Below are 67,290 nucleotides of genomic sequence, written 5' to 3'. Positions count from 1 at the left end.
TTACATACTGTTACCTAACCACGCATGGGATGTGACAGTATTTAAAGCATGTCAAATGTGGGTGATTCTTGAAATGGAAAAGTGCTAGAGTCCACGCCTGCATGAAAATCTTCTCAAATGCATAGAAGTTATCCTTTGTTTACTTCCCAGAGAGAGATTCTGAATAGGCTCATAAGCACAAACTTCGCATAGTCTTAACACTAAAATATGTCACCAAAGACCAATATTATGGCAAGAGAGAGAAATCAACATTTTTATGATTAACATGGTGTTGACAATTTCATGAACCAAAGAAGCATAATCTATAATTTAAAAAAAATGTGTTAGGAGTTTGGGGGTGCCAGACTCCTCTAAATTACCAGATCCAGTAAGTGCTAGAATTTAACCAAGCCTCTTGAACCTCTGGATCCAGCAAGGGTTCAAATATAAGCCAGGACAGTTTCCTGATAAGGTAATCATCTGGGAGATAAGCCATTTAGAAAACAAAGAAAATGTAAGTGGCCATTAAGAAAGTCAAGGAGAGTGGACTCTGTGTCAGATTGCAGCTGGGTGGGGCCCCTTCTCCAGCTCAGAGATAGAAGACAAAATTTGAATTAGAATATTTGGAGTTGGCTGTGAAATGACCTAGATTAAAAAGGTTGCAGGCTGGTAGTGGCAAACTGGATAGAGAGTCAGAGCGCGATGGTGGATTTCTGTTTGCATTCAAGGTTGCAGCTATGGGAGAAGATAGACCCTCATGGGGTGCCAATGCTATGAAACCCTTCATCATAGGCTCAGGTTGTATATATGAGTAAATAAATCAAATATCATAAAGACACAACAGTCTCTGCTATGCCTCTTTTCCAACAGGAAACATGAACCCTGGTCGAGTACCTGGAATCTTGCACCACTTGGAGATTGAGGTGGCGCACAAGAATAGTATGCACTAATTCAAACAAAAATGCAGTGTTCAGGAAGTTCAATGCACACTTCCACAGCTTAATGAGGAGCAACTCACACAGATGTTGTCATGGACTCAGATGGAAGATCCTACCAAAGGGACAATCGGCTAACACTGAAGCACATCTATTGCAATGGCTCAAGTCTCTGAGGTGAGGATACACAAGCAATGTGCCCCCTTTCCCCTGGGTACCACAGACAGAAACTGAGGAACTATTTCATGTACAAAAGGCAGCATATTTGCCAGTCATCTTTTTTTCCTGTTTGTTTGTTTGTTTGTTTGTTTGTTTGTTTGTTTGTTTTAAATCCTAGAAACAGAAGCTTTGAGAACCAGATCAGGACACTGATGGAACATCATTGTTGTCTGCAGTGTTAATTGATGGAGAACCTACATATTTGTAAAGGTTTTGCAGCAAGAGATAACACCGCAGACAGCATTTCCCATCTTCCCTGCCATCTTTCTACCCCATTAACATAGTAAATAAAAAAAGCATCTACACACTGACAGAATTTCAATAGAATATGCCTCTTCTAATCAAGTCTTAATGGAAGTGCTGAAATTTCCATGTCAGTAGCACTAACTACCAAGCCAGTTCTATATTTTCCTTCCTCCCTGATTCATCCCATCTCTTATTAGCTCAGGAATGAGGGTTAAAAGGCAAGAGATGCTTGTCTCAGCAATTAAAATAATTATATCCGTTTCTGCTTTGAACTAATTTTGATGAATTTATTTAGAGAAGAACAAATTGGGAGATTAAGGACCATGAGCACAGGTGGGGGGAGGTTTGGGAAAGAGGAGAGGGAGGGTGCATGTGACAGTTTTATTGATCCTATTAAGAAGCCATTCATTCCAACATCCAAACCGATAGCCCAGCAACCTCATTAAGTTCTCTGGGAAAGGCAGATGTGAACGAAGATACACTAAGAAGAAATTATATTGTGCCAATGGAAGCAGTGCACTCAGATCTAATGTTTGTATAAATCTATCAGTGCAAATGCAAAAGCCTATTTCAATTAACGCTTTGAAGAGCAATGCAGAGGCTACTAGCTAGAGACATTTATACCACACAGAATGTGCTCTGTGTGGCTGTTCCATAGCAGTACTGGAAGCATGATGAGATGCTTGCGGTAAGTTCAATGTGTGTTGTTAAGTGACACTGGTTTTCCAAGGTCCCATCTGCACCACGATAGGTGGTAGTTTCTTGGTTTGTTTGTTTGTTTGTTTTTAAATAATTTAGTAGAAAAGATCCTTCTCCATTTATATTCAAATAACACAAGAGTCCCAATAGTGGGATGTTTAAAATGCAGTCAAACTAATAATTCATGTTTTGCTGATAGGCACATGATAGGAAATGAAGCTCAGAGTTTCCCTGTAAACTTGCTGGAGAGAACTCTGTGAGAGACACTCCCACTGTCCCTGACAGGAAAAGGGTGTAGCCATATATTCTCCTATCTACCTAGGAACACCTTCTTCCTCTTTCCATCTCTTTCCGCTCTGCCAGCAATGTGAGAACATCTAAGTCTGAACTCCATGCTCAGACTACATTTTAAACTAGGATTAAGTAGGTCTTCGTAACTGAATTACCATTTTAAGCATGCCTGAACAAGCTACTGTATTTGTTACTCTTCAACAAGTATTCTGAGAGAGTCAATGTTATTTTTGCCTTTTGCAGAACTGTTTGTGTGTGATTGGATTTTCCTGGTATTTCCCGCTTTTCTTTGCCTTAAAATAACAATCTGCCTTAAAACATCCTGGAATACTTAAACCTAAAGGCTAAAGCTAATCTAAGCTTTCTTTTAAGCTGCAAAGGGATGCACTCTGCTGAACTCACAAATGTGAGCAAGGAAGGATACTATCTAATAAATATATCCAGTGCTTTTTTCATGGGGGTACGCAGGGGTTACCAGATTTTTTTCAATGAATCTGGGGACACTTTAAATACATACATACATACATACTACACATTCGGGACGTTGATGCTGCAGTGATGGCGGTGGCAGAGGGGTGGCGGCCGCCTTGACCTCAACCGCCACATTTTCCCTTCCTCCGAGGCTTCTATCTCCTTTCTCCATGAGCCTGGGCAGCCCCTGAGTTGTTGGTTCTTTGGTGGTGGTGGTGGGGGAAGCGGTCCGTGGTGGGTCAGGCATGGAAGGCAGAGAAGGAGGGCCAAGAGCAGCAGCGGCGAGGCTCGGGCAGCACAATGCCTCCCTTCGCATTGGAGCAGCCCCAATCCCATTTCTACTTGTGTGCAAGCAGGAGTGGGGTGGGGATCTCTCAGATGTGAAGGGAAGCTTCACACTGCCTATCAGAGCTTGCGTGCAAGAAGGAGGGGACAGGGATCTCTCAGTTAGGCAATGGGAAGCCTCCCTTCCCAGCTGAAGGATCCCCTCCCCGCTCCTGCTTGCACGCAAGTAGGAGTTGGGAGGCTGGTCCGATAGGCAGCATGAAGCCTCCCTTCACAGCTTAGTTGCTGGGGTCAGGGAAGGTGGAGGAAGCCCAGAAGCTGCATCTTAGAGCCCCTGCACCACCATCATATGGGGACTTCCGAGCAGCTCCTGAAGCCAGCCAGAGCCAACTGCTCCGGGCTGCTGAGACTGCCGCTGGTGCGTTTCCTGGGGACATTAGATGAAATCTGGGGATGGAATTTGTCCAGGGACTTATTCACAAATCTGAGGACTGTCCCGGGAAAAGGGGTCGTCTGGTAACCCTACCTTAAACAATTTGTGAATCTAAGTTTGGCCTCATTGAGGGGCAATATTTCAATATGAGTAGGAAAATGAGAGTACCCCTAAACATTTTTTTAGGAAAAAAAGCACTGAATATATCTTCTCCCAGCATCTATTCACATCCCAACACTAACAGTCCATCTACTCTAGCATCCTGTTTTCCATGGTGGCCAGCCAGATTATCTCCAGGAAGCAGCACATATAGGCACAACTTTCTGCAGCAAGTGGAGATCAGTGGCAGGCTGTTTATCTGAAGGATATTCTGTTTAGCTATCATGGCTAATGGGTATTGAGCCTCTACCAATTGGTCTAACACCTTTTTAAAGCAATCTAATTCAGCAACCATCAACACATCTTGTGGTCATTTATTGTGCTGTGAAGCAGCTAGAAAATGCTGTATCTTCTGGCTGCAAAATGGGCTTTTTAATGAATGTGAAAGGTGAAAAGTAGAAAATAGAAGAAATTCTATTGTTTTTCTACACAATATTTAATCGGTAAGCAGAATCTGAAGCAGCCAAATACACTCGGAATGGGGATGATAAACAGAGGCAATAAAATATTGAGACGTGGCTAGAAACCTTATGCTTTGTAATGAGACACATGGTCCATGAATAAGGCCATGACTATGTATCTTCGAGGATGGATGTGATCTGTGGCTATTAGCCTCCATTTCAATATCAGATTATTTGTTTGGCCATTGAACAGAGATAGTACTGTATTATCATACCCATACAAAAGCTAGGACATTAAAGCAGCAAAACAAGGGCTATACTTTACAGAATGACTTGATAGTTCCAAAGTAGAGATGAGTGAATATGTCGATTTTGATTTACCGTATATTATTATTATTAATTAGATTTGTACAATGCCCTTCATCTGAAGATCCCAGAGCCATTCACAATATAAAAATGCAAAATGAGAATACAAAATACATAATAAAACAAGAACAAACCAATAACTTTCCTCCCTTCCTCCCATAAGCCGTATTTAAACATATTAAAAAAGCTGTAGAATGTTAATCAGTCAAACACCTGGTTGAAGAGAAATGTTTTCACCTGGCACTTAAAGATATATAATGAAGGCACCAGGCAAGCCTCCCTGGGGAGAGCAATCCACAAACAGGGAGCCACCTCATTTCTCCCTGTTTCTAATATTTCCATTAAAGTTCAGTTTTCTACCTTTCCACATCCAGTTTGCAATATTTATTAAAAAGTTCTCATAAAAATCCATCAGCTTCTAAGACCAGATGAGACATGAAGGATGAAGAATGGAGGAAACACAAAGGGCAACTAGAATATGTGAGGTAATGTACCAGTATGTATAATAGTCCCTCACAGTTGAAGTGAGCCTAGTTACAGGCTCTACCTGTAAATAGTTGTCTCTTTTTAGTGATTCCTAGCTAGGTAGACCTCAGTATTTTTTTAATCTATCGTTAGGAAGCTTGGATTAATTTTGCACCCTTTATACTTGGAGCTTCATACCCAACATTGCTCAGGTATTCTAAGAAGGCCCCACCCTCAAATCAGTGCAGTTTTGAAAGATCTGGTCCACCATATTGATTCAAAAGGGCACCCAACTGTGGACAAATAGAGACAAAGCTTGCTCATTGACATCAGGAACCAACATGCAAAATTTGGTTATACAGTGGTGCCCCGCAAGACGAATGCCTCGCAAAACGAAAAACTCGCTAGACGAAAGGGTTTTTCGTTTTTTGAGCTGCTTCACAAGACGATTTTCCCTATGGGCTTGCTTCGCAAGACGGAAACGTCTTGCAAGTTTGTTTCCTTTTTCTTAACACCATTAATACAGTTGCGACTTGACTTCGAGGAGCAACTCATAGAACGTGGTGTGGTAGCCTTTTTTGAGGTTTTTAAAGACTTTGGTGAGTTTTGAAGCTTTTCCAAAACTTTCCCGACACCGTGCTTCGCAAGATGAAAAGAATCGCAAGACGACAAAACTCGCGTAACGAATTAATTTCGTCTTGCGAGGCACCACTGTAATATCTTAAGAGTTGCCCAAATGCACAGTGAAAAAATAAACCATGTAGTAGATAATATTGAAATTAATTTTCCTTTTAGTCAAGTCAGGAGACTTGTACAATCTTTCTAACTTTTTACGTTCTGCTCTAAATAAGTAGGTTTGTGACACGTGGATGGATACAAAATAAATAAATAAATCTATTTAGAGGCCAGAGATGTCTGGAAAACAAACTTTATTCAATCCCTGATGCGAAAACTGTAGAATAAATGAGTCGCTAACATTGACTCACCATCTGTAAAGATAATTTAGTTGGTGTATGTCATGTGATGGCAAAGCTATTATTCAGTTGCATTCTCCAGGATACAGTTTCAGCACATATTATTGGCGTATTCGATTTCTGCTGGCTTTCCATGGTGCCTTGAATATTATTCATTGGGTGGCTGTTAGCAAATTGGTAATGTCTCCTTAGAAAATGTAAAATAATAATAATAATAATAAAAATCCTGTTCTGTCCTTTCATCAACGGTGCGTCTTTGAATGCATAATTAAGATACTGAGGGATGGATTCAAATTACCCATTGTTACATCGGTAAATAGGCAAACCTTCCTCTTTAGGGCTTGACATGTTGAAATGTTCTTCTTGACATGAACACACTCAGTGACCATGGAATGCTGAGCACCTTGGTGTGGGAGGTTGTAAAACTATGTTTGTATGGAATATCCTAGAAGAAGACATGGCTGGCTGAAACCCTGAGTGGAAGCACACATTACTGAAACGTTGAGGGCCAGATTTAACCACCTAGTTCTGTTAGCACAGTAGCGGACCTTGGCATCTTAACTTTCAGTGGTGCCCTGTACAACACCAAAATCCAGCACTTCCCTGCCTCTCTTCTTCCATTCGAGTAATAGTGGCATTGCCCCAGAAGCTCCATGCCTGGTGCAACCACACTGATCGTGTTCACTTTAGAGCCACCTCTGGTTAGCAGAAGCCAATGCAAAGCCCCCTTTTAGCTCAATAGGACCTTCCACTCTCTCCTCCCCCAGCATGCCTGCCCTGAAACTCCTTTGGATAGTCAGGAGAACCCCCAGAACAGTGTGCGTGGGGAGGAGAATGGAGATCATTTTGTCAGTCAAGCCAAACTGCTTGCTCTGATGGAACGAGCTCCTTAGCACTACACTGAATTTCATCCTCGGTTGCATGCCTCGGTTGCAATTGTCATAATATTGTTGTTATGAAGCTCACTTGTTTTTCAACAAAGTTAAGAATAATTTATTTAATGAGGTTCCACATTAAAGGCTAAACCACCTGGTAAAGTGAGTAAGAATGCCTTCAGGGCAGAGGGGGTTGTGAAACAAGGAGATTTAAAAAAAATCAGTTGTTGTTGTTTTAGGCCAGTAATTTCATGCAATGCAACTGTTTTCAGGTAGAGAAGCCACCTTGTATCCTACCTTTCTTTCAGTGTGAATCTCTAGATGGCTTACAATATATAAATATGCAAACAGAGTATCCGATTGGTAAAATTTGGTGGTGGGGCTCGTCAAACAAATACCTGGTGAAATACAAATAAGTCTGTACTTGTATCTTAAAACTACTTACTGTGGGGACCAATTGTAGTTAATCAGAGAGGGAGTTTCAGAGGTGTGGGGGCAGGGTTTGAGGCTATGGAAATTCCCCGTCCCATGGCGGTGTGATCCATCAAGACATTCACAAGAGCATCTGTTAAATGGCATGCAAAATTGGTTTTGTATCCTTGAAAGAATGGTTAATACAACCATTGAAGGAAGTCTGCAATGAAATATTGGAAGGGAGAAAGGCACCAGAGTCGTGGAAGGAAGCTTATATTACACTTATACTGAAAACAGAGACTGAAAAGACACAGCTCAAGAACTACCGCCCCATATCACTGCTTAATGTGGATTACAAAATTTTTGCAGATATTTTGGCTGAAAGATTAAAAAAGGTGTTAGTAGAAGAAATTCATAAAGACCAAGCGGGCTTTCTCCCGGGCAGACATTTGTCTGACAACATGAGGAATATAATTAATATTCTAGAAAAACTTCAAGTGAATATCAATACTAAGGCAGTTTTGATATTTGTGGATGCAGAGAAAGCCTTTGACAACATCTCTTGGAGTTTTATGAAGAAGAATTTACAGGGAATGGGGGTAGGTCAAGGTTTTGAAAATGGTATAGGTGCAATTTATTCAGAACAAAAGGCAAAATTAATTGTGAACAATGTAGTGACAGAAGAATTTAAGATCGAGAAAGGGACACGACAAGGTTGCCCAATCTCTCCATTGCTCTTCATATCGGTCCTTGAGGTTTTGTTAAATATGATTAGGAAGGACCAAGAGGTTAAAGGTATACAAGTGGGAGCTAAACAGTACAAACTGAAAGCATTTGCTGATGACTTAGTATTGACTTTACAGGAGCCAGAATCTAGTACTAAAAGGGTATTGGAGCTGATTCAAGAATTTGGACAGGTAGCAGGTTTTAAGTTGAACAAGATGAAAACCAAGGTGTTAGAGAAAAACTTAACTGTGAATGAGAAAGAGAAGTTTCAGGAGGAGACAGGACTAACATTGGTTAAGAAAGTGAAATATTTAGGGGTAAACATGACTGCTAAAAATGTGAATTTATTTAAGGATAATTATGAAAAATGTTGGATTGAAGTGAAAAAGGACCTAGAAATATGGACAAATCTGAAGTTATCATTGTTAGGCCGAATTGCTGTGATAAAAATGAATGTGCTGCCAAGGATGTTGTTTTTGTTTCATACATTGCAATTTTTGGATAAGATGGACTGTTTCAAGAAGTGGCAAAAAGATATTTCTAGATTTGTTTGGCAGGGCAAAAAGCCTTGAATAAAATATAAGATACTAACTGATGCCAAAGAAAGAGGTGGATTTGCCCTGCCAGACCTTAAACTTTATTATGAATCAGCTGCTTTTTGCTGGCTGAGAGAATGGCTGCTTCTGGAAAATACTGACGTGTTGGATCTAGAAGGTTTTAATAATGTATTCGGTTGGCATGCATACTTGTGGTACGATAAGGTAAAAGTACAGAAAGTGTTTAAAAACCATATTGTTAGAAAAGCATTGTTTAATGTCTGGATAAGATATAAGGATTTGTTAGAAAAGAAAACCCCAAGATGGTTGTCACCAATGGAAGCGAAGGTACAGAAAAAACTCAATATGGAGGCCAAATGGCTGAAATATTGGGAAATTTTGGAACAAGATGGAGACAGATTAAAATTGCAGAGCTTTGAAAAATTGAAGAACAGAGTGCGAGATTGGCTCCATTATTATCAAATAATGGAGGCATACAATCTGGACAAAAAAGTTGGCTTCCAGGTGGAAAAATCAAAATTGGAAACAGAATTGTTAGATCCAAAAACCAAGAACTTGTCAAGAATGTATAACTTGCTGTTGAAATGGAACACTCAGGATGAAATGGTGAAATCAGTTATGATTAAATGGGCACAAGATGTTGGACATAACATAATGATGGCTGACTGGGAACAGTTATGGACCACAGGTATGAAATTCACGGCATGTAATGTCTTAAGAGAAAATTTAATGAAAATGATTTATAGGTGGTACATGGCCCCAGTCAAGCTTGCAAAAATTTACCATTTGCCTGACAATAAATGTTGGAAATGTAATGAGACTGAAGGTACATTCTTTCACCTTTGGTGGACATGCCCAAGGATTAAGACATTCTGGGAGATGATTTATAATGAAATGAAAAAGGTATTCAAATATACCTTCTTGAAGAAACCAGAGGCCTTTCTCCTGGGCATGGTCGGCCAATTGGTGCCAAAGAAGGATAGAACTTTTTTTATGTATGCAACAACGGCAGCAAGAATACTTATCGCGAAGTATTGGAAGACACAAGATTTACCCACCCGGGAAGAATGGCAGATGAAGTTGATGGACTATATGGAACTGGCGGAGATGACTGGCAGAATCCGAGACCAGGGAGAAGAGTCAGTGGAAGAAGACTGGAAAAAGTTTAAAGACTACTTACAGAAATACTGTAAAATTAATGAATGTTAGGAAAATGTTGGAATGAAGTTATATGGCTTTAGTAGAAATGTTATAAGGAATTAAGTATAAATAGATTAATAGAGTATTAAAGGGAAAAATAAGGTTAGAATCTGTTAAGATAATTAAAAGATAGAAAGCAGAGGAAGATGGAAAGGAATTGCTGAAACAATTAACAGAAGTGGAATACAAAAAGGGAGGTGTGAGGAGGTCACTGAAATAAGTGAATGAAAGATAAGATACGGAAATTGTTCGATTTTTTTAAATTGTTTTTGTTCTGTTAGTTTAGTGTGTTGTGTAGTGTTTTTGTATTGTGTTGTGTTGTTCTTTTTTTCTTCTTATTTTTTGTGTGTGTTTGAATTGTTGGAAAAGTAATAAATATTATTTTTTTTAAAAAATGGTTTTGTAAATCAGCTCTCTTTCCTGGACTATGCTGATATTTTACAGCTCTAATCTATGATTTCCAGACCTTGAAGCAACAAAATTGCCAGCAACAGAAACAAAGCCAATAGCTGCTTGAAGAGAAATGCTACAGACTATCACAGACAACCTGGCCAATGCTTAAAGTTGTAAGCTTCAGGAACTGCTTGCTGGTTTTTCCCTCTGGGGGTCTCTGCTGCAAATTGGAAGACTTTCAACCATGGATGTTGGTGGTAACAACTTAGCTACTTGTTCTGCTGGAGTTAATTATTATTTAGCTTGTATTTCGGCACGGTGTATTTAAGCTGATTTTTACTGTTTAAATGCTGCTAAATTTCTCTTTAACGTTTTCAACAAAAGGGGGCTGTAGGCTGAGTGGTACGGTATCTTGCACGTTAACTTGGAGTATTCCCATGGGCATTTGAAGGGCAGAAATGGGAAAACAAGGAAGAGGAACCTGGTGGTTTAGCAAGATGAAAGCTGATGGCTTTGGATGTTGCCATCCTAAATGAATACTCTATTCATTTTTGCAAACAGTTCCTGATACTCTTGGGAAAAGGGGATAGGAGTTGTGGATCTCAATCATTTGTAAAACTTAAGGTGCACAAATTGCTAGAATATTGTAATATGTATGCTGCCTTCCATTCTGAAACATAACAAGCCCGTGGCCAGTGACTAACTTTCCTTGGTAAGCATTGGGAGACAAAGAGGCCTGAGGACCAGAGCTTGTCAGTATAAGAACTCCATTCTACCTCCCAGGATGGCTTAGCTGTGGTACGGGATCTGATATGTGCATGACTGCACACATGCACATTGCGTTGAACCTGGAGGCGACCCGGAAACATCACAAAAATGTTACAAAAAGGGGTGGAATGTGGCGGGGGCCGGGTGGAACAGGGTGTTTGTTTGCATGCTTTTTCAATGGTGTTTCAAATATACATGATTTCAGTTAAATGCACAGTGTCTTGGAACATAACCCCTGCACAAATTGTGAGTTGCCGGTGATGGAATTTTAAAATGTCACAACCATAATTAGACTTGACTTTGTATCTCATGTTGAGTTGGGATGAACTAACCAGTCACAAGTTCCAGCATTTAAAAATGTAGAATGCAGAGATAAAAAGGAGATGGATTGCAACAGATGCCTGGAACAATCCAGAATTCCTGAGAACAAAGAGAACAGGGGAGTAGAAGGTTTGGCCGGCTGCCTGCTTCTCAGGGTAAATTATACACAGACAGCAAGTTCTTTCCAGTGCTTACAGACCATGACATAAACCTTTTGGAGCTTGGATGTATGCTCTTTCTTGCTTTCTTTTTGCCATCTGCTTTCTCACTTCAGTCTTCAGAATTCAAAGGCTGCTCCTCTTTCTGTGGTTGATTTGGGGAAATAAGCTGTACCAAAAAACCCACTGGAGACTCTGAGTCAGGAAAAATACTGGAGTGAGTGTTATGATTTTTTTTAAAAGCCATCAATGTGCTGCTAATTGCACTGCTTGGCTAATGTACATTCCTGTTGTATCACTCCTGAGATTACAGTATTATTATTTTGACATAGTGGCAACTCTACATATAATGGAGGGTTTTATCCAATGAAGCTGTTCCATTTGCACAAGGATTTCTGTTTGCTCAAAGGAAATTCCCATCTGTCTCCGCTCCCCACAAAATCTGCTCTATTTTAGGAGAACCCCTAGAACAAATTTTAGGAGTTGGGAGGGGAGGAGTGAGAGGGGAAGTTCCATTGCACAAGCAGAAGGCCTTGCATGGACAGAAAGACATGGTTGGATACAACCCAGAATATGTGAAGATTTTCATGACATGAAGAAGTTATCCCTCACTTCCCAGAATGCATATGCAAGAAGACCAGCAGACAGGGGCAATTGTTATGGCGAATGTGCTCGTTTTTTTCCTTGGTTTCCTTAAATGAACTTTAAGCTCTTATTCTGAAAAATTCAGGTTCATCACACTATTGAAGGCTGGGTATTGGTCTGGGTAGTTGGCTTCGCTCCCCACCTAGTGGAAGAAGCTCCTTTGGTTAAAAGGATGCCTTGCCTGATTCACCACTTGTTGACTTCTAAGGAACAGAAGTTGCGGAGGGTTGTTGTTGTTGTTGTTGTTGTTGTGCATTTCTTTGACAAGTCTAGGTTCTTTTACTGCAGAGTCAAAGGAGTCAGTTTTCACCGTCTTTGTGTTTCTGTTGACCTTTTCTTTTAGCTCTCATGATCATATCAAACAACATTCTGCAATTCAGGTGTTGAGGTTTGGGCTGGGATGTTTTGTGATACAATAGTCGGATACTGGGAGATGGCTTCTTGAGGTTTAAAAGAGAGTCCTGCAGATTTAAAAGAGACTCTGTCAGCAAGCAATCCTTAATTTCTTCTGCAAAAGCACCATCCCGTCTAAGACACCTAAAGCCAGCAATCGCTAAACCTGTCACATGAGAAAAATTCTGGAATAACTTTTGCCAGATGGTGATCACTGAACTCATGTAGAAGTAGAAAAGCAGAAGCACATCAAAGTTAATAAATGTATCTTCCACCTGGCAAGAGAATACAAGTATAATCCAGAGACAGGAATGTAAATAAAATGCCCACAGCACTCCTATGAGCATTATCCATTGTTTATTTGAAATAATTCTATTCCTTCTCCCTTTTCTTGTGCAGTTCAATGTGGATACAAACAGGGATGAAAACAACAAAGGGTGACAAAATATAGGGACAATAAAATATAAGGACAATGAAGCATAAGAATATAAAGGGCAATTTACTGGTTTTAAGTTTCAATTAAAGACTATGCTCCTATTATGATCCAGCCAGACCCTTCTCCTTCCATATGCAAAAGTCTTGCCATTTTGTTAGCATTTCCGCCAATACTGTCATTAATTTCCCTACTGACAATGGAGCCAACACATCAGGTCTCCAAAAGCTCAATTACAGAACACAAACCATTCCAGATGATTATGGTATGCCAGTTTGAATTCTTGACAGAATATAAATATTTATTAATATCAGCAAGAATACCATTTTTAAAATCACCATAAGTGGTTTCTAGCCCAATCTCTTAATAAGAAGTACTAACCTTTCTGTTGGCCAAAAGGGTGAGCTCACCTGCAGATTTCCACTTAAAAACTGGCCAACTTATCTACCTTACTTTAGATATTTTTTGTCATCTTCACAATTTGTAGTCCAGATTTCTGGGAGGCAGGTATCGTATTTCTTATGGAATGCTGAAAAATTCTCCTCAGGGTAGCAAGTATTTCAGCCAGTAATGTTCCAAGAAGGAATTTCCAAGTGGCTTCTAACCCATTATTTACTGTTCTGAGGTGGAGCTAAAAATGATACACTTGGTTGTCCAAGAAGAATGGTACTCATTTCTCCCCTTATTAAATTTAAATGTGTATCCTCTTTAAACGACTCTTTGCCAGACCCAAAATCATTTGACACAAAACCTTATGGAGAACCTTACTCATCAATGATAATTGATTTGGTGATGGTAATGTCTCCAGACTTCTTCTTTATAATCTACAGTTTAGTATTTGAACACCAAGGAGTCAGAGCTGGATCTTTTTTGATTGTTTCCAGACAAGTATCTGTTTATGTTTCTCACATGCCTCTAAATTAACTTCTAGGTAGGTTATTTCATAGTAAAGTAGGGAAGTCATCTCTCTATCAGGAGATTATGCTCACTAGGTTACATTTTTTCATAAAATATGTGCAATTTCAAAACTTGTGAAGTGAAGGAACTACTTTCCTTTTGAAAATCTTGATAATGAATTCATGCAACAGAAACTATTACAATGAGATGGAAATCCTAAAGACTGATAATTTAAATAAATGTGGTTTTTCTGAGAATAAATTGTTATTGAGGGTTTGTTTTTTAAAGCTTATACAGAGGCAACCCAACAGTCAAGGGCCAAATATATCCCTGTATTATTTCTCTCCTATAGACTGCAGGACCTCATAAGAATGAAAGTGCCATGGTGTAATGTTTTGTTTTTATCATAGTTATCTTTTATGCAAGTGCCAAATCACTCTTTATTTGTAGGAACTTCTATACCGCTTGACATATAAGACACCAGAGCAGTGGCCTTTTAAGACGTGCAAGTGTATGCAAAATAAAATATAGAAAAATAGTGAAGCATCTTCAGTAGTATGAACAACATGGCTGGGTCACACTGCAGGGAAGGCCTAGGTGAATAAAATAGCATTAAGCAATTTTTTGTGTCTGAGTCTTGATTGCAACTACCCTCATGTTCAACAGTTGTCTCCTCCACAGACAAGATGGTCAATGTGATTCTCTGCTGCACTGGCAGGTGGTTAATTATCTGTAGGACAGTCTAGGCGAAGATCCAACTAGTGTAAAATAAGAGCAAATCCACAAGTAGATTTTGAAGGTGGGCAGTGAAGAGTTAACTGAATCTTCAGATCCTGGAGGCTAGGGATCTGGTCAAGAAAACATTGTTTCAAATGAGAGCTGGTTTAATTAACTCTTTTAATGAGCAACCAATTATTTAACTTCACCTTTACCTGAACAGCCTGAATATCAAGGTACTGATAAGATCACATTGTGAAAGAAGAGTTTCTAAAGAACGGCAAATAATGGCTTTATTTGATAGCAGTGTAGCTGCTTCTCTACAGAGGATTCAATTCCTCCTCCTTCCTCCACTGAATTTCTATCTTTAGCCAGGAACAGCTCATTCCAAGCATCTAGCAGTTTTACTAGTTATATACCTTCATTAGATGGTAAAATATAAAAATGGGTCACAAGATCAATTTCCTCTAAATGCCAATTCTCTTCCAGAAAATGGCACACTTGTTTCCTTTGTATTTTCAAGAATGCTAAATCAGTACCACAATAATTTAGCACGGATATATTCCTATGAAAGCATCCGTGGGCCTTGGCAGTTATCTCAGAGAGGCTCAGGAGTTTCTTCCTGATTCCAGGGCATTTTTTTCCTAGGTCAGGACAACACGAAAATCTGTTCTAAAAGTTCTCTTTTCTCCTAGGTCATTCTGACAAATCCCAAGTATTGTTGCATAATGGATGAAATTGAAGATAATTTTGAGATAATCGTTTTCAGTGTTTTTCCCCTTCGTGAAGCTACTGTAGAAATGTATCCAGAGGCAATGTGTTGACAACATTTACCTTCCCCCATTTCTTGAGACTGATTCTTTCTTTTTAGTCTGGGCATATGCTCCTGCAAGTTGCTGGCAGGTCCGGAGGGGTGGTGGTGATCACTCTGCTTGCCTGTGATGACCTTTCTTCTCCTCTTCCAGCTGATTCTTCCTGTTTAACTTTTCTGACCTTTTTACCTGCCGAGCCTCAAGCTATTCGTCATCCAGCCACACAAGTAAAAGGTTGCACTACACAGCCTTTGACTGCCTTGCAAACGCAGCAGTTGCCTACAATATCTCTGCTTCCTGCAGAGGGTTTCCAAATGTTTTCCTGGGGCAGTGCATAATCTGAGAAGGAGTGCCAAGAATTTGAGATGCCAATGAGGGAACACATAGATGTAGGGGAGCACATTTGCGCTCAGTGAAATTTCTTTGGGCTGGAGGCCATTGTATTTGTCAGCTGTTCACTTTTCTGGTTGTCCAAGTACAGTGGTACCTCAGGTTAAGTACTTAATTTGTTCTGGAGGTCCGTTCTTAACCTGAAACTGTTCTTAACCTGAGGTACCACTTTAGCTAATGGGGCCTCCTGCTGCCGCCACGCCGCTGGAGCACAATTTCTGTTCTCATCCTGAAGCAAAGTTCTTAACCTGAAGCACTATTTCTGGGTTAGCGGAGTCTGTAGCCTGAAGCGTCTGTAACCTGAGGTACCACTGCATCTGCAAAGATTGAATTGTGGGAGTGAGCAAAAGACATCAATTTCAGCACTCTTTTTGGAGGTGTGTGTGTGGGGGGGAATTCACAATACCCACCATTATATAAACCAGTTGTATCTGCATCTTAAACTGCATGTATATCTCCTTCCCAGTCCTGCAAAAAAGAAAAGAAAAGAAAAAGGGGGGGCCCAAGAATTAGCTGAAGCCCACACCAGGCCATATCCAAGGGAAGGTGTGCTGCATTGAAGCAGCAAGTCGGACTATGTATCTACTAACTCTATCTGCCCAACAAAACCATTGAACAGCTAGAGTGCCTGGCAAATGGCAAATGCTAGAGCCTGTGGTGAAGTGGTTCCTTTCCCCAAGCTGCTTTCTCATATGCACTAAACTTGTTAAGGGGGTTGGGGGCTGTGCTTGCTAACCCCACCCCCAATATCTATGAGATTAGCATTTGGAAAGGGGAGCATATCCAGCTGTATATGTTGGCTCCCCATTGGGGGCAGGCCATCTGACATGATGTCACAAGCAAAGCCATAATAATGTATGGTCCTGCACTCCCCATATTTACCGTATGTGTAGAGGCAGATTATGGAAAGGATTGTAGAAGCAATTTATATGTCAATAATTTGGGGGGAAAGTTACTAGGGTACAAATACTTAACTGTATTAAGGCACTTAGTAAGCTGAGCAGAAGGGTTCACTGTTTGTTCAGCTGAGGGTGCTTCAGGAAGATTCGCTCCTCACAAGATTCATTGCTGGAATAACAGGAATGCATTCAGAAAGTCCAAGAATGAACGACATGAATATGCATAACTATTTGTTAAATCAGGCCCCATATCAATAAATCAAATGGTTTCTAAAGGCCACAGCTTTCCATGTTCTTGACTGGGCATTGTAGGGCATTACTGGGGATGAGGGAAGTGTATCAGCTGTGCAGCCTAGACCACCTGACCTAGACCAACCTGGAAAGCTCAGTTGGTTAGAGCATGGTGCTGATGATAATGCCAAGGTTGCAGGTTTGATCCCTGAATGGGACAGCTGCATATTCCTGCACTGCAGGGGATTGGACTAGATGATCCTCAGGGTCCCTTCCAACTCTACAGTTCTATGATTCTCTCTCTGCCTCATCATTTTATGTAGGAGAAGAAGCCATAACACTTTCTGCTTTACTAAAAAGGGAGAAAGACACACAAATATGTTACCAAACCATTCAGAGACACAAATTAATCAGTCTTCCAGATATAGTTGCAGAAAGAACTTTATTCTTACAAATACGTTTCTAAGAAAAAGTTTGGCTAAGTGCCTCTAGCTGTGAAAGAGATGGGATTAATGAGCACGACTTGGCTTCCCCATGCATCTCTAACGTTCCAGCTCCACATACAACCCTGTTATCTGGTAATTAGTTAATGGGAGCTTATGCTAAATGTCTTTGCCCATGCAGACAGACTTTCCCACCCACCATCAGTGGTATTTTATGTACTTTCTCCCCCAATAAGAAATGCACAGAAGACAATAAGAGCAATAAACTCTTTCTTTGCCGTCTCCGATTCGCTTTGGTCACATCCACACCATACATTTCAAGGACATGGCTACCCACAAGGAATCCTGGGAACTGTAGTATACTTCTCACAGAGCTACAGTTCCCAAGATTCTTTGAGAGAAGTTATGTGCTTTAAGTGGATTGTACGGTTGTGGCCTTTGTTTCTACATTGTCTGGTATGGGCAGCTCTTAATTTCTCAGCTGAGGCTGCCTATACACTATACCTTTGAAGTATATTCAATGCACAGCCCCTCCCCCAGGCACTGTAGCTTACTGTGTGACATCACGTACGTGGCACAGTGAAATGCCACACCGCAGGAGGCCTGACAGGGCTTCCTGCCAGCCTCCCACCCCGCAGGTGGGTGCCTCTGGTGTGAGCCTGAGTTGGCAGGTGTCATCTGTGTTTCACTTATGTCATACAGAACATAGGGAAAGACTTAGGCTGCAGTTTACACACCACTTCACACCTGAGTACTTGGATCAAAACTGATGTAATCCCTTGATGTAAAGGGACTACTGCACTGAATTTTGCATTACTAATTTGCTTGGAAGTAAATCCATTTTAAATCACCGGAGCTTAATGCCAGGTCAATGTGTTTAGGATGGTGCATGAATCTCATAAATCTCATAGCCAAACATTCTAGGCTGTGGGTAGTGTATGTACTATATAAAAAACCATATTGGAGCAATGCTTGCTGGATGCACAGAGGGAAGCGGCGAGAAGAATGGGCAACTGTATTCAGCTGGGCTTTGTACTTGAGTGCCAGTCTCCTCTCACTCTCACAGACAGGTCTTTCAACCTTGCTCTTGCTGGAGGCGTAAGCCAAAGGGCACAAGGCTCTCAGTTGGAGGCAACCCAGGGAAAGATGATCTTCCTTTGCATTCCGGATAAGAGGTGGATGACGAGGATCATCTGAAGTGCTTAGGAGGAGTGTAGAACCATTGGTGTGTTGCAAGGACTGAACTCATGGTCATGGTGATATTGATGTTTTGTGTCTTCTGCCCTATCTGTGTGTTTTGTGGTCCCCCTACTGGTGTTGTTTATTTGACATGAGGTAGGGCTGCTCCATACTACGTGTGGTATGATCCTGTGTACACAATAGTTGAGCTCTACCCATCAGCAAGTGCATACTCTTTCACACGAAAACTTGTACCTATGTAGAGACAGCTTGTGCCTGCGTTCAGTGTAGTTTGTGAATAAGCCTACTGGCAGTCCTATATTGGTAATGTGACTCCATGATAATGGGATTTACTTCTAGGGTTCAGCTACTTTCTCCTGCTTTCCATCTTTTAAAAGTTCAGCTATCTTCATCAGCTAATGGCAATGATGGCAACGTCCCAGAACAATCTAATGAGCACCTCACTGCATCTACTCCCAAAGCGGCAGAAAGTGGAAGAACCTGCCGTTTACAAAAATGGTTTGGAGTCTATCAAAGAGCAAAAAGCATTTGGCCATCGTAATTCGGCTTCCCAAAATCTTCACTCTCCCTATAATGGATTTCTATGGTCACTGCTTCCTTGTAAATTAAAAACAGAGAACGATGTTTCAAATGCAGTCTTGCAGAAACGTTGCAGTGCCCAGCTCAGCAAGTGCAGTGAATAAAGTCCTTTTAAATGCCTTCCAAATTCAGAGATAAATGGGTTGAGCAAGTAGAACTGAGAAGCTTTCAGATCAGCTGCAGATCAGAAATTCAGGCTATTATATATAGTAAACATAAATGTGAGAGACAAGACTTACTTAATTCAGAGTCAATCTGCCAGCTTCAGCCTGGGCTTTGCTAAGGCTAGGGCTGTAGCCAGCCTCACTGTATGATAGTTTGGCTACCAGAGCTATAGGAAGGAAGTACAGTAGTTGTTTTAATAATATGGTTTCACTGTTGATTTTGTTGGTTTATAAAATAGTGAATGAGATGCAGCACACATGGACTTTGGGCCTAGAAAAGCACATTTCACACAGTTGTTTCTGCGAATGACTATTGCTTTTCAGTTGTTCAGTGTAGGCTCTGCTTTCTCTGACCCTTAGTGAGACGGACACTGCTCTTACATTAAATGGGGCTTCTCTCAAAAGCTGCAGAGGAGACACAGAATGCACAACGATCTACCTAGAATCAGCTTAAGGTTTCAGGACTGGAAAGTGTCTTGGTCTGGTGCAGTCAGAAACATTGTTTTGCATTATCCTATGTACATAAACATGGAATGTTGCAACATCTATTCTAGAGTTGTCAGCTGAAACCACAAAAACCATATATGCAGAAAGAAAGAACTTGCCAAGAATTAATCACATCTCGCGAAGTCCTGTTCTGTGTTCTCCGCTTCACTTCAGAAAAAGGAAGTAGCTGTCAAGTAACTTAGCCTGTGTGTATTTTTCTTTCACTGAAAAGAGCACGCTTATAAATATCCCTTCGGCACCTGAGAGTGATGCCAAAGATAATTGCATGCTCCTTTGCGCCTGACGCATGCAAGTGGAGTGTGCACCTCATCCATCTCTTATCATCACAGCAACACAAGAGGCTGTTCCATATTCACAGAGTGATGAACATAATAAAACTTTTCAGGCCTTCGAGGCATTTTCTAGCGTGCCATGGAGATGATGGAAAGGGACCAGGGATTTCCTTAATATAATAACGTTCTTCAGCAAATGCTATCACTATAATGACCTTTGTGGTATCTCCTGGTCTGTGCTAGCCAGCTAAGTGTTACTTTCCTGAGTGAGGTCCATATGCAATCCACATGAGCTGAAAAAAATCTTAGTTTTTAGCCCAAAACCCTTGCTGACTCTTGGACATCATTTCCTAGTCATTTCCTGTGTGCAAATGCAAACCCTTAAAAATGACCCCCAAAATTGTGTGTGTGCATGTGCACACATTCACACACATGCACATATGCAGCTCCTATTCATTTCATTGGAGTTCCCTGTTGGAGTCTGACTCGCATTCATGGCAGAGATCAGGGTGGTTGGTATTCCATTTGGATGTTCTGCTGTGGGTACCAAAATTACCCGAGCAAACCTTGTTTATGAAATGACCCCCTGTCACTTGCAGATGGTTGCTGGTAGAACCAGTTTCCAGGATGTTGCAGTGGTTATTGTAGCTAAAGGTAGGGATGGTGTCAGTGGGGCCCACAATGATGCATGCAAAGTCGGACTGGGTGAATGGCTTTTTCAGCATTCTATCATTACAAAGCATGTAAATTCTATTCCTGATCATATGGTGACAGTTCATCCCATCAGTAGAAAATTTGGCATGGGAAAATTACTTTTCCGCTGGAGAAGCAACGGTTTCTCTGGAGACTTCTCATTTTGCTGTTGTGTTATTTTAAGATGCCAAAGAGCTCCAATAGGAAATGCCAGCAAATTGATCTCTGCTCTGTTTTGTTATTTGTTAATTTTAGTTCCAGGCAGGCTGTGTCCCTGATCCAAGCACTGGAGCATTAATCTAGCCTTATTAAGGTTTATTGTTGAACAAAGCGGGCTGAACACAGCTACCCTTTAGTAAGGGCCAAAATAGATGTATGCTTAAAAGATAGGCAGTTATAGATCTTATTTCTCTTTAATTCAGGGGTGGGGAACCTCAGGCCAAGGGCCAAATGCAGGCCTCTTTATCTGACCCTTGGGATCCTGCTCAGACCACACCTACTTTCTCCAGGCCACACCTCTCGTTGGCTTTGCATTGCAGCCTCTGTTAAGTGCTTTTTCCTGGCTGGAACTCTAGCTTCTCTGGACAGACAATAGAGAGGGGTGTGTGGAATGGCAGTCCCTTCCAAATCTATACAGTAGCTCTGTGATTCTATGAAATTGTTGTGGAGCTCAGTGGTGACAAGTTCCTCCACCTTCCCTATTATAGAGAAAAGAAAACTATCTACATTTGTTTTTGCAGATGACATTTTTTTGTATTCCCTTATACTCAGGTGGGTTCATGTAGGAGGCTGCTAGCAACTCTGTTTTGCAAAAAGAATTCACTGTATACTAATTATTCTAAAACTGAGGTGAGTGCTTTTGAATGCAATGAAGGAGGATTTTAATCATTCTGTGTTTTGGGAATAAATAAAAAATCACTGATATGATTTTACTCATCTAGTGTTTTGGGAATAAATATTCCCAAAACACTAGATGCATAAAATCATGTCAGAATCTTATTTGCCAGCTCAGGGAATTGTAAAAATTATTGCAGTGCTGCTAAACAGAAGGTTCAGTTGTCTGTATAGCATCCAGTCTGAGGTTCTGGAGCATCAGTGGATTGAAATATAAACTTAAATAAGATCTAAACTTTAACAATTTTTCACAAAATCTGAAAACAACATTAGGCACATCAGAACTCTGTTTCTAGAAATGATAATCCAATTAAACTTTTTAACGACTAACAGCACAATCCAAAGCATATTTACTCAGGAGTAAGTTCCATTTCTCTCAAGAGAACATTACTCACTGATAAGGGTGCTTAGAACTGCAGCTTGCATTAACATCCCAGGTACCAGAAATATTGACTTAACAGAGCAATTTATTTTTCCAATAATGTTATTGTTAAACAATATTGTGGGGATATTGTTTTTGTTTGTTACTATGCTATGTATTTTTGTGTATTTATATTGTAAACCTTCCTGTGATCCTTGGATGAAGGGCGGTATAGAAATTTAATAAATAATAATAACATTTGCCCCCAGCAAAAACTGGAACATGGTGTCCCACACAGTACAGAAATGGCATTAAATGGAAACTTACAAACTCAACTAAATTCAACCCTGACTTTCAGTGTGAAAACCCATGCAACATAACAGAGCAATGCTTGCAAGGGGTCAGGCCAATCCAAGCAGCAAAGCCATTGCTGCATTCAGAGCCCTGCCTGCTTCTGTTTGTCAGGGTGCAAGGTTGGGGTGTGGCTTTTTTTGCTGTGCAAGCTCCTGGCTGGTGCGGCAGAAGGGCCTCAGATGGATCCATCCTGCAGCAGCTTTGGATCCAGCATGCCTAATTCCAACCACTATGCAGCAGTTGGTCAAAGGTATGCCTTCGTTTGCTAATATGAAGGAGTACAATACGAAAGGGAGCAAATTCTCTAAACAGCCTTGGTTGCTGCCGTGGACTTTGGACCTCTCTCCCACTGCATTTTTGCAAGACGTGAATTTCCTCCCACACTCTACAGCACTTACTGCTGTGAAAACTGTACACAGTACACAGAACAAATACAGTTGTGCCTCTCAGTTTGCTCTTTAGTTTTGTCACCGGCACTTATTTATTAGTGTTACTGTTTGGTAACCAGGTCATCATTCGATTTTAAAAAGATAGCTTTTAAATGAGCTCATGTTGAGGCATGGTAGATGGATGAGTATTTTACAAATAAGCATTTTAACTATTAACTAAAGTGCTAAAGGTGGGGTGGTCGAGGGTTGCTGGCAGAGACAAGTGCAGCTGCTGTGACCTCTGCTGTAGCAGAAGCCCCAGCTCTGTCCACAGCAGCCATTACAAAGGCCCCCCACATGAGGCATTTAAAGGTTTTTTTTACACTGTTTTTAATATTGTGCAGTATTGCATTTTTATATTACTGTTGTGTTTTAATTGTTGTAACATTGTTGACATTAGGGTGAAGGGAGGCTATTATTACAGTTGTGCCTTGGTTCTCGAACACCTTGGTACTCGAACGCCGCAAACCCGAAAGTAAGTGTTCTGGTTTGTGAACATTTTTTGGAAGCCGAACATCCGGCGTGACTTCCGCTTGACTGCAGGAAGCTCCTGCAGCCAATTGGAAGCCGTGCCTTGGTTTTTGAATTGTTTCAGGAGTCAAACAGACTTCCGAAATGGATTAAGTTTGAGAACCAAGGTACCACTGTATTATTATTATTATTATTATTATTATTATTATTAGGCAGAATGGGACACCTAGAGATTTACAATCCTAAGTCCCATGGTTCCCTGGCGGGGGCCAATCAGGAGCCTCAGTTAGGCCAGCCTGAAACTGGAGTAATGAAAACATTCCCAGAAGCCAGCAGAACTTCAGAGATAGGCGAGGAGAAAGTGGGTAGTGCTCAGCTGCTCTCGTAACGTTTACAGTATTTCTTCTAGTCTATGGACCTACTTATACTTGGATGGTTCTTCTCTCCTTGCTGGCAGTGAGATAACTCAGAAATGCATTGTTCCAAATTCGACAAAGTGAAACACCTGGTGAAAATACCTAGTGACCAGTTTTAAGACTGAACAATTCTTCATCTGTTATCCTCTCTTGCCTGCAATCGCTGTAAGGGCTTAGACATCCTTTGCATTGCTATCTGCAGTTCTAATCATGGAGCAAAACAAATCCCTTACTCGAGAACAGAGTACCAGTGACTCTAAAGAAATCCTAGATGCAGCAATTAGGTTTGGAAAATACTGCCTGTTCTTGATTTATTGGTCTCAACAACTCTTTGGCACAGGAAGCTGAACCAAAAAAAATTGAGGGCATAACAGTGTATTTTGGCATAAACAAAGCTCAGAAAATATGGGCTGAGATCACTTGAAGCTAAACTGTGGAAGTAATGTGATCAAGCCAGATGGCTATCCACCCTTTTGGTCATTTTGAAGCCTGCACACTCAGTGTCTAAATGAGATAGGTGAGCTCCCCAGCCTGATTGAGACTACGCATTCTGTGCCTAGAAGTTGCTCCTTCTGTTAATTCCAAGTGTGTGGGTTCTGGTAGGGTTTATTATTATTATTATTATTATTATTATTATTATTATTTCTACCCTGCCCATCTGGCTGGGTTTCCAGCAAAAGATTAAAAATACATTAAAACACCAGTCATTAAAAACTTCCCTAAACAGGGCTGCCTTCAGATGTCTTCTAAATGTCATATAGTTGTTTATATCCTTGACATCTGATGGGAGGACGTTCCACAGGGCGGGCACCATTACTGAGAAGGCCCTCTGCCTGGTTCCCTATAACTTCGCTTCTCGCAGTGAAGGAACGGCCAGAAGGCCCTTGGTGCTGGACCTCAGTGTCTGGGTTGAACAATGGTGGAGACGCTCCTTCAGGTATAGTGGGCCGAGGCCATTTAGGGCTTTAAAGGTCAGCACCAACACTTTGAATTGTGCTTGGAAACATACTGGGAGCCAATGTAGGTCTTTTAAGACCGGTGTTATGTGGTCTTAGTGGGAAACATAACCTGTGGGAAACATATTCTTTGAATACTTAAGGAGAGTTTCTTATTATTTCAGTATTCAAGGCCTAAAACATGGAGCTTCAGCTTAGTAAACCCAGTAGTATGGGGTTTGCAATGTTAAGCAATATGCATTGAGGAACTCATGTTATGCTGTTAAAGAGCATGTAGCATCTAGACAGATTGTTTGAAAATTCTTTTGGCTCTCTTTTCTCATTTACTTAAAAAAAGACCCCACACTATAAGAAATGCAGTCCTTCATTCTGGATATTCTTAACTTGACCTTCACTTCTGTTCCTTGGCATTCCTCCACAGGACTATGGACAAGGATGTGAGACTCAAATGCCTGATCACAGAGGAAAGAGGTGTGCATTGAAACCAATGTGACAGTGGCTCCCAAACCTTTCACCCCATGAGCCACTTGAAAATTGCTGAGGGTCTTGGCAGACAACTTAATGACCTTTTGCCCATTTCAGGATTTGTAACGCAGTGTGTTAGATGCAACATGAATAGTATCTCCACTGCTTCTTCCCCCTGCCCCCTCCTTAGATTGCATTTTATGGTATCACAATCTGAATTCCTCAGAATTGGCCCTTCTGAATGAAACTCATGGACCCCAGTTTTGAATCCCCTGTTATAAGGAGTTCTTGTAATAGGGAGGTTGTGATGCTTCTCCAAGTTAGTGTTTTCACTATAACCTTGCTGCATTTGTTGACTTTGAAACATGCTGGGAATGTTCCCCCTGCGGCTCATCATCCAAAGCAGTCTTATTCATGGGGGGGGGGTATCTTTTGCAAGAGATAATTTGTGTGGAGAGGAAGTCAAGAAGGAAATGGTGAACGACACTGCAATTCTGCACCTAAGGGGCCACTCAGAAGAAGTAAGCCCTATTGAGTTTGGTGGGACTTACTCCCAAGGAAGTGTATATAGGGTTGCTGTCTAACACTCTTATTCCTGGTTAGACACACATAGACACACATACATTCACTTGCACACACTGTGTGAATACAACGGAGCACCCTTCTTCCTGTCCCGCAAAGAACTGAAAAGCAGAGGTGACATGCTGACATTCCTGCCTTTTATATTCTGGGGGAAAGCATGAGAAGGTAAAGGCACAGTCTTAGATGTTTGAATGTAGATTCATTTTACCAGAAATAACCAACTGATAAGGTGCAATAATTATTTTGCAATGCCTTTATCCAAGCTATTCATCTCCGCAGCCAAGGAGGCAGGCATCTCTTTTGTCAGGCTCCAGTGACTGTGCAGTGAACATTTCACTGACTGGGGCTGCAGTTCATATTTTCAGTTCTTTAAAGTGAGTTATGGCGAAGAAACCATTTTCAGCTCATACATTCTCCACCCCCCTGAGCTAAAAGAGAAATACCAGGAGTGTGGGGGGCAGGGAGGCAGTGGCAGCAGTGTAGTTTGTGACTGACAGCTGTAGCTTCAGGCCAGAAAATTATTTTACCAGGTGTCTGCCATTCTTTAACTTCAAGTATGGCTTTGTGTGACTGATTAACCATGTTTACATGGATACTTAGTGCTGACAGCTTCTACCCAGCTGATCTTGAGATACAGAGAGGAATGATCTGGTGTAACTCTTAAATAATCTGTTCTGACCAATAAACATCTGTATCAAGCATATCATAGAATCACAGAATTGTAGAGTTGGAAGGTACCCCGAGGGTCATCTAGTTCAACCCACTGCAATGCATGTGGTCCCCCATCCAGTTTGAAACCCTACCCAACCCTGCTTAGCTTTGCAAATTTGCTAGCAAAGCTGCACCTGAATTGTTGCCCCTGCCTCAACAAAACTGCATTTGTTTGGCATGTTTTGGCTTGACCCTGGGTAGCTCTAAGTCATGCCTCTCATAATGTCATCATGTCATGTTAGATTTGATATGATAAGAGAGATGTGGTTGGTTGAAAAAGGCTTTAATGAGGAAGAATTGTTCCAGCCAGCTATTTATTTACTTGCATTTCTTTCCCGCCTTTCTCCCATCATGGAATTCAAGGCAGTGTATGTGTGGTTTTTCGGCAATTTCCCATCCAGGCATTGAGCAGACTTAGACATGCCTAGCTTCAGCAAGCTGCTGTCCTCGTGTGCCTAGCTATGGAAGCTGAGGAACCTCCTTGGGTGTCTGGGTGAGGTAGTAGCAGGGTAGCTAAACAGAGTAAGAGAAGTATCATGTATCCAAACCTGAAACTAGCCTCAATGTACTCAATACCATTTCCCCCAAACTCAACTGCTATGTTGGTTCTCAACCGCAACAAGACACACATGATCACAAACTGAAGTCTTAGTTCTTTATTGATTTCACTTATTTCCCCAAACAACTGCTTGGGTGATATACTTCAAAACAACAGTAATAAAAAAAAAAAACTTTTGACAAACATTGGTTCAATAATTTAAGTTGAAACGTCATGGGATAGTTGGGGTGTATTACATGTTTTTTGTGATTGAGTGAGTTCACCCAAAGTTACATCTAAGGCAAAAAGCAGTGGATTGGGAACTCTAGGAGGCATAAGAGGCAACTCCTAGGGGCTAAGGTCCCATTGGCTCCTCCAATAAAATATTTGAGCCCCTCCCACAAGTTGATGGGCATTGCCATTCAAATGGTGCACACACACTGTGTCTTGTGATTGATTGTGAGGGGCAGGGCTTACCTGGGCCCCTCCAATATTTTTTTGAAGTTGGCACCCCTGCTAGAAGATCATACTCTAAGTCATGACATGTCTATTTTATGATACCCATTTGATACTTTGTATTGCATCCAACGGAGCACAGAGTGAATCTTCTGTCAGCACAAGGATTTTTGCGAGTGTTTTCCCTCCTCCCCATGCACACCCCCTAGATCTGTTCTAGGGTTTCCACCAAGCCTCTGGGGGAGGAGAGGGGGGAAAGACCTACTGTGCAAGCAGTGATCCTTGTGCTGATGAAACATTTTAGTTGAATGCCACCTTTGGTGGTTCCCTGCTTCTCTGCTTTTGCCATTTGACAACACAGCAGCCTCTCAGTCCAGGCTCCCATGAGGATAGCCAGTGCTTGGAGGTGTGTCCCCCCCCTTCAGGGACTGCTGTTTCCCCCAGGAATGGGAGGGAGCACAAAGGTCTCCGTGTAGTGCTGGCTGCTTGTGGACCACGATCTCCCAGAGATCCTCTGGAACCTGCTTCTCCTCTGGAAGTAGCCGCTGCTGCTGTTAAAGGATCGCTGCCTGTTCCTCAAGTACTCTTTGTAGTTTTTGGTCAGCAAGGTGTAGAGGAAAGGGTTGATGCAGCTGTTGCTGTAAGTCAGGCACGTGGTCAGGTAGTTGATGTTCCTGGTGGCGTTGTGAGACACTGGGAGGGGGTCAATGTATTGGGAGAGGAGGTGCCATATCCAGAAAGGCAGGAAGCAGGCCCAGAAGACCAGCACGATAGTGAAGATCAAGTACAGCACTTTTTGGTTGGGCAGCCTCTTGGTCTCTTTCAAAGAAGTTGTTTGGGACACCCAGTAAGTCCTTGCCAGCCGGATGTAAAGATACCCGATGACAACCCCAGGACCCACAATGCTGGTACAGAAGAGGATGGTGATGTAGATCTTGTAGGACAATTTGCTCCAGGTAGGGAGGCAGATGTTCTTGTCCTCTCTCACAAGCTGGATCATGATGAGCATCGGGAGGGTGAGGAGCAGAGACACAACCCAGATGATGACGGCAATGGCTTTCCGGTAGCTCTTGGACCTTTTCACGGTGTCCAGGGGCTTCAGCACTGCTAGGTATCTCTCTGTGCTCATCACCATCAAGGTGAAAATACTGGTGTGCATGGTGAGGAAATCCAAGCTGAAAAGGATCCGGCACCCAGCTTCTCCAAAGTACCATCCCCGGGTGAAATATGTCCCGACAATGAAAGGGATGGTGAGAAGGTAGAGTAGGTCTGCTAGGGCAAGGTTGATGATGTAGATGTACATAGAGGCAGAGTATCTCAGATAGTGGCACATCACCACCAAGGTGTAGATGTTGCCTGTCACTCCAATAACGCACATGATGGAGAGGATAGTCCCGATGGTGCAGGTGGCTATGAAGTCCTCTGTGGAGGCCCCGTCCCAGGTTGTATTGTAGGAAATGTTGGGGTTGTTTCTGAGTAGGTTGCCCTTATCTGTGCCCACCCTCACTGTTGAGGAGACTGTGTCCTCCATCCTCTTAAATGATCTAATTCAGCAGCCCATGAGCAGTGCAAAGTGAGTTCATCTCAGCTGGGCATTCCGGACACCATAAGGAGGGCAGAGCAGGCTTCATTTTTCAGCTGTTATCGCTTGTGCCGAAGCAGAGGCAGCTTCCCCGAAGTTTACACCAAGTGGTTTATTCTAGAGAAAGGACATGAAGAAACAGTGTTAGGGTAGGGAGAATCACAGAACAGGAGGGCTGCAAAGGTGGAAGTTTCAACTGCAGTCTAGACTGTGAGTCTGGATAAGTGACAGGGTTACAAACTGGCAGGCAGCCTGAGTTTCGTTAGCTAGTTAGGAATTTGCCCCCTTTTCATTCTGATTTTCTGAACAGCTAGTCCAACTCTCTGCTTTCATAGAACGAGAGATTTGCTACCTTAGATGCCTTTGGTGCCACCAGCAGAGTACAGACATGCGCACTGTCCAAGGTGCCAAAGGTGCCCTATAGCAGGGGTGGCTCCCCCGGGCAAATGTTTCTGGTCCTCCAAGACCCAAGCAACTTTTATGGTGATGGCAAGAGGGAAAACATTATAATAAACATGGTTCACTGTGCTCTCCTGGAGATAAAAACCACCCACCCTCTGCTCATCAGACCCTCATCAATTGTATTTATATGTTGTGATCTTTGGATGAAGAGTGGTATACAAATTTTAATAATAATAGTAATGCTACTACTAATAATGGGACATGGGTGGCGCTGTGGTCTAAACCACAGAGCCTAGGGCTTGCCGATCAAAAGGTTGGTGGTTCGAATCCCCGCGACGGGGTGAGCTCTCATTGCTCGGTCCCTGCTCCTGCCAACCTAGCAGTTCGAAAGCACATCAAAGTGCAAGTAGCTAAATAGGTACCGCTCTGGCGGGAAGGTAAACAGTGTTTCTGTGCACTGCTCTTGTTTGCCAGAAGCAGCTTAGTCATGCTGGCCACATGACCCGGAAGCTGTACGCCAGCTTCCTCGGCCAATAAAGCGAGATGAGCGCCGCAACCCCAGAGTTGTCTGCGACTGGACCTAATGGCCAGGGGTCCCTTTACCTTTACCTTACTACTAATAATAATGTAATCAGCAGGGAGGGGGGATTTGTGTCCCCATCAGTTGAGAGGAGGGGGCTTATTGTCTCCTTCCCTGACGACAAATGGTTGATCTGATGAGCTGGTAGGGGATGATTTGCATCCCCATTAGACTGCTGTGCTAGGCAGAGAGATTTAAACCTCTCCACTCACCCCAGGATTATTATTATTTTTTCCTGCTTAGCCCAGCACTGCGATGGGGATGGAAACCAACCCACTGGTCATCAGGCCAGTCATTTGATGAGGCGGGTGAGAACCCTTTCTTCTGTTAATCTGCACAGATCAGCTGAGGAGGGGGAACTTGTGTGTGTGTGTGTGTGTGCGCGCGCGTGTGTGTGCGTGTCTTTTGTCAAATGGGTATACGTGTGCACATGCAAGAATGTGGGATAGTCACACCTACTGCTGGCATTCAGACTCCAGAGTGTTGGCCAAGGATGAATGCAACTCTTGCAAAAAAACCAGCAACAACATAAGGCAACCACCCTGGCTCTATAGACGAAGAATACATTTTACTAAATTGAACCCCAACAGCCTTTGGTAAACTGTTCACTCTTCAATAATGAATCACCAATAATGAATTGTATTTCTATGTGGCTAAAGAAATGGCCACATGACTCAGCCTCCATTTTCAGTGAGCCCAGGCTGACTTCCAGGCTTGTCATCAGTTCGGGATGAGGTGGCAATCATGGGCATGCTGCTACTCAGTGGTTCGTCTTGGCACAACATTCTCATGCTGAACATTTTAAAGACAGGCACATTTTCGAAACCTCTGTGTACTGATTTGTTTTCTATCTTTTTTTAAAAAATAGGAGACATTGGTTGGGACCCAGTCAAGAGTTTCTGATGCTTTGGCTGGTAATGGCGCACTGGCAGAAGTGTGCAACTGGGGTTCCCACTGCCAGTTTCCTACAACTCAACCTCCACAGTCTTCTCTTAAAGCCCTCTCAGCAAGAGTCGCTCATCTCACCTTGTGGCAAAGAATTTCATCAATTTGTTGCGGACTGTATGAAGTTGATTTGTGGGATTGGCTACTGCCACAAGGTTGGGTGATGGTTTCAGAAGGGTGTCAAAGTGACAAACGCTAGAAAAGAAGTCTTGTCAGCCTCCAGAATCAGACGGGCTGCTCAGAAGAACAACAGGGGAGGGCCATTGCCATGTGGCCATCAGGTTTGGCATGGTGGGGAGCAGGATGTTAGATGAGAATATACCAGTGATCTTGTACAGTGAAAGTGATTTCCATGTTCACCCCGAACAGCAGGGGTCTTCTGTGGGCACATTTGGAATTTTGAGATGGTGTAAGGTAGACTCACAAAATGAATGCTGCGGGACATGGTATAACACAAAAATGGATGCCATGTGGGGCAGGATGCAACATCAGATGGCTGCCGTGGGACGGCATTAATGGCTGTCACACCTGTAGGCAGCAGGGAAAGGCACCTATACCAGCCACCACCACTCACAGAGAGAAGCTCTTTGCACCTTGCTTCTTTTGAGAAGAGATGAGCTGTTTGGTGCCCAATCCTGGCAGCCTACGAAATGTGAGCGTGTTTAAGGGTGGAGGGGTGTTTGATGTAGGAGATGCTCAGCCAGTGCAAACAGGCAATGAGCAGGAAGAGGAAAGAGGCTGCTGTGCATTGTGGATTTCTGAAGGCATGTTTATTGAGCCCTTTCACATAGGAATTACCAGTAGAAACATACCGTGCACAATTGACACCAAGTCATTTCTGCAACCGCATAGTTGGACTTTTGTGGGGAACCACTGCGACCACAGCAATTTAGCACAGAGAGAACACGTCACCAGTGCAAACCATGTTTTCCCCCATGATCTTGTACATCAGGGGTGGAGAACCTGTGGCCCTCCAGATGTTGTTCGATTCCAACTCCCATGATCCCTGACCATTGGCCATCATCAATGGAGTCCAACCACATCTGGAGAGACACAGGTTCCCCATCCTGGTTGTACATAAATGGGACAAGCTTGCTTGGAGAAAGAAAGGATTTTAAAATTTTTGAACTCACCCCAAGTTCACATTTAGGTCCAGCTCACATAAATGTAGGCAATAATAAGTGATTTTTTGAAATGGTCTGTACTGCCCAATGTTTGTTTTTGCGTTTCTTAACAATGTTTCCTGAGAAAGCTGAAAGCAGGTCACAAAAATATAGAATCATGCATGAAGTTTTGACAGACCTCCAAGACAAATTTGCTCCTCCCCACACTCTCTACTGATTTGGAGGGGGGGCATCATTAATATATTTTGTTAATATTTCTGAGGAACTTTCAGGCTTTTGCCAGGAAGGAAAATATCTGTGCTGGAGACAGCAGGTGTTGAAAGTGTCACCAGCCTGGCTTGAGCACAGATCTGCCGCCCAGCACCCAGCACAATTCCTTACATTACAGAGCAATGCGACGCAGCAGGGGGCATTTTTGTCCAGACTTGGTAAAGGGTAACATTTTAAACTGAGGCTTGCTTCTTAACAGATGTGGAAGGAGGGATTCAAATTATCTTGTTTGCCTCTCTTGGGGACCGCACACTTCTAAAGTTCCTCTATCTTTAACACAAGCAGTTCAGTCTTCATCAAAGAACAGGTCTGTGAGGCACTTCAGGCAAATTAGATCAATGCCTTCATAGACAAAAAGACTGAGACGGTCCGTTTGCTTTGATGCATATAGTACTACTCCAAGGTTTCAGGCAGCCTAGTCCTATGCCTTTTACCTGTAATGTAGCCCCACTTTGCATTCAACTTGCAGCTTTGACAAAATGCAAATAGCATTGGCTGGGGAGCTATTATCAGTATCATAGCAGGTATGGAAGGGGGATGTAACTGTTTCCTCCCCTGCTGCAGTGCTGAGAAAAATCCTTCTTCTGAAACTGGTATTTATTTTGATGGTGAAATATCCCATTGGAGTCAAATTCCTCTTCTACACACACACACACACACACACACACACACACACACGAAAAAGCTGCACATTCAATCCAGTGACACATATAATAATAACACTTCTAATTTGACCCAAGATATCAGCCCTAGTTTAGAAGTGGCACAAAGATGCTACTTCTAAAGTACATCTTGATGTGTGCTCAGTTTGGAAAAAGGCTAAAAACACCCAGACGATAACATACCTTCCTAACACTGAGAAAGCACAAAAGATCCTCCTGAGCTGAGGGTAAGAAGAAGAGAAAAAGACACAATTCTCATCAGCATGTCAAAAATGAAGCACAGGCACACACAAGCACATACATACCATGTTTGCATTTTGATATCAACTGCCAATGCATAATGCAGCCCTCGGAGGCATTAAGAAATAAGAACTATCCTTCCTGACCTTCAGCTACATCTTTCATCTCAGGTGACCAGCACACACATTTCAAGGAGTTGCCCCAGAAAGATAAATAAATCCCATCCCGAAATGGAAATTCCAGATCCAAACCTGACTTCTGTGAAATTCCAGCTGATGAAGTTTCTTCTTGCGTGAGTGGAGTAAATAAATAATGGGTGGCTTGGTGAAAATGTCTCCAGAGGATCTTCCTAGACACGAGGAAACGGTGCAAAACCCAGTGCTCAGAGCATCTGGGATGACTGTGTGAAAGAGAGCGAGAGAGCGAGAAACCTCACTAAGTATGTTTGAAATGTGTGCCCTCCCAATCCTTGCATTCACTTATGCCTGCTATTTATGCTGCTCCCCGTGACGCTCAACATTGTTGGACTGCAACTGCAGCAGGCGAGCTAGCCAGCCGGGATCTTCTCTCATTTTTTTTTTTTTTTTAAAGAAGCAGCATTTCAAAAACCAAAGCTGGTTGCTAGCCCAAGAGACAGCAAGCCATGCATCGCACATCAGGACTGTTTCATCCTGACTGAGAGGGCTACTTATATACTCCTTGAAACATTCTTAGCCTTTCCCCAAACAGATCTCTGTGTAGGGAGGGGAGGAGAGGGGATCCAATATTCTTTGCAGAAGCTTGGGAATAAAAAAAAGCAGGTCTGGGGTTTGTGTAAGAAAGGGTTAAATCCTTCTGGGGAAGGTGCCAGCGGGAGACTTGGCATTGAGATTTAATTCCAAAAGGGAGCTGTGAATTTGTTTGGGTTGGAGGATTTATTGACAGCTGATCTACTACTCGGGTATCATAAGTGACACCTTTAAGACATGCTGTCCTGATGATAATAAACAGCTGTCCAACTTGTTTAGGGCTCTCTGCTAATTTCTCTTTCGACTTGGGATGACTGTGGCAAACTAAAGGGGAAAAGATGAGCGGACTGCTTTGAAAATGAAAACTTTTTAGGACTGGGGGAAGCTGCTTAATAAAGATGGGGGGGAAAGGAGCTGAACGCAGGTAGGGGCTGCAGATGCCGAGCCAAATCACTTGCTCCCATTCCTCTCCTTCAAGAAACATTCATTGTTGACAGAATCATTCTCTGTTGGACCCTTTCCTGGAAGGTGGAACCTCTCCTTATACTGCCTTATTTTAAATTATTAAGCTTTGGAGCCTCTCAGAGTGCAGAGCTCAAATTTTCACAATAGTGCACTTTTCTGTAAAACTTATTTGTGGACTGATTAATAATGATCATGTTCAGATGTGGAGGCGTGTTATACTGGTGTGAGGATACACATGGCATGACATAACAGTGACCGATATAAGAATGGTGCTCTTTTTTCACAAAGCATCAAATTTATACTATATTATTGACTAATGCAAAATGATAATTTTCAAATATTGCGGAATGTGTACACACAGATATGCAGCCAATTTAAATAATTCTTTGAGCATGGTATAGCAAACAGTGGGTAATATACGACACAAGATATGAAGGCAATTCATAAAACCCTTCGGAACACCAGGATAGTTTTGAAAAACCCTACAGTTGTACTTTATAGAAATGTTCAACAATATACACATCTGCACAAATATTTGAAATTGTATGTCTCTTAGCTACATTTAATATTTCACACGTTTGTAGAAATGAAGTGGAACTTTGGGCACCTGTTAAAAAGCTACAAGGGAGCAGTTCATGGCAAGTGTGGGGAGCTTCTGCGAGGGTTGTTGACAGGGGCTTGTATAGTCTATCACCTTTCTGAATCCAGCCGCAGCTTGCTCTGAAAGGAAGGGCAGGCTTGGACTCTTGTGTCTCTTCACTGCGCTAAGAGCTCTTGGGCAAAGACAGTTGGTTCGGCTAAGAAATTGGTTGATTTGTGGCTTAACACAACAAACTGCTGAGCCAGTCTCTTGGTTGCATCTACGTTGCCTCACTTCAGTCATATTGTTAACACAGCTTCATAATCCAGGGCTGCCATATTTCAAACAGTGAAAATCCGGACAGAAATGTTGAGCTTTTTGGGCAAAATCACTAAAAAAAGAATGCTGTTTTTGAGCTATTTTTATGGAAAAATGGCAAAAATGACATTGCCGACACTGCCAAGTCATAATCTAAATTATCAACCTAGGTGCGTCAGTATTAATACAGTGTGGTGTGAAGCAGAGTGGTAATTTAAGCTTTATGCTTTGTATTGTATATAGTAAATAACCCCTGTTAAAGTGCAACTTGGTATTTCCTTTATTGCCCACCTGAGTCCCCAAAAGAGCCCCATGGCAAGACCATCCCTGAAATTGGAGTTGCCTCAATGAGCCCTGACTTTCTTCCATGTTCTGCTCAGTTCCTAGGTTCTCTTTTTCCTTTTCATCTCACTGCCTCCAATTGGGAACACTGCACAGGTCTTCTATTCACTCATTTTGATCTGGTCTGTTGGTTTCAGTGCTTAAGGCCTTTTCATTTTAACTTACCCTTGAATCTGTTGGGGTACATTAATTAGAGAACTAGACTAAAGTAGTAGTATATGTGAGAGGGGGGAATTAAACTTAGCACAGCCATTAATTTATAGAGCAGCCTGAAGACATCTGTAAGAGGGAGGTTTATGACTATTGATGTGTCACAAGAATTTAGTTCTTAGGAAAAGTACTGAATATTATTATACAAGTGTTATAATTTGTGGCAGGGGGAGGAAAGCTGACAGAAAGTACATTTAAAAGCACCGGGCATCACCAGCAAAGGCTAGAGTAGCCAGGAAATATGGCTGATCTTTTCAAATATATACATACTTTTTAAAGCCAAATAGAGTTAACTGCATTCTGAGTGGGTAACTGAGATGTAATAAGAATACGGGCTTAAACTGGTGGGAGGAAGAGCTAGTTTAAATATGGGAAATAGTTTGCTAACAAATCTGGACTAGAAGAAGTATTTTATGGTTTATTTTGTGGCTTTCTAACATTTGTTACAGACAGCAAAGCCAAAAAATAAAATATCAATTAGCAATGAAATATCAGTAGCTGAAGCACTTCCACCAGTATAGCCATCCAAGAGGGATAGCTTTGGGATAGATAGCCTTGAATTTGTGCAATGGTCATAGACTGGCCTTTTAATCTCCCTCATCCCTCTTGCTACAGCATCATCATTTTGCCTTGGCCATGTCATTCTGCTTCCTCAACACCCTTTTCCTTCCTGTACATGCTTGGATCTTGATTAAGACTGGGCACGGTTGTCATGATGGTGCAAGAGCTGCTCGCTCATTAATGTGTGAGATTTACCTGGAAAGAGATATAATCCCTTGCCTGCTTAGCTCTGATCCGAAGCTTAAGCCAGCATTTGCAAACCACTCATAGATTGCTTCACTGTGCTTCAGGAGAACCCAATTATCCCATGCTAATAAGTCTTTTCATCAAAGCTCTCCTGTAGTCTTTGCAGCAGGAGCGAACTTGTCATTGCTGCTGTTGGCATTTGGAAGATGGTTGTAGACAGATTTTCTCGGGGACCAGGTGGCTTCTGGTGTCAGTCAAACTAAATTAGGACTCTGCATTGTTTTCCTCATTCCCATGCCATTGTAATGACTATCAAGGGGAAGGGGAAAGGAATGCGACATCATGATTGCTACACTGCCCTCTTTTGAGCTGAATGCATCTCACCTGATCTTATGTTCTGGATGTAATAAACTGCGGAGTGTTGCTAAAAAGAGGAAAAGGGGGTCTCCAAGCACCTTCCTTGCCTAACCACTAGAAACCATTCTCAGACCTGTTAGGATTTCTGAGTCCTTAGCACATAGCAGAGACCTTTTTTTTAGTATTAGGAGGGGTAAAACGTGTTTCTGTGTCCACATGTGCGTTTCAAACTACAGTGGAACCTCTGGTTAAGTACTTAATTCGTTCCGGAGGTCCGTTCTTAACCTGAAACTGTTCTTAACCTGAAGCACCACTTTAGCTAATGGGGCCTCCTGCTGCCGCCGCGCCGCCGGAGCACGATTTCTGTTCTTATCCTGAAGCAAAGTTCTTAACCTGAAGCACTATTTCTGGGTTAGCGGAGTCTGTAACCTGAAGCGTATGTAACCTGAAGCATATGTAACCCGAGGTACCACTGTATATGAAACTGATATTGTGAAATAGAAGATCAGTTTTATGTGTTAGCAGAAATTGCAGTGGTTGGTTCTAGTTACTTGGTTTCCTTCCTTCCTTGCTTAAAAATCACCCTACAGCTCCATTCCCATTGTTTCAGAGTAATATAGCAACAAGGGAAGATGCCTTATTCAAAGCCAGGCAATTGGTCAATCTCGCTCAATATAATCTACACAGGCTGCTGCTGGTTTTCTCCAGGATTTCACATAGCGTTACCTCTCAGTCCTACCTAGAGATGCCAGGGATTGAACCATGCAGATGTTCTACCACTAAGCTATGTCAGGAACCCCTTTGCAGAAGATATGATGGCAAGACAACCAGAAGATGGCAGCTTCAATGATACAGAAAGGCATCAGCTTAAATGCCAATGTCAGATGTATCAGCAGCACTTGGCCAGCCTACATTGGACAGGCTGATGCTTCAATTGCATAGCAACCATGAATCAGTTCTAAAACAACAACAACATGGGGAGGACAGTACCAAAACCACAGACGTTTGAGGAACTGGGTTCTCCATTAAGAGTGAGTGAAGGATGACAGTGCTGCAGAGACGGGACAGCATGGAAGCAGACTTTTGAAAAGCCCCCTTTCTCAGGATATAGTGATCTATACATTATCTCAATCTTCTCTTCATGGCTAACAAAATGCTAGAGGGCACCTAAGGTTGTATCCAACTTTGGTCCTATTCAGATTAGACTCAATAGAAATTAATGGTTAACTTAATGGACTTAATTTCAGTGGGTCCACTGCAGGTAGGATTTCGTAGGATACAAAACCTATTAGCCCAAAATGGCCAGTTGTCCATTGTAGTTGTTTCAATGGCCGAAAGTCCAATTTATGAAAATTTGCCACTATGGATTTAAAACGCCCTCCCCAATCAATCTACTTAATTTTTTTGTTTATTGTGCTATTGATTATACAATACAGCACTACTATGGAAACAAGAATTTGGAGAGGGAATTTTTTCTTGAAGCAGTGAGTATTTTTGCACAGAATATTTTTACACTATCCTGACCAGAGCTTGTAGTAGAAATATCATCATTAAAGAGGCTTTTTTTTTGTCTCCAAGCAGAGTGTCTTTCTAATTTGTCCCGTGCCAAAGGATATGAACTTTCCTGCTTATTAACAATGCTCCCCTAATGCTGAGATTTACTTGTAAAGGGGAACGCAGAGTCTGTCTACTTTTCAAATATTTGACATCATGCCTTCTTTTCAGATCTCAGGAGTCTAATATCCCACTCACACAAACACATTTTTTTTTTCTATTTACATCAACTATCAGGATCCTTCTTGAGCTCTTTTAGTCTTTAAACCCCCTGCCCCCAAAAGCCTCTTGAATCCTTGGATAATGGGAACTGAACAATTCATTGGAGAGTGTGCGCTGACTGCCCTTGGCAGACAGGGGTCATTGGTTGGCTGTGAATACAAAACCCTAGTTTCAGATTTAAAAGCACAAAGGATACTGCAGATGTGTTGATGCTCTTTTTAATGAATTCTATTGTCAAGTGCCTTTTCAGTAAATTATAGAAAAATAGCCATGGAAGAAAAAAATGTTGGGTGTGTGGGTCTGCAAAATAATACTTAATTTTTATAGGGCTGGTCATGATCTTTTCAGAGGGAAAACAAACAAACTAACAGAGCCAAGAAAGTGACAGGATGCAACTCTTTTAAAAAACAACTTTTCCCCAATTACAGTGTTCTCTGTCCAATGAATATTTCAAAAATACCATTTTGCTCCTGCTCCCCAATTGGCCACAATAACATACATACAAAAACTACATATACAAAAACCAGGCAGAGGGCCTTCTTGGTAGTGGCACCTACCCTGTAGAATAGCCCCCCATCAGATGCCATGGAAATAAACAACTATCTGACTTTTAGAAGACACCTGAAAGCAGCCTTGTTTAAGAAAGGTTTTAATGTTTGATATTTTATTGTGTTTTTAATATTCTGTTGGGAGCCGCCCAGAGTGGCTGGGGCAACCCAGTCAGATGGGCAGCATACAAATAAAAAAAATACTATTACTGTTGTTGTTGTTGTTGTTGTTGTTGTTGTTGTTGTTGTTGTTGTTGTTATATTTTGCCCTCTGATTCTTGGAGGAGGACTATAAAATGTCTCCATATGTGATCAGAATGCTTCCAGCTAACTGCTCCCAAGGAAAGACTATAAAATTTAAGAACTCTCTCTAGCCTGTGGTGTCAGCATAAGTAAAAAGGCTGTTTCCTTGATCACCAGAACCTAATGGATCTCAGATGACAGAGATGCCCATCAATTAACGTCAGAATATTTTATTCACCACTGGGCAGGTTCATGTGGAAGTAAGTGGCCAACTTCTCACTTGACAGTTTATACTTTTGTATAGATATGCAAAGGCTAAGCACACACATGCTTACATGTTGTGAAGGTCTGTCCTAGATGGACACAGGGAGCTCACAACCTGAGGCTACTGAACTGCTTATGCAAATATTTCAGCATGCAGTTTAGTTGCTCACCAGCCACACAAGGTAGCTGCACACAAACTCAAAAGCCTCAGCAGCTCTTGATGATCTTCTGTGAAGGTTTGCTTATTTTTGCTGCCTTGCTCAGGTAAAAGCAGCAGTCCAAAAGTGCAGTAGTCAGGGCATTCTATTATTTAGGGAATCAAGCAATATGTATCCTGTTTCTTTGGATGGTTAATGTGTGAGTAAATTTGTTTTTGTGTGGTTTTGGTTTGAAGGCAGCATTGTGGAGTTGGTTTGGGAAGCCCTAGGAAATGTTGTCCATTGAGAAATGTTTCTTAAGGAAGTTCAAAACAGCTGCCTTTTTCCACATAATTTTCTCATTTACAATTTCACTGCATGATGGACACAAGTCTTGGGGTGGCCACAGGGTCCTGGGAATTTCGCTGTCCTTGCTTTCAGCACCTATGCAATGTAAAGCAAAAGTGAAGTTCAATATATTACCACCACAAAGCACAAAAGGACATTCTTATGTAGTTGAAACTGGTTGAAACTAAATTGTCTTCCACACCAGCTGCTGTTTGTAATACTATGTTAGGCATGCCTAAAGTCTGGCCGGGGGGTGCAAGCTGCTTTGTCAAATCCCAAAAAACTCAACAACAACAACAACATCAATCCACAAAAAAGCTCAACAACTTTGGGTGGCCCTCATGTATGTTCACATCATCAAATCTTAGAATCATAAAATCATAGAGTTGGAAGAGACCACAAGGGCCTTCGAGTCCAACCCCCTGCCAAGCAGGAAACACCATCTTGCTCTCTTTGAAAAAAGTTTGGACACCCCTGTACAATGTGGATGAGTGGTATTCTTCAAATGTAAGAGTTTGCTTTCCTTTTTTTAAAAAAAATAGTGATGTGGAACCTGTGACCCTCCACATGTTGTTGGATTCCACTTCCCATCAGCCCTGGTGTGCACAGACAATAGCCAGGGATGATGCAAGTTCTAGTCCACATCTGGTGGGCCACAAGTCAGAGACATAGTTTACAAAGTTTGAAGAAATCTGATTTTGAAGAGAGAGAGAATTATGTAAATAGAATGATAGCTGCCAACACTCAGATTTTAACTGGTTTGCAGTGCAGTTCTGTACAGTGTGTACAAAACTCTAGTCTAGACTGTAAAAACAAGGCAAAAAATAAACCTATTAAATTCTGAGAGAAATTTAAGTAGGGTATTCTTGGATAACCCTTCTATCTAAAGAATATATACATAACAAGTTGTTGCAAACATAAAGGACATCAATGATATGCCAAAGTACCTGAATAAATTACAGGAGAGATAAAGTCTTAAAGGAAAATCTGAAAGAGTTGCTATAAGAGAAGACAGGAAACCAGGAAGAATAGACATGGGCAAAGACTTTTGCTCCAAACATACACATTTTTCAGTCAGATTTTGTAACTGTTTCAAACAGAGAGTCAATAATGATTAATTATCAAGATGACTCTGTTGTTAAGAACATTTAATATCTTAGAACACATCTTAACTATGGAAAGTTTATGTTTCTATGAAGAGCTGCATTGGTGCAGGTTCATATTTTCAGCAGTTCTTTATACGTCTCCTTTCTAGTTTATCTTTCCAAGATCTCAGTTTCTCCAGAAGCTACAGATGCTGACAGCAGCAATAAAACCTGTGACTCAAGATCTTGCCCTTCTTTTACTTTCTCCCTCCTTTATTCAAGGACATGATTAACTTAGGTCCATTAATTTCAATGGGTCTACTCTGAGTAGAATTAACATTGGCTACAACCTCTAGAGACTATTTTTTTGTTATTAAATAAGTCCAGTATGTAATTATATTAAAAACAAAGCAACAGAGGCAGATGGAGGCAACTAAAACAGATAAACAAAGGAGAATGTTGTAAACAGTCACTAAAAAGAAAACCCCAAAGCCTGAGTTCAACAGGTATATCAACTGCTGCTGAAATGAAAACAACAGAGGTGCCTGGCATACCTGTAAAGGTTGACCACAGCTGAAAAATAGCCTCCTCTTGGTCCTTCACTTCGGTGAGGAATTCTGCTGGCAAACTTGCAAAGCGCTTTGCAGCCGGTGAGTAAAAATAGAAGTTCGTCATGAATTCTCTTGCTGCAGGAAAGACTTCTGATGATGCTAAGGGAAGGCAGAACCGAGAGAAAGGGCAAGGATGTCACCATGAGAATCACAGATCAGTAAGGTGGTGGTGGAGGAAATTGGCTTGTCCACACATACAAAACATCTTAGGCCTCGCAAGGTGAATTCAGAAACAGACTCTTTTCTTTCCTCAAGGACAAATACTTTGCAGCCACCGCAGATAAGAACAGCAACAAGATGTGTGGCAAGTGCGTTTCCACCTCTACTTCTGAACAGCAATGGTTGACTTCAGCAGTTACATACTTCATTTCTGTATCAATTCACTTCTGCATTGTCCACACCACACTGCCAAACACTACTTTTTGTAGCTGAGGGAAGCACAAGGGAAATGAGTGCAGAACCTTTTCCCTACCTGCCATTCTGGACAATATTTCTGTTAGGCTGAAGGGAAAAGAGGCAGAGCCATGCACCTGGTCTCCCTTCACCCATGAGCTTACCTGGAGGGACAAGGCAACAGGAGCCTGGTGCAGTAGGAGTGCAGCAGCAGAAGCCCATTAGACGCTCCCTCTGCTGTGCCCACACCACACTGACCTCTCTGCCACCTCCTTCCTCCCCCTCTGGGTAAGCAATAATACGGCTGAGGGGAGGCCATGTGTCTGGCAGATCCCCTTCCCCCCTTGTTGCAATGGCACAGTACCAGAGGCCCCTTTTCAAGATAAGAAGAAGGCTTTCCTCGTCCCCAATTTTGGTAGAGGGTTGGTGGGCCACTAGGAGTGGCTCTGTGAGTCTGATCTGCCCTACAGGCTGCAGGTTTGCCACTCTTTGCTGCCATAGCTCAAACAGTACCTGGAGGTTAGCTAGAGCTTCAGTATGGATAACCAAACAGAAGGAACTTTGCTTACAGTTTGCCCCATCGCTTTTCAGTGCTTCCTGCACTGCCAGCAGGTGGAAGATAATCTGGAGAGAGCATAAATAACTTTCGAACCCGGGTATGTTTCCTTGACATCCCACACAGTCTGGAGTCTCTGGAAAGCTGGCATTCAGACCCTGAAAAGCATGAGGAAGCTCTTTTAATGTAATAGTAGTGGAGGGTGAGCTTTGTCATCACTCCTCATCTTCCCTGTGTGTGTGTGTGTGTGTGTGTGTGTGTGTGTGTGTGTGACTTGGCACATTGTTTTTTCTTGCTTTTATTGTTGAGTCAAGAAATCTGACACAAAAAAGAAAAATATCCTGAAGAGAATAGAAAGAAGAAGGAAAGAATATGCATAACATTAGCCCTTTCTTCTGCCTTCCAATATATCATGTCGACTGAGCATTTCTTGTTGAAGCATCAAAACGAAAAGGAAAGAAATTATAAATGCCACTGTTGATCACTTAACTTGTGGTTCATGGGCATAAAGCGCTCTCTCTCTCTCTCTCTCTCTCTCTGTGTGTGTGTGTGTGTCTGTGTGTGTTCTTTAAAGTGAAAAATCTCATTTATAATATTTGTAGCTAAATTGTATCTATATTCCTTCTTTTTAATTTACAAGGTAACCTGTGGGAGGGGAAAAGACTATGCACACAACCAAAAGCAACAATTCAATTACAGGAGTAGGTATGAGAAAGTAGGTATTTTCACTGCCTAATTTTATATTATTGTTCTTTTTCTTGTCATTTCCACATTTTTGCAGCTGTCGAAGACGTGATGGGGCAGGGCACAGAATGCATATCATTCTAATTCAGATAAAATCTCCTAGTTTCTCTATTTCTCTCATTCATCAAACTTTGTGTGTAATTATTTTAGCCTCTGCAATTTCCCACACATCCCACAGGATATAATTTCCATCCCTTATATTTTGGCACCACAACAATTTTCTCTGGTTTTTATTTTTGTTTGTGTATATAAGTAAGCTGAATAAAAAATAAGAAGAAGATTGAACAGCTCTCCACATATTTCTCAACTAGAATGAGCTAAGTCTATGAAGATATTCTTTGGGTACAATCTGTGTTTCTCTCAGTCCAGGCAGTGATGGTCTCAGTGATGGTCAGGACCTGACACACATGAATGTGAAGCCAATGTGGTGCCTTCAACTACAACTTCCATCATCCCTAATGATTGACTATGCTGGCTGAGATGGGAGATGTGTCCAAAACAGGCTTCTGCTGCCACTGAACATTCCCCCAAGAACCCCTGTACCTTGCAGAGGACATTCCACAGCAAAGATATAGAAGTTTCTTGGCACATGGTGGTGTGGGGAAAGTTCTCTGAAGATAAACGTTTAAAAGCTACTCAGTTAGAAATTCTGGAAAATGGGGGTTGGGGGAAGAGATGCCATAGACACATCTTGGCTAGAAAGAATCTCCTTGTTTAGTTCATGTACCTCTTTTGCAGCCTTTAGATCTTCTATCCATTCATCCCGCGAAATATTTATCGACAAGTTGGACTCCTGCCACACTTCCAGTTTGTGAAGGTAGTTGTGGACCGCAGAGCGCTCAGGAAAATACTGAAACAAAGCAATAGGAAACAAGATTAACAAGAGGAGCCCAGTAAACGTCTACCTGTGATGGAACTGAATGAAAAGTGTTGTGTAGGTGGGTGGGTGTAGCTCTGTCGGCTATTCACTGCGCTGTGTACATACTGCAGGGTTATGTAAAAACAAAATACTGTGTTGTACACCACCAAGTCATCCCCAAAGAGCAAGGATGTCAACCTGCAAAATTTGACTTCCTCTCTTTGCCCCCTGCCCCTACAATGTGCTCTCGGGGTTCTACCAACCCACTAGGGCAGACTGGGGAGGGGCATGAGAGAGCAAATTGGAAGTTCCAAAGCACTTGCACTCAAGGGAGAATTTGGCTGGACACAGAGTTCAGGTACTTGAGAATCTTAGTTTTTCTTTCTTTCCAAACCCCAAACTCCCCTTGTACCCAGGTAGGTGTATGTACTAGGAGATCAAAGGCACAATTTAACTTTAAATGGATGTCAGCTTGACACATTGTATGAACCAGGAATCCCGCTACAAAGGAGCCAAGGTTAAGCAATCAGTCGTCTTGAGCTGCTATTCTCAGAAAGCTGATTAAATCCTTGGATTTAACTATTCCACCAATACCACCTTTTGGAATCTACTTTCCAGGTAGAAACACAAGGCACTGGTACCTGAGGTAACCCAGGATGATACAGTGGTCCATGGTGCTGAAAGTGTCATGCCCCCACCATTATTTATTAAATAAATAAATGTTGCTGGGGATTGAACCTGGAGCCTTTTGCATGCAAAGCAGATGCTCTAGCACTAAGCTATGGCCCTTCCTCACTCCTGTTAAGACTCTCCTGGCACCAAAAGTTGGATATCTCCAACACGAGGTCCAAGAGCACCTCTGTCTGCTCAGGCAAAGCAAGGTAGACAATAAAACCAGAGATTCAGTCCTCTCTTCCATGCTTTACCCAAAGACTGGGTTCATACATTGCAAGGGGTTATTCTCACCACCCCTGTTGTTGTTTTTTTTAATCAGGCACCTTGCCATGCAACCCACACACCAGATGCATAGCATCAACCATATGTTTAATTCATCACATTAAGCAAAGAAGAATTACATTACAGCAGTAGGGACCCTTTCTTTCCCTCCAGGTGTCTCTGGCTCCTGTTTCTTGCAAGTGAGCAGCTGCAGTAATTCAGGCAGTTGCTCAGTAGCTTGGATGCTCAAAGCCTCTAAGTAGATCAATCAATCTGAAACATGGCTTGCCATCACAGCATGAGGATACAATACAGAGTGTTAAAACCACTCCAGTGTCACGATGCAGCTTTCTCTTCAGTAGTTCAGCAGACAGACACCTCCACCTGAACTATTCTTCCTCTGTTGTCTCTCCTTCTCTCTGCAGGTTAATTTGCTCAGATTTGCAAGCTCAGCATGCTCAAAATGGATTAGGAGCTCACGGAGCCTTCTCTGAAGAGCAGCAATCCATTTCTTAGCCTAGTGATTTTTTTTCAGGCAACTCAGTCAACAGCTCTGTGATCTCAGCCCACAACCAGGAACAGGCTCACAATCCCTTCTAAAGTTCCCAACAACTCTTCCCTTTAATCAAACCACGTTGTTTCAGAGGAGGTAGTTTAAGGCCTTCCCTCTAGAATGCTGACTCACATTTCAAACAGTCTAAGTAGCATACCAAGCAGGAAACTGTTCTCTAGTCTAGCCCAAACTCCCATAGTTCTTTTGTATTCTCTTCCTAGTACTAATTTTTTTTTGCAGGGGGGAGGAACCCCACTGCTAGATTGTATGCAGGAACCATTCTACTATTCACACTATGTCTTCCTTCAAAGCCTTACATCCAACTTCAGGTACAAACTCTCAAAATTGGATTTTTTTTTCCAAGTAGGAAGCTCAGAGTCTGAGATGGAACTCTGATAGATTTATGACGTTTATATTCTGCATGTGGTTGCTAACAGGCAGACAGAAAGACAGAGAGAGAGAGAGAGAGAGAGAGAGAGAGAGAGAGAGAGAGAGAGAAGGGAAGAAAGAGGGAAAGGTAACTGAAGAAATGACAGGTTGACCAGGGGATGGGCTGAGTGGGACAACAGATGGAGAGGAAGCGGGGAGACTGGCTTGTTTTAATTGTGTGTAGAGCAACCCTAGGAAAAGTTTGCTTGCTGATGCCATCCACTGCAGAGCTTCAAACATAAAAGCCACTTCCCCTCTCAAGCAAATCTGCCTTTAGCTAAGGGAATATCACAAGGCTAGGCCAAAATTATGCAGGAATGCAAAAGAACAATCTTACACAGTTAAGTTTTTAACTTGACCATGTCTAAAAGCCACCACCAGCCTACTTCAGGAACTGTTTTCCTCCTCAAAACATAGCTTAAAAATAAAATAAAATGTGACAAGCATAGTTTTTATTTACTGCCCCAAAGAACCAAGTAATCGCTCACAGAGAACTTTTGAACATGAGAGAGTCCAAAAGAAAATTAAAAGATCTCGCAAAACGTTCAAAAACGGAGTCGCTACTATACCAACAACAGAGAAGCCTGGATATACCGTATGTAGAAAACTTACCTTGGCCAGTATATGCACATAGTGCTTCAATGCAGAGAGCCTCTCTTCAGTGAAGTTGGCTAAACTTACTTCAATTCTGTGCAGGCTGCAAAGCACGGCATACTCCAGGTCAGCCATGCACAGCTGTGTCCTGTGACAGATAAGAGGGTGGGAAGATAACCTCATCATTGAAGCAGCCATATCATCTATATCAAAAGAGGGCAGACTTCAGGGGTCATCTGTGTTTTTACCAGAGATGAACCAACTGGAGCCTAGTGCAAAAGACACCCTAAGGAATTTTTAGGCCTGGAATTTGGATTTTTGAGCACCAGAGCCAGAGGCGTACCTAGGGGTTGACTAGGTTGGCCCCTGCTAAGGGCACAGGCCTAGGGAGATGCAAAAATTGCACCTCTCCACTCTGTCTTGGCTCATTTAGCAAGGGACAGGGGATGGGGCGCCAATGCAGCTCCTTGCCAAGGGCACAAGGGAGCCTAGGTATGCCTAGAATGGAGTTCACAGTCCTTCCACAGAACAATCCATTCCTGGTTTCCTTAAGCTTTTTTTCTATTTCCGTAGCATCATTTATGGTAAAGAGAGCATTTGGGTTTTGCTGCTGCGAGTCAGAAGTCCTTGCCCATCTATTTGAAGTTACCTAGAAATCTATACTACTCCTGATCTACCCTGCAGGAATCAGGAACTGGCTTCTGAAGAACCAAATCAGGGCCCACCTTGGCACCACCTGGACCACAATTCAGGTTGCTGCTCAGGGACTTACAGAGTCATCTGCAGTCTTTGCCAAGTGTCACAAGGCCACACATGTTAGCCCGTTGCAGGAGAGAAAAGAGAAGGCAGGACTAGAACCCTCTCCCCTGAGCGCTAATTCTCTATTTATTATTTATATGAAGGTGCTTTCAATCTTGCATTCTCCTACGTACTCTAAAGTGGTTCAGTCCAGGAACAGTTTTATGTGAAAGGTTGCTTCTCTAGAGCATCCTGTGCCCTCATTCATTTTGCATCAAAATTCTGATATTCAGTCACTGCTAAGCATACCACTTGCCTTGAGCATTGTGATATCGCTGGATATAGATAGCTATAGATATAGATAGGTATAGATAGCTATAGAGATGGTCCCTTTGCCTGATGGCCCCTCCTTATCCATAATACCTTGCCATGTGGTTTGTTGAGCTCAGACAGGCCTTCTTCCCTTCTGCTCCCAAAGCTGTGCCTGATCAGCTACTGAATGCTCACCAAGTGTCAAGGATGACCAGTGTTACATAAATGCAGTGAGAACAGAAGAAAGGGGAGGCTACTAAAATGGCTCTTGCTTCTTACCTGTCTGCTACCTCCCAGGAGTCAGGGGTAGCCTTTGTTTCTGCTATTGGTGGCTTAGAAGTGTAAATGATTTCTCTCTGGACCCCAGGTAGTGTCCGCAGGAAGTCTGTGTAGAAGGATCTTGAATTGTTTGCCCTGTGATGGAAGTAAAATATGAGAGGAGACTCTACTCTAAGACGGCGGGCAATTCTGACCTTCTGATGCAGGAGGTCTCCCTTTGCTACAACGCCATGTGCCATGCTGGCTGAGGCTGATGGGGGCTGGACTCCAAATGCAACTGCAGGTCACCATGTGGGCTATCCTTGTCCTAACCCATTTCATGCAGCCTCTTCAGTTCAGCTGTCATAAAAGCTGTTCAACCCCATTCAAGGTATGCAAGAGAGAAACAGTGCAGGGCACTCCATTGCGTAGCATCAACATGCACCTATGCACCCAGCTGCACATCTCCAGCACCACTGCCAAAAAAGATTTTGTGTTAAAGAAGTCCAAATCTGCTCCCAGAATGAGGTATACCACCCATTATCTAAAAACCGAATTGTGCAGAATTATAGGGCTAGAGCAGATCCTGTCAGGTTGCAATTTGACATGCAATTCAGCATATGCAGTATGATATGGACCATGTATTTCCCCTCAAAAAATTCCTGATGCACATCATTGATTTTAGTGGCTGAACTTTAGTGGCCACTGAGTTCCTTCAGATGATGGAATTTAGGATCTTTTAGTTTAGAACTCAAGACACACAGGCCCCTTCTGCACTATGCATTTAAAACAGTATTATACCATTTAAAACTGCCCCCCAAAAGAATCCTGGGAGCTGTAGTTTGTGAATAGTGCAGAGAGTCATTGGAGACCCCTATTCTCTTCACAAATCAACAATTCCCAGAGTTCGCAGGGATACTATCGCAGGCTGTGTAATAGGAAGACATAAGTAATTGCTCAATGGGGGTTTAAAGGAATGTAGCTTATAAATCATATACACAAGCACCATGAACACTGTTATGCAAAAGAAGCTCATATATGTATGTCGATTATGGATATCAGCAGCAACTCACAGGGGGATGGGTGTGCAAGAGCCTTTGCTTGAATACAGGAAGCCAGAAGGGAAGGTGGTGACCTTGCATCTAGTCACTAGCTCCGCATTGCTCTTCAAGACTCTCCTCACAACAATGTTTTCATACTGGGCCATGTCCAATATGACCTAAGATCAGAAGTGCACATTGCATTACGAATGGAGTTGCTCTTTTAGATTCACAAGCAAACGTCTACCTTTCCTCCTCTTAATGGTTGTCTACCAAGTGATCAGATCATCTCTGCCGCACCTCAACAGAGTCTTAGTACCTACTTCCCTGAAGATGGTGCCGCTCTGGGTAACGCGCATGCCTCCGATGGTTCCTTTACAAACAGCTGAGGGTGTGGAAGGGCAGAAACAGCAGAAGACAGTGTCTATGCCCTTTTCTCACAGAGAAAGCCCAAGATGGAGCAGTTAACCTTTCCCCACACAGAACTATAAAAAGTATTAACGGCTTACAATGTGTAGAAGTTTAGGCAAGAACCTTAATCTACAGCTGCCCTTTTTGTGTGTGTGCATGCCACCCAAGTGGCCTTTGTAAAGTAAATCTGCAAGTTTCTTAACTTCTCATTGAAACTGAAGGCATTTTAATCCTACAACAATCCTACAATTAATGTGAGTAAAAGTTACTTGTCTCTAGCTGGTGACTTATTTACAGAGTTATGCAACATGCAAATCTAACATATTTACAAGCCTGGTACACAGACTTCAGGCATAAGGGGGTTTACTTTGTTTTTCACAAAACCCTTGAGATCCACCAACTGGAGATAAATTTCTGGACTCATAATTCTTTTATTTTGAGGATCAGAACTTAAAAAACCTCATGGTCATAATTCCATAATTCATTCCCAGTTACCCTAATCTTTCTTCATCCAGCAGTATAATTTGGGGTCATCTTGTTGCTGATATTGTTGAACTGCCCAGAGTCCAAAAACTTTGCTGATCTACTGTGAATCACACAGATCTAGATCTGCTCTGTCCAACCCTGTTTTTAATCAACCAATTAAAATTCACCTCTCTGCCCAAAAAGGAGTCCTCCCCCTCGAATATCAGGGCCACCTTCCTTCCCTGAATGGAGTCAACAAATTCTGTTGTACTGTAAAATAACAAAGAGAATAGCATGTTAAACAAAATTTGGACAAAGTCCCACATGAACATTCTTTTCATGCAAATACTGGTCCTCCCAAAAGCTCAACAGTTATTCCTGGGCATAAATCATGCACTGATCCCTTGACATAACTGGATTTGGCATATTGACATGTGACACTGTGGGAGATTAGAAAATTAGAATGTGTTTTTTAAATTTATGTATAAAGGCATTTATATACTGCCAACCTGTGTAAAATATCAAGGCAGTGTACCAGATATTCAATAAAACACAACACATCACCAATGATTGGCTAATCAAGAAATGTAAACAACTGTCTGCATAAAAGATCTGCCAATAGTAAATATGCTTGCCCAATTTCTGCTGGAAGAGTATTCCATAGCATGGGACCGATGACACTAAATATCTGACTTCTTAACATATTTTGTGAAGAAATGGATTGAAAGATGCCTAAAATAGTTACCTGAGCGGAGCCAACAGTGGGGCGTCAGGGGACCACCAACTAGTTAGATGACTCTCTGCAAAGGTGATTATGGCTTCCCTCAGGCTCTGAGGGTCATCCTTAATTTCTATGAGGGGAGGAAAAGGTTGATCATAACTCTGAGGACAGACATTGTGCATTTTCCAACCCAAACACCACTCACAAACAGATGCCATGTGCCAGCAAAGGCTGCTTGCAAGCCAGATCCAATTTCTAACACATTTTGAATGTGAGCTTCCCTTTGGCCTTTAAACTTTATTTATAAATATTTATATCCTAATCTTCATCTCAAAATCTCAGGGCGAGGAACATTTTTTAAACAAACCCATTAAACAATAAAATCACTATTCACACCAAGTAAAAAAACAAACCCTGCACAGCACCATCTTTAAAAATCCCAAGCTAAACACTAAGAATTTCCAAAAGCTTGAGTACACAGCCATGTTTTAAGGTTGCTTTGGAACAGAAACTCTGAGAAAAATAGTGCTGGATTTTTTTTAAAAAACAAACAAACCATCCCTAAAATATAGTCTGGAAACCACTCTGATCTTACCTTCTTTATGGGTATTGGGTTGTAGGTTGTGTGTGCCTATTTTGATTCTAAAACACGTATCAGGAAGTCAAGTTACATCTTGCCTTCAGGACCAGAACATATATTCCCGTGACTCATCTTAACATATATAAATTTTTGTGCAGTGTGCATGAATTTCCAATTTGCTAATATATTCCTATACAAGAGTGTGAACTCCAAGCTGCTGATTATCAGAAGAGTGGCAGGCTATTCTTTTAATTGCTCACTAAATGTGAAACATCACAAAAAGAGAAAAAGTGGGTAAGGCCAGAGATATTGTGCCTGTCCTAGCCATTTGCACTGAATAACCACCCTCCACCATGGACAACTATGGCTCTGTAAGGCTTCCATATGACCATCTGTTTCATCTGGGTGGAGAATGAGGAGGAGGGAGCAAGAAGCTCAGTTCTCCCTCCAGCTAGTCGCAGCCTAGCAAATTAACCTCTGACCCTCACCTCAGCAGTGAGAGCTCTAGATTCAAATAAATAATTATGTGAGGTTTAGAATCAATTTCAGGATACATACCTTCAAGCTTTATGCCATCGCCAGCATATGTAGAGAATGGCTTTAAAAACTGGAAGGAAACAAACCAGAGAGTTAGGTTTTGCTTTGGGCATCATATGTTCAAGTCTGCTACAGTACGTAGGGTAGGCACCATACTGCCTAAGCACAAGCTTGCAAGTTGGGGACTGCACCCATCTGTTTAGAAGATCTGGCAAGGAGGATGAAGTCCTTTTTGAACATTTTGGTGCTGCTGGATTCTTCTGGTGCTGACTAACTGGATTGCTCTGGTGGCCTCATCTTCTTCCTCTCTTCTTTTCTTATATTGCTTTTTATTTTTTATTGCTGCATAATGCAATACGTACATAGCAGTTGTGAATGTTGCGCATCCATAAGGAATGTACAGGGCCAGGGTCAGGGAATGGTAGTGTCAAGGACCCTAGGAACCCAAGAAGAGCAGTGACACCACTTCCTCCTTGATCAACTGCTACCTGTTCTCTCTTTCATATGGAAAGCATAGGGACAGTGGGACCCGGTGCTACTGCTGCCAGTAAATAAGTTAGACCTCTGGTCTTCAGAGTGCAGCAGAAGGTTATCTGCAATAAATGAATGACCCAGGAAGGTGTGGATGTATAAATGAATACATTTGCATTTTGTAAAATGTAACGGGGGGAAAAGAAAATCAAACAAAAGGCATCCTTACAGTGTTGGCAGAACTTCACCATAGGCTGAAACAGAGCTAACATTATGAAAATCACAAAGTGATTAACTTTTGTTACAATTTAAGACTATTGCTCATATAAGGATTTCAACAGCTTTTGAAGGAAATACAGAGATATGAAAAAGGAGGAAGCCAGTACAGTAACACTGGAATTGTAATTATGGTGTTGTAAACTACATTTAGGGACATGGGTGGCACTGTGGGTTAAACCAAAGAGCCTAGGGCTTGCTGATCGGAAGATTGGCAGTTCAAATCCCCGCAATGGGGTGAGCTCCTGTTGCTCGGTCCCTGCTCCTGCCAACCTAGCAGTTCAAAAGGATGTCAAAGTGCAAGTAGATAAATAGGTACCGCTCCGGCGGGAAGGTAAACGGCGTTTCTGTGCACTGCTCTGGTTCGCCAGAAGCGGCTTAGTCATGCTGGCCACATGACCCGGAAGCTGTATGCCGGCTCCCTCGGCCAATAAAGCAAGATGAGCGCCGTAACCTCAGAGTCGGCCACGACTGGACCTAATGGTCAGGGGTCCCTTTACCTTTATACTACATTTAAAACAGAAGAATGCCTGCCCACCCTCAAAACAAAACAAAAATCAGGTGGATCTCATCAAACTACGTCATCCAAATTTTCACATTATCATTACCTTCACAGTTGGGTATGCGGTGACTTCAAAGTCTGAACACATTTTCTCGTTGCACATCTTGCCGCAATCTATCACGCCCAGCTTCAAAGTAGGTCTCCAGTCTGAAAAGGCAGATAAAGCCATATAGGATGGGGAAAAGATTTAATAGGGGATGGCTGCTTAATCTATCATAGAACGCAAAGTTAAGAGCACTCAATGAACGCATCAGCTTTTAAACATAAATGTGTCAACAGCACACAAACACACAACAGTCAAAGAAAGGAGATTGGAAAGAGTGAGTGTTCCAAAGAACAAGGGGATGAAAGGGCCAGAGGGTGGAATGTGAAAGAGAAAGAACATAGAAACATAAGAATCTGCCTTCTACTCAGTCAGACCGTTGGGCCACCTAGCTCAGTATCGCCTGCTCAGACTGGTAGCAGCTGTCCAGGATTTCAGACTGGGGTCTCTCCCTTGATACCTGGAGTTTCTGGGGATTGAACTAGGCCCTTCTGCATGCCAAGGCCTCAGCTGCTGAGCTACAGTTCTTCCCCTAAAAAAGAAGGCCTTGGAGACAGAATGAGTAAAGAAGGGGTGCGTGCACTTGCAGAGATGAAGGCTGACATCTACATCAAGGGTGCTGCCAATTTGAATTAAAAATGGGGGGAGGGGAGATAAGCCCCACTCTGCGTATCAAACCTAAGACATGGTGCACACATACCATTTGAATGACCATCAACTTGGGGGTGTAGCACCCTCAAATATTTTATTTGGGGTGGCAAAGACCCCTCGGCCCCTAGGAGTTGTCTCCAATGCCTTACAAGGTGATGTACAGTGCAAAATAAGAGGCATTAGCTGGGGTAAAGGTAAAGGGACCCCTGACCATTAGGTCCAGTCGTGGCCGACTCTGGGGTCGCGGCGCTCATCTCGCTTTATTGGCCGAGGGAGCCGGCGTACAGCTTCCGGGTCATGTGGCCAGCATGACTAAGCCGCTTCTGGCGAACCAGAGCAGTGCACGGAAACGCCGTTTATCTTCCCGCCAGAGCGGTACCTATTTATCTACTTGCACTTTGACGTGCTTTCGAACTGCTAGGTTGGCAGCAGCAGGGACCAAGCAACGGGAGCTCACCCCATTGCGAGGATTCGAACCGCCGACCTTCTGATCAGCAAGTCTTAGGCTCTGTGGTTTAACCCACAGCGCCACCCGCGCCCCATTAGCTGGGGTATCTAACCTTTTTTGCCTCAAGGGCCTCACCAACCCATGTTCTATGGGGCAGGGGGTTGTCAAAGTGGGCATGGCCATTGTCTGCTGGCATTCAGAGACCACCTACTCAAATGGAAGAAGAAAGAGAAAGGGTGGTTCAAGCGGGAAATACCATGGGAGCGTCAGGGAGCTTAAACTAAAGGCAGAGAGCTGGCTGGTGTCTCGAGGGTTGAGGAGAGAAGGGGGAATGCACGGGCTGCTGTCCCTTAAGATGCAGCAGTAGCCGCTCTCTCTGAGCATGGGCTTTCTCTAAATAAGTTGGAGGGGCAGCCTCGCGCAATGCGACTGTTCAAGAGCAAGAAAATCTCTGAACATGCACAGAGGGTCCTTCCGTCACATTCCCCAGCCACCAACGCCAAATCTGACGGTGAAGGGGGTGTGTGAGAGACAGGTGTCCCGGCAGCACAATTAACCCGGCTTGTCCTACCCTTAATATCCTGGGCTAGCGCTCGCCACGTGGGGGCGAAGGCGGCGGAGGCAGCGGACCAGCGCGCGTAAAACTGGACAACCCAGGCGCTGCGAGAAAAGAAGAGGCTTTGCAGCGTGTCCGGCTGCAGCTCCACCAAGGGGTCGTGGGGCCCGTAGCGAGAGACGCCGCAGGCCTGCGACGGCGGGGAGAAGAGGCAGGTGGCGGCCAGGAGGACCAGGCAAGCAGGCAGCCCTGGCCCGACTCGGGGGAGACGCCTCGGCATGACGCGCAGCAAGATCTGTGGCGTTCGGAGGGAGAGAGGCGCGCACACTGCTGGGTGTGCAGCGGGGGAGAGCGAGGGGCTTTTAATGGAATCCAGCAGGCCCGCCCCCAGACCCCCCCCTCCATCATGCCCACCCTCCAGACTTTGAAGGGCGCACGATGGGGCGGGACCCTCTGCGACTCCATCCAGTCCCGGAATTGGAGGTCTTCTGTGCCAGTGTCCCCGACGTTGTTTGCCCAGGGCGTCGAAAGCAAACTCGGCGCGACGCCGCTTCCCGCTTAAAGGGAGGGAGAGGAGGAGAAACTAAGTAAAGTTGTTCTATTACCTTATTGGAGACAAAGGGCAAGAAGCATGGACGTAGCTGGGGGGGGCAGGGAGGGACAGCTGCTCCCCCATCAATAAAAATACATAGCAAATTGAGTTCTGCCCCCCTAACAAAAGGCCTCCCCCCTCCCCAACAAAAATCCTGGCTGTGCCCATGGCAAGAAGTATGCAATTCTGTTGGCCTAAGCAACACAAGAGACACAGGTGCATGCTGTTCAACAGTCAGGACATTGCAATAAACAGGATGTGCAACCTAATGAAGGAGCTACCAGTCTACAACACCTGTATTGTGGGAAACAGCATGTAAAGAGAAAAGAAAAATGCCCAGGATACGGACAGCATATGGACAGCGTGTGGCAAGCTGGTCATTTGTATCAACCCTAACCTTTGAACAGAGCACTATAACACAGTCATTACCCACTACCAACCATTGATGATGTAACTTATTCTGAGCCAATGTTCTCTCATGGTTTCCCGTAAAAAAAAAAAAAAAAAAGGATTCTGGCACATGCAAATTGACTCAGAGTCAAGTTATCTGACTGCTTTTGCAACTTGTGTTGGCACATAACGTTGGCTTCAGCCCAGCCCCTGAAGTATTTCAGCACTGATTGAATCAGGAGCTAGTGACCAGGACAGTCAGAGAGAGTTAGGAGTTAAAGAAAGCTTGTTGGATTATAGTTCTTTGTTTTACTATACTCCTGCCCGATCCTTAATGATAATTAACACCACCACCAGAAACATTCCCCACTTGTTGATTCTCATAAGCATTCATATGCATACTGCCTCCAACACTAGGTACAACATAGCTATCATGGCACCTCTCTCACACACAACCACTGATAGCCTTGTCCCCTACGCTGACTCTTATTCCTCCCCATAGGGATCGGCCTCATATTATAATATTTCAAATTCATGTGAACTTTCATCTTCTGAAGGATCTGGGGGTTGGGTTAAATCAGCATCCCTCTGAATCTGAAACCTCTCTCACACACAAAGCCTTCCTTTTTCTTCCAAATCTGTGACTGGTGTGGAAACAGAGCAACTGAACATCTGAACTGCAGCAGAGCAACTGAACATCTTGGGAGATTGTATGGGTATGGCATCACTGGGGACCTCAGTGGGGCAGCTTTGGGGCTGTCCTGCTGTATGCCTGCTTGTGGTGCTGACAAGGAAGAGTTGCTCCATCAGCCTGCATGTTGCTTTTATCTTATCAGATTCCCATTACAAACGACTGCTTTCAACAATACAGTGATACCTCGGGTTACATACGCTTCAGGTTACATACGCTTCAGGTTACAGACCCAGAAATAATACCTCGGGTTAACCCAGAAATAATACCTCGGGTTAAGAACTTTGCTTCAGGATGAGAACAGAAATCATGCTCCAGCAGTGCGGCGGCAGCAGGAGGCCCCATTAGCTAAAGTGGTGCTTCAGGTTAAGAACAGTTTCAGGTTAAGAACGAACCTCCAGAACAAATTAAGTACTTAACCCGAGGTACCATTGTATAGTAATTCCTATTCCTCCATCCTTGCTTAATAAAAACTTTATAAGCAGTGCATTAAATGTTATGCCTAATAATCACTTATCATAATATAAAACAGAATGGGATACTAATAAAACACATGTGCAATGTATTTTCCTGAAACTGGACAGGAAGTTGAAATTACATTTATTTCTGGGAAATCATGGGTGCTTGATCCTTGTCACCAGTGGGCAAGGTACAGCAGACCAGGGTGAACCAGGTTATGTGGGTGGCACAAGGCAGAAGTTAGGACAGAAGAGGAAGGATCAACCCAGAACTGAAGTCCAACCAACAGATACAGGAATGGAAAGTTCTTGTTATTCAAACAAGACTTCACTGGAAGAGGAAGCCCTCTGAAAGTCCTTTCTGTCCCAGAGAATTCAATAGCCAGCCTAGATGGACAGAGCCAAGTCACATCCTAAGGCTACTGAACTGCTAGTGCAAATATTGCAACATGCAATTTAGTTGCTCACCAGGTACACAGGGTAGCTGCACACAAACTCAAAAGCCTTCCAGTTCAAGCCCCAGCAGCTCTTGACAATCTTTTGTAAATATTTGCTCATTTGTGCTGCCTTGCTCAGGTAAATGCAGCAGTCAGAAAATCTCCCCCCCCCATGTTGTTTGTTGTTTACTGTTTCACTGGATAACATGGATGAGGAGGTCACAGTTATACACCTGATTGACAGCAGCAAAAGAGCACACCGTGGCTTAGCTGAAATGTCAGCAGCAATTCCAGTCCTTTAAAAAATGGTTTGTTCATTCTTATCTTTCATACCAATGAATTTTAATTTTGCTGTAAATGAAGATCCTGCACTATTGTCCCAAAGTTCACTAGGGTTACAAGTAAGCAGGAGATTTATTATCATCAAACCTTTTATTGGCATCACATACAAACATCCAAAAAAAATCAATGTGGTTTTGTCCCCAGTGGCACAAAACATTTGCTAAAAGAAAGGAGGCAGAGCAGTCTATCGTCGCATCTCTTGGCCTCCAGGGAGATCAGATATCTGCAGTGTATTTCGATGACAAAACACTAAATAGGGATATATAGCCACTAACTTGGTGAGCTCCTGATCATTCCCCAGTAATAGAAAATGTATGACCTCCAACTCTGGTTTCCATTTGGGGATACAGAGTTGATCTAGAAATTGCTGGCGGAGATCAGCATATAGTTTACAATTAAGAACCTTATGTGTAAGGGTTTCCACCAGGTGGTCTTCACATGGGCAAGTTCTTTCTCCTTCCACCTTGCCTGAGAACCTTCCCCAAAGGAGGTTTGATGGATTTGAATGAAACCTGGCCAGCGAAAATGCCCTTCTTTCTTGAGCGTTAAGCAGAAATTCAAGGTAATTGTGGTTAGTTTCATGTGCCCAAGAAAGTTGCAAATAAAGAGGGGAACATGTTTTCTCTGCTGCTACTGTTAGTTCTTGGCGTTCAATATCCCACAACCTAGTTTTTATTATAGCCTTGGCAGATGGTAGAGACATCGATTGCAAAAGTTCCACTGACAGCCTGAGTTGCTGTACCTTCTTGTTAAACTGTTGTAGCCCTGGGGAAAGAAAGGGGTCTAACAAAACTTCGCTGAGGAGAGGCTCTTTATCTGATGTAAGGCAGATGTTTAACCAGCATAGAAGAAATCTCGCCCAGGTGACAGTCTCTACCTTGTGTTGACATTCCCTCTAGACACAAGGCTGCATAGGGTACACAGCATGGGACAGTAAAAATCTTGAAGAGGAAAGCTTCACTCATTCTACCAACTGGGTAAGCCCTGGCAGCCAGACTAGAATACCACAGAGCAACTGAGCTATAATTTTGGCATTGAAGACCCTAAGGGCAGAAGGGATATGCAAATTACCTCTTGTTATGAAAAAACGCATTATGGCCTGCATAGACATCTTACTGGCATTCACCACCGTTGCACGGTGCGTGGACCAGAGAAGCCTATGATGGAATGTAATAGTTGAATTCGAATACCAAGCAGGAGATTGTGTTGGGTGTTGACTTATAACAGTAGTGCTTTACTTCCCTATGTAGAAAGAGCCCTTGAAATTTAACGGGGTTCCGTATGAAAGGCTAAACCGGGGATGGGGAACCTATAGAACACTCTCAGTTTCTATACTTAAAACAAATTACCCAAACCATATGAGGACACCTATTTTGTGGGGGCGGGGGCAAAACCTCTTTTTCATCTTCATCTTTGGACAGATAACGTTTTGTTGCTCCCATAAAGTACTCCTGTTTTTGCACCTTAGAGCTATATTGTATCCTACATGCTTCTTTTCTACAGCCAATGCAAAACAGGTGGTTTAATGTCTTGCTTAACATATTAGAAGTGGATATCAAGACAGACATTTTCTGTTCCCACAGGTAGCTGAGCCCTGCTTTTACTTTGCTTGCATTTATTTAGTTACCAAAGTATTTAGATGCCACTATATCATAAAAAAATCAAAGCGCTTTACATCAACTACAGAATAGAATAGAATAGAATAGAATAGAATAGAATAGAATAGAAATGCACAATAGAATCCAGGTGAAAATTTAAGAGATCGTCTATGAACCGCTACAGAAAGAAGTTTTCCTAATTGCCTGCATAAGCTTGGCAGCACAGAAATGTTTTCAGATGGCCCTGAAGGATTAAAACAGAAAGCACCGGCTGGATTCCCCTGGAAAAGCATTCCACAGAACAAGATGTATATAAAACAATAACACATCTTTGCAGTGCATTGTCCCTTCCTCTGCTTTAGTATGTGACAAACCCAATTGCCGGTGGAAGAAAAGTGGAGACCCACGAGGAGAGTAACTGCAATGCAGCTTCATAAGCCCAGAGAGGGGGAAATTGTTTAATGAGCCATGAGTGCAGATGCTCCGCTGCATCAAAGAAGCATTGATTTGATGTGTGTTTCCAGCATAAATATAGCAGCAAAGAAATGGAAAATGCACTATCATATCAGAAGTATGGAGTACCCTTCTGAGGAAAGGGCCATATCTAAGAGAGAGAGCTGTGGCTCAGAGGTGGAGGACTTGCTTTGACTGATCAAGTCTCCTTTATGCTTTGTGTGTTACTGCTCCCAGGTTCAATGCTTGGCATCTTCAGGTAGGGCTGGGAAAGATTTCTGTAGTTCATTACAGGATAAACAATACAGTGGTACCTCGGGTTAAGTACTTAATTCATTCTGGAGGTCTGTTCTTAACCTGAAACTGTTCTTAACCTGAAGCACCACTTTAGCTAATGGGGCCTCCTGCTGCTGCTGCGCCGCCGGAGCACAATTTCTGTTCTCATCCTGAAGCAAAGTTCTTAACCCGAGGTAATATTTCTGGGTTAGCGGAGTCTGTAACCTGAAGCGTATGTAACCCGAGATACCACTGTACTGAACTATTTCTTTATTTAACAAAATGTATATACCCTATCAGATTGTGAAGCTGAGGCTCCGATACTTTGGCCACCTCATGAGAAGAGAAGACTCCCTGGAGAAAACCCTGATGTTGGGAAAGATTGAGGGCACAAGAAGAAGGGGACGACAGAGGACGAGATGGCTGGACAGTGTTCTCGAAGCTACAAACATGAGTCTGACCAAATTGCGGGAGGCAGTGGAAGACAGGAGTGCTTGGCGTGCTCTGGTCCATGGGGTCACGAAGAGTCGGAAACGACTAAACAACAACAAATATACCCTATACCGTAGCGGTAAATTCAGAAGGACAAATTTCCTTCCTGATCGTCACAAGCACATCCCCTCACATCTATGCTCCCTTTGAAGATTATACAATAATTTTTATAATTTTACAATAATAATAGTAATTAGGTATGTGTTTCACTGATCAATGCAGATCTCTCTGTGTTACCTTTCAGCTAGATCTACAATTTTTTGAGCATGTAAATAGGCAAATGATTTGGAGTGCTGCAATATCTTCTTTCAGAGTGACTTAAGTTGTGTTTTTAGCTTTTAAGCATGTAGAATAACTCCTCGGTGTTCTTCTCACATGCCTTCTCCAGGGTGACCCTAGAAGCCAATCTTCAGTGGCTGACCTGACTCCTTTCACTCTGATTGGCTCCCATCTGCACATAGGGAGGGAAGATTTCTTCTCAGTTGCTAAAAAGTTCCCCTTTCATGCTGATTGGGTAGCTGTAGGATGCTGGAGATCAGTGGTGCCAACTTATATAATAAAAGGGGGGGGGGGAGTAAGCCCTGTCCTGCATAATCAATCACATGACACGGTGCATGGACACCATTTGAATGGCAATGACCATCAACTTTTTTGGGGGGCACCTCAAATATTTTATTGGGGGGCAAAAACCCCTTGGCCCCTAGGAGTTGGCTCCTATGCTAGAGAGGGACAATACGGCAGAAGTAGTAAGAGGTCTTTGACTGCCTGCGACCACAAACCACTGAACCACTTCATCTCAGTGGTTTATAACTAGATGGAACAATGATTTTACTTGGGATAAGGCAGCTTCCTGGGTCCCAGGTAAAGAACTGTATATAGGAAAACATGCAGGTTTGTGTATTCATATAACTGATCTTACATGCTTGTTGTTAAATACATTTCATTATCTGTTTTTTCTACATTACATTGGACAGGCATCCTTCTTGAATCGGTGACACGTCTTTTGATAGCTACAATGTGAGGAAGAAACTGAAGTGAGGGAAAAGGTGTAAACAAACTATCTGGCTGCAAACAGAATAGATGGGATGAATCGTGCCAGCACATGACCTATGAGCAAAATGGTTCTGCTGTCCATGTGGTCTTCTCCCTCCATGTCAAAGTACATCTTGGGAGTCTTCCAAAACTTCCAAAACTGGACTGATCTTTCAGCACACCAGATTGTGCTACAGATGTGCAAGAGTTTTGCCAGACATGGTCATCTGGGCAATTAATATCCATAGAAGGCTCGGTCTCATTATCTGTTGATGTTCCATCACAGTACTGTAGTTGGGTTGCCAACCTGAGCTTTAGGACTGCAACTCTCATCAGCCCTGGACAGCATATTTATAACTAGCAAAAACACTATAAACCATAAGTACCTGGTGACCTCTTTCCAAAGGAAACTAAATCTGGGTAAGTAGCCCTGGAACTTCTCACCACTCAGAGAACAGGGGTGAATATAATTATAGTACTTCTTGGCTTGGAGTTGACATTGTCCCATTGATGGAAGGCATCCTTCATCCCAGGGTCACTCCAGTAAACAGTGCTGGTAACAACAATGGTATAACATTGCTATACTAGCTAATTTTGTGCTCTACCATAAGGGTTTGGGTTGCATTCTTACTGCTATCTATCTAAATTACTTGGGAACAGGCACACTGTTAGTCCTTCAGTTCCTTTCCTTTGCATTTCTTCCTTGTCTATGCCCAGCATTTATATTTATCAGGTTTTCCTTCTGTAGAGAATTAATGAAGGGAAAGGCTTCTCCAAGAAGCGTGCAGCAAAATTTAGCCAAAGGAAAGCACTTTTTATTAGGTGAGTTGAGCATATGCTTACATCTCTGCCAATGAGATCAATGGGACAAGCAGTACAATCCTGTATATGTCTACTCAAAAGTAAGCCCCATTGAGCTCAAGACCAATCATATTTGCATTTCCTTGGGAGTAAGTTCCATTTAACTCAATGGGATTTACTTCTGTGTAGACATTCATGCCTAAGATTGCTTTGAACAGCATCTTGGGCCTTGTTTTCTAAGGCTTGGAAGAGGCTCGGTTTCTTAATTGCACTTTATTGAAGGATATTGATAATGTTTATGCCAATTATTCAACATTAAGATCTGAAAAAGATCAAAGACTGAAATAGAGAGGTACAAAATTGGCAAGCTGTTCTGTGAAAATAAAGTATTGTCTCTGTTTTTGTTTTTGCTTTTAAAAAAAACAGGTAACAGAAAATAGCTTCCCCACACTGCAAAAATGATCAAAGCCAAAATAGAATTTCTTGTAATTTGATGAGATTTTGCTTTCCATCACAGCACCAGATTATTCCCATATGTACCCAATTGGACAGGCTCCTTTCAATTTCTTCTCAACACTGCGTACAGATGCAGTAAGCTGAAATTCTGCTCTGAAGGAGTTCACTGTGTTTTTATTTATTTCTGAAGATTTCTGCTGCCAAATTAATGAAGAGCAAATGATTCAGGGGCTGGTTTTGGATCATGGCTCCATTTAAAATTTCTAAAAGTTCTTTTTCATCACAAGTCTTGCCCCCCTCCCCAATTGCAGCATTAATGCTCAGACAAAACACATATAACCATGGATATGAGTCCTGGATAACAGAGAATTGCTATTTTAATTGACAAAAAAGTCTAAAGAAAGATAGAAAGAAAAAGGCAAGTTTTTGCAAGCATTCTCAAAACAAACAAAGAAACAAACAAACAAAACCCTTTTCTGTCTGGCAAACCTGTAAGCTCCCAGATATAAAATGACAGGAATACATCCAATGGGATGAAATGCAATCTCACTCCCAACAGCAACTGTAGATAATTTTCTCATTATAAAACATGATGGAACAAAGGTATATCATTTTAAGATGGACATTTCACCAAGACACTTTTAAGATTCAAACAACTGGTCATGCATACTTGCTGTTAAATACATTTCATTATCTGACACAACCTATGAAAGTTCATGTTCTTACAATAAAATGGTGCTCCCGCCTGAGCCCTTTGCACATTTACTCAGAAGGAAGTCACACTCTGTTCAGTGGTGCGCACTCCCACATAAATGTGTGCAGGATTGCAAATTTAGTCTTTAAGCTGCTGCAAAGGCCAACTATTTTATAGTTCTAATAGAGATCCCCAGGCCATCAGGGCTGAACTAGGAATGCAAAAAGGCACCATTTTCGGCTCCACCGCATACCCACCACATGCAGTGTTGTTTCTGTGCTGCTGCAGTTTGGTTTCCATGGCAAGAATGTTACGCGACTCACAAAGTTAATAATGTAATTGGTTACGTTACTGTTACACAATTCCATACAATCCATTACAATGGGAGTGCGTGGGATATCATCAATAATTGGGGGTGGGGAGGATGATGACAGTGAATACCGATCACATTCACCCGCTTGATTTCCGTTCCTGTTTGCCGATTAACACCAAACTGATGCAATTTCTGGTCCTGTCCCATTTTGACAGAATTCTCTAACAGCTCTACTCTTAAATTCAACTTAACTCCTCTGTGGATTATAGACTTACTTTCTGAGAAGGCTTTACATCATATCAGCGATTTAGAGTTTTGTCCCTCTAGGGCAGGGATAGTCAACCTTTTTATACCTACTGCCCACTAATGCATCTTTCTTGATGGTAAAATTTCCTTAAAAGGTAAAGGTAAAGGGACCCCTGACCATCAGGTCCAGTCGTGACCGACTCTGGGGTTGCAGCGCTCATCTCGCTTTATTGGCCAAGGGAGCCGGTGTTCAGCTTCTGGGTCATGTGGCCAGCATGACTAAGCTGCTTCTGGCGAACCAGAGCAGTGCACAGAAACACCATTTACCTTCCCGCCGGAGCGGTACCTATTTATCTACTTGCACTTGGACGTTCTTTCGAACTGCTAGGTTGGCAGGAGCAGGGACCGAGCAACGGGAGCTCACCCCGTTGCAGGGATTCGAACCATCGACCTTCTGATCGGCAAGTCCTAGGCTCTGTGGTTTAACCCACGGCGCCACCCGCGTCCCTTCTAAAATTTCCTTACAGCCCACCAAAGCTCAATGGAAGGAGGATTCAGCTTGTGCTGTAGAACCCCCTGCTGCCCACCTAGAATCCTGAAAAGCCCACCAGTGAGCAGTAGGGACCAGGTTGACAACCCCTGCTCTAAGGTAATTGTCAGAGCTGCTTCCAGATCCTAGCTCACAGAGGATCACGCTAGCCAGCGATCATTAAATAAAAGTCTTTATTGAGTTACAGTTTCCATTCTCAAGCTGCTGCGTGCAACTCTACGTCTCATGGTTAGATCGGCGAAGCTCCATCTGAGTCTCCGCCCCTTGTACACCAACTTAATATCCTAGCCTTGCTCCACCTTTTCCGCCTGACTGTTCTTCTCTGGGTCCCTCTGCCCCCCGGGGTCTCTTCCTTCCGGGATTCCTCTGACGCTGACCCCCCTGACTCTTCTCCCTCCTTTCGGCGGGCTTTAGGACCTGGCTCCCTTTCCGGGCTGCCTACTGCGCCACCTTCCTGTGCATTTGAACTTGGCACGCGCGCCCAACCTTCCACCTTCCGTCTGACCGTTTCTTCGCTCCCCGATGGAGGTGTGGCCACTCCTGACTCGTGCCCTCCCCCCTGTTGTGAGCTGCCAGCGCTTGATCCCTGGCGCCCTTCCTCTTCCCTGCTCTCTGGCGGTGACGCTGGTCCTGATTTCCAACTGCTCCCCTCTGAGTCCCCTCTGGCTCTATCTTCCTGGGGTGTCCCCCTAGGCTCCCCCCTTGCCCTGGCCACTGGTGCTCCTTTCTGTGAATCTTCTGATTCACTGGAAAGACTCGGAGATCTCGGGTCGTCGTCATCACTCATCTTTTCTTCTGCCTCCTCTCCCTCGCTCTCTGTTTCCTCCCTTGCCCTTGCCTCTGCTCCTGAACCCCTGACATCCATCCCCCCCTCGAAGCCCCCTCTTCCCCCCTCCCCTCCTTCCGGTGCGGGATCTGGGTGCTGCCGTGTCAGGGGGACGAATGTCGGATACAGTTCGCTTCCCGTGGCGGGCCGCCATCCGAAGTCTTCCGGTTCTTCCTCCCTGCTCTCGTTGACGACGGTCACCTCCGCTTCCATCTCTGTGCCGCCGTGCTCGAAACCCGGGTCGTCCCCGAAAACGTCCATGTCCGTCTCTCCCTCGTTGCCTTCTGGAGACGTTGCTCGTCCTGGACCCTCCAGCCACCTTCTGCGGAACTGCTCCTCTGGTCGATCATCCCACCAATACGAGGGTTCTGAAGCAGATCCCGAGGGTGACCCCTCCGGGGAACGGGCGTCTCGTGTCGGTTCCTCGTCCGAGTCGAACCCCCGGAACGTGCTGGCTGAAAGCGTGGGCGTGAAAAGCCAGTCGTCGAAAAAGTCTGCTGGCATTGGCCTATGTGGGAAGAGGGCATGAAACTCTTCTTTGAGCAGAGGTTCGTCTAAAGCGTAGCCCGGCACCCAGCTGTTGGCACTGGCCGGGGTGCCCTCCTTGGCGAGAAGGTATTCTACCCCCTCTTCCCCCCATCTGGAGTCCAAAATCTCCGTGACTTCGTTGATGCGCTCCTCCTGTGCCACTCCCCCTTGCCCGGTTCTCTCTCGGAGCGGACCCGGTGCCGTTCCTGGTTCCTGAAACCTGTGAGGTGCCTTGTAGGGAGTGAGCACCGATCTGTGGAACACCGGATGCATTCTGGAACCCTCCGGAAGAGCCAGCCTGAAAGCCACCGGGTTGACCTGTTCGTCGACTTGGTAGGGCCCCAGTTGTTTATGCCCTAGTTTCTTCTTCGCCAACGACCTGGCCGGCACTGCGTGGGCTGCTAACCAGACCCAGTCTCCCACATGGATCTCTTCGCCAACCCTTCTGTGTTTGTCCGCTTGTACCTTGTATGCGTGTTTAGCCAGCTCCAGGTGCCGCCGCAGCTGATCGTGGACCTCCTGCAACTCCGACGCGAACGCATCTGCTGTCTGCGGCTCCCCCTCCCCCATTCTTTCCAGTCCCGGGAAGGTTCTAGGGTGCCTCCCGTTGTTGGCGAAGAACGGCGTGACCCCCGTGGACACGTGCTTCATGTTGTTGTAGGCGAACTCGGCGAGAGGCAGGTAATCCACCCACGTCGCAGGCTGTTGATTCGCATAACATCTCAGGTACTGCTGCATGATGGCATTGACCCGCTCCGCTTGCCCGTTGGTCTGCGGGTGTCTAGCCGACGCCAGGTTGATCTTGACGTTCAGGAAGCCCATCAGCCTCTGCCAGAAGTTTGAGATGAACTGTCGCCCTCGGTCGGACAGAATAGACCGCGGCAGACCGTGAACCTTGAACACGTGGTCTATGAACAGTTTGGCGGTTTGTTCCGCCGTGGCCACCTTCGCACACGGAATGAAATGTGCCATCTTGGAGAACAAATCCACCACCACCAGCACAGCCGTCTTGCCCCTCGAGCTGGGCAGATCCGTGACAAAGTCCAGGGCCACTCTCTCCCATGGCTCGAACGGAGTTTGCAGCGGTTCCAGCAGTCCGGCCGGCGGTCTGTGCACTGGTTTGGACCTCTGGCAGGTGTCACACCTCGCCACGTAGTCCGCGACTTCCCCTCTCAT

General features: G+C 43.2%; 2 protein-coding genes across 3 annotated transcripts; both read right to left on the bottom strand.

Annotated features, from left to right (window-relative positions):
- Nucleotides 1–26,889: 26,889 nt before the first annotated feature.
- Nucleotides 26,890–33,716, bottom strand: LOC308470550 (urotensin-2 receptor-like). 2 transcript variants are annotated; one of them, XM_080993980.1, is made up of 2 exons: nt 33,299–33,716; nt 26,890–28,941 (listed from the first exon to the last, which is right to left on the bottom strand). In XM_080993980.1, exon 2 carries the CDS (start codon nt 28,771–28,773, stop codon nt 27,664–27,666), a length of 1,110 nt encoding a protein of 369 aa, XP_080850106.1. In that variant the 5' UTR covers nt 28,774–28,941; nt 33,299–33,716; the 3' UTR covers nt 26,890–27,663. The 2 variants fall into 2 exon arrangements, with proteins under 2 accessions (XP_080850106.1, XP_080850107.1); XM_080993981.1 differs by having other exon boundaries at nt 33,484–33,716.
- A 5,056-nt stretch (nt 33,717–38,772) lies between these two features.
- LOC308470488 (sulfhydryl oxidase 1-like) lies at nt 38,773–55,292 on the bottom strand. The gene is made up of 12 exons (XM_080993852.1): nt 54,955–55,292; nt 53,288–53,388; nt 51,954–52,002; nt 50,840–50,945; nt 50,283–50,364; nt 49,252–49,397; nt 48,200–48,334; nt 46,889–47,018; nt 44,227–44,349; nt 42,769–42,913; nt 41,750–41,905; nt 38,773–40,206 (listed from the first exon to the last, which is right to left on the bottom strand). Exons 1-12 carry the CDS (start codon nt 55,217–55,219, stop codon nt 40,049–40,051), a joined length of 1,596 nt encoding a protein of 531 aa, XP_080849978.1. The 5' UTR covers nt 55,220–55,292; the 3' UTR covers nt 38,773–40,048.
- Nucleotides 55,293–67,290: the final 11,998 nt, after the last annotated feature.

This window comes from Podarcis pityusensis (assembly GCF_964106645.2).
Source record: "Podarcis pityusensis genome assembly, chromosome: 2".
Taxonomy (NCBI): domain Eukaryota; kingdom Metazoa; phylum Chordata; class Lepidosauria; order Squamata; family Lacertidae; genus Podarcis; species Podarcis pityusensis.
The sequence above is the reverse complement of the archived record's forward strand: the minus strand, read 5'-3'. Positions and strand labels throughout refer to the sequence as shown.

Coding starts and splice junctions, on each gene's coding strand:
- LOC308470488 (XM_080993852.1), bottom strand. CDS start 55,219: ATGCCGAGGCGTCTCCCCCGAGTCGGGCCAGGGCTGCCTGCTTGCCTG. Junction 52,003..53,287: donor CCGCATACCCAACTGTGAAG/GTAATGATAATG, acceptor GTTTCCTTCCAG/TTTTTAAAGCCATTCTCTAC. Junction 40,207..41,749: donor GCTGTGGTCAACCTTTACAG/GTATGCCAGGCA, acceptor TACATTGCATAG/GTGCTGAAAGCAAGGACAGC.
- LOC308470550 (XM_080993980.1), bottom strand. CDS start 28,773: ATGGAGGACACAGTCTCCTCAACAGTGAGGGTGGGCACAGATAAGGGC.